At 39.1% G+C, this 72013-nt stretch overlaps 2 protein-coding genes and 1 non-coding gene across 3 annotated transcripts; 1 reads left to right on the top strand and 2 right to left on the bottom strand.

The window, feature by feature from the left end:
• Positions 1-18453: 18453 nt before the first annotated feature.
• Positions 18454-19868, bottom strand: LOC145581011 (uncharacterized). Its single transcript, XM_081638086.1, has 2 exons — positions 19729-19868; positions 18454-18958 (listed from the first exon to the last, which is right to left on the bottom strand). Exons 1-2 carry the CDS (start codon positions 19866-19868, stop codon positions 18454-18456), a joined length of 645 nt encoding a protein of 214 aa, XP_081494212.1.
• A 1772-nt stretch (positions 19869-21640) lies between these two features.
• LOC145581010 (uncharacterized) lies at positions 21641-22159 on the bottom strand. The gene has a single exon (XM_081638085.1). It carries the CDS (start codon positions 22157-22159, stop codon positions 21641-21643), a length of 519 nt encoding a protein of 172 aa, XP_081494211.1.
• A 1116-nt stretch (positions 22160-23275) lies between these two features.
• LOC145583542 (small nucleolar RNA R71) lies at positions 23276-23380 on the top strand. The gene has a single exon (XR_014100182.1). It is a non-coding gene; the product is annotated as a small nucleolar RNA R71 (small nucleolar RNA).
• Positions 23381-72013: the final 48633 nt, after the last annotated feature.

Raw genomic sequence — 72013 nt, 5'->3', positions numbered from 1 at the left:
TGCCAAGATTTGTTAAGATTAGACAAGTTCCATTATATCCAAGACATATGGAAAATCCTTTTCCTCCGAATTTTTCATAGATACTTTGAAGAAAATCTGGAAACCAAAAGCTGCTATGTCCTCATTTCATCTAGGAAAAGGTTTCTTTGTTACAAAGTTCTCATCATAAGAAGACTTTGACAGGGTTGTTACATCTGGCCGTGGTTCATTAATGGCTCTTTCATTTCCATCTCAAAGTGGATTCCTAGATTCAAACCTTCACAGGCTATGAAAAAAAAGTCAGTCATGTGGGTAGAATTGCCGGAAGTACCTACAGAGTTCCATTCTCCTTGAATGTTAGCAAAAATCGGGAATTCCATCGGGAAATTCATCAAATTAGACTCATCCAAGGGTCAAAATCATCTTCGTTTAGCGAGAATTCTAGTATTTGTAGATGACACTTAGAACAGGAAGGATTGCATAAGGTTGGGTAAATTGAAGCAGACGATCATCTACAAAGACCATAATCCCTCCTAGATCCCTCAACCCCATCTGAATAAAAAAACCACGATCTCCCCTTCTACCACCTCACTGAACCAGCCTTCTCCCTCCCTCCCAATTGTACCGGTGACGTCTCTCAAGGTAACTGCTAGTAGTTCTGAATGGCAGGTGGTATCAAGAAAAAACACAGACTCCCCTGATTCCAACGGGTTTTACACCAAGGATAACAACTTTTCCCTCCAATTCCAGCAAAAAAACAAAAATAGCTTCCAAGCTCGTTTACTTGTTGATGACGTGGATAGGGACCACGTTGTTAAGCTTCCTTTTACTATCCCTTCCAATTCCTTGAGAAAGAAAAAATCCTTCCAAAATCTTTCTTTTTGCATTTCCAATTTATCTTCTGACCTCTGCCGCCAATTTTGGTATAGTCTCATCAAATGTCCCTTCACCTTACCCCACTTTCCCTTCCTAATAACCGACAGTTTTCGAAGCGCCATCTCAAACCCCCTTTTAAATCTGGAAAACCCTCTTTCCCCAAATCTTACCCCTGCTTCAACTCCTCTTCTCCTCTCCCAAAAAGCCAACCATGGAAAGGAAAAACCAAAACTCTAAAAAGAAACCCCCCCCCCCCAACTAATGCATTTCCATCATTCACAATCCAAACCCGGTAACAGTTGTTCCAATCGCCTCAAGAAATATAATAACCTCAAACAAACCTCAGTTCGGCGTCCTAGAGACAATGTTCTACCTCCAGTCGTTCTATGTGAGGGGTCTCCTAGGAAGCTTGCACTCCCTAACTCCAGGGGTGATCCGGGATTTTCTCCTAGACACGAAAAAAGGTGCCTCCGATGTTTCAAAATCTCCAATTAGGGGATCCGGAAGACCCAAGAAGACTAATTCCGGCTCATGTTCCGTCCCTAGCAAACGTCCTTCTAATGAACGAACCTCTAGGCATCACGCTCAAGTGGTGGATAGCTCAGCTACAAAAGGAGTACTCACTCATGGTGATGCCATGGGAACTTCAATTTCCGTTGGACCCCCCACCCGTGCTTCCACGAGAAAGAAAAGATCTGTCAATTACAAGCGAATGTCTACTGGTGCAAAGCGTAGCGGGGACAAACAACGTGAAGTGGCTTCGACTCATCAGAGAGGCAACCCAACTCCAGCTAAATTGTGCGTGGGGAAAAAGTAAGAACTCCAACCAGGAGATGTCGAGGATCAAAGTCAAATCCAACACTCTCGAGAAGTACAACCAGTACTTGAATCGATGTCACCATCGACAACAACGCGGCTTACGAAACAAGGATAGAGATGTCAATGCTACCTGCTATGAAACCCCGAATGTCAATACTGCTCTAGAATGCTAGGGGGATCGCCTGGAAGGGGTTTAAGCATAATATATGCCAACTCCTAAAAGATTACAAAACCTGAAATCGTCATCTTGAGTGAAACCAAAGTGCACAAAGCGGGGGTGGAAGATATAATTGATAATCTTCCCTTTAACTCCTTCGAGGTGGTGGACCCGGTGGGACTAGCTGGAGGGATCCTAATCCTTTGGAATAGTGGGGTGAAAAACATCATCATGGTTCTAATTAACCCCATGCGATTCATGCTGTCATTTAGGTGAATAACACAGACTCTTTTTTCTTGTCAGCCATTTATGCTAGTACTTGTTTTAATTCTAGATTAGATATGTGGGATGATCTAATTGCTCTTGCCCCCTCGATTGAGTTACCTTGGTTAATGTGTGGCGATTTTAATGATATTTGTGAAGCTCATGAGAAATGGGGAGGGATTCCCCAACCCATTGCTCAAATGCAAGCTTATAAACAAACCATGGATCAATGTAATCTTATCGACTTGGGATTTACGGGTCATAAGTATACTTGGTTTAATAAAAGGAAAGTAAAACCAATTTTCGGAAGACTTGACAGATTTTGGGACAGCCTAGAATGGATACAAAAATATCCAGAAGCTATAATCCAAAATCTGCCAAGATTGAGTTCGGACCATCATCCGATTCTATTAAGTCTTGAAAAAAGGGTGAACTTCTCGGGTCGGACCCTGTTCAGGTTTGAGCCCATGTGGCCGTCGGACCCAGATTTTGACCCTTTTTTTAAGACTAAGTGGGCTGCAATCCAAACCCATCTCCCTAATAAGATCGATATTTTCACCAAATCAGTCCAAACTTGGGATGAAAATCATTTTGGATCTGTCCATAAAAAACTAAAAAGAATTTAGGCTAGAATCCAAGGAACCTAAAAGGAATTGGAAGCTAACCCTTCAAGCTCATTCTTGTTCGATCTGGAGTGTACCTTAAATAAGGAACTCGACATGCTACTCGAACAAGAAGAGATAGCAGAGATCGAAACACAAAATTCTTCCATCTCTCATCTACCATTTGAAAAAGTAAAAACAGGATTGTTTCCATAAAATCTATGGTTGGGAATTGGATCACGGATCCTACTCCGATTCATGATCATATTATTTCTTACTTCCTTTCCCTATTCTCGACTGAGAATATCAAACTCCCTGATCCCCCTGTCTCAATGGAAACAATCAATTGTTCTTTACCTTCCTCTTTGTCGGAGTTAAAGAATGCAGTTCTTTCAGTAGGTCCTCTAAAAGCTCCAGGAGAAGATGGATATCACGCTATGTTCTTCCAGCATTTTTGGGATACGCTGAAAGATAACTACTTCCATCTTATCTCTTCTATCTTCCTCTCAAAAACAATCCCTCCTTCTTCAAATAAGACTGTGATTTGCCTCATCCCAAAAATCTCTAACCCCACAAAAATCACCAGCTTTAGACCTAATAGCTTAGTCAACTCGTGTTACAAATTTGTTTCAAAATTTTTGGTTAACAAAATCCGCCCTGTCTTGAATTCGTTCATATCCCCGAATCAAAGCAACTTCCTCCCGGGAAGAGGGACAAATGTGAATTTCCTCATAGCTTCTGAGATCCTCCACTCCATGAAGAAGAAAAAAGGTAGGAAGGGGGTTTTTCTCTGAAAATTGATTTGGAGAAGGCTTACGACCGTCTCGAATGGTCGTTTATTCATCACTGCCTTCAATACTTCAATTTCTCTTCTGATTCTATAAGCTGATCATGAGTTGTGTTTTGTCTGTTTCTTCCTCTATTTTTATCAACAACAAATTATCTCAATCTTTCTCTCTTACTAGAGGAATAAGACAAGGGGATCCTTTATCCCCTTACTTTTTCAATATTTGTATGGAGTTTCTTTCTAGAATGATCCATCTCGAATGTGAAAAAAAACGGACTCCTTTCAGATTTAGGGGGGGAAAGACTGCCATCTCCCACCTTTTCTTCACAGATGATATCCTCCTTTTTGGCCAAACAGATCGGAAAAATTTACAGTCATTAGTTTCCACCTTGAACAAATTCTTCAAAATTTTCGGCCAAAAAATGAATGAACAAAAGAGCTCCATCTTCTTCTCCTCCAACACCCCCCGCGGTATGATTGATGAGTTTGAACAAGAGCTTAATGTTATTGCCACTTTGGACTTAGGGAAATATTTAGGATTTCCTCTATCCCAAAAAAAACCTTATAAGAGGAAATTTCAGTTCATTATTGACAAAGTGGTGGGGGGGGGGGGGAGAAGCTGGCTTCGTGGAAAGCAAAAGCTTTAAACAAGGCTGGACGGGCTATCCTTATTCAATCTACCCTCCAAGTAATCCTTAGGTACTATATGCAATCTCCTCTCTTCCCCTAATACATCTGTAAACAGTTGGATTCTATTTGTTCAAACTTTCTATGGGGTGGGGAAAGTGGATCCAAGAAAATCACATGGATCTCTTGGGACAAGGTCTGCTTACCAAAGGATTTTGGTGGTCTTGGGTTTACAAAACATGAACACCTAAATTCCATCTCTCTAGCTAGACTTTGTTGGGCAATCTTTAACAATAAGGGTTGGGCTTCCTCGATCCTTAGGGAAAAACACATTGATAAAAAAAACAACCCGACCCTTTTCACAAAGGCTCCTACATTTGGAAAGGGGTGAGGAAAGGGTGGAAATTGTTCCAACGAAGCCTTGCTTGGGAAGTAGGTGATGGTAAGCTTATTGACATTTGGGAAGACAGTTGGCTGTTGAACAGGTCCCTGCGTAGCTTCCTTGTTGGACCAATTCACAAACCTGCTATGCTTGAAGACCTCCTGTCACTAAGCTCTCAATCTAAAGAACAAATTAAAATGCTGCTAGCTTTTTCCATTGCAGATCATCTGTACAATCTTCTCTCTGCCACTTCTCTTACTTCAAATCCTGATTCCTCCTCCATGTGGACCCAAAGAAACAAATTTAATTCTTCTCAAGCAAAAAAAGAGCTGTTGCACTATTGCCACCCTAAGCTTGATCCTAACCTTGCCGGGAACAAGTGGAATATAGTGTGGAAAGCTCAAACTCATCCAAAGATAAGGTTCTTTCTCTGGAAGTTGTTATGGGATAGAATCCCAAATAACAAAAACCTCCAAAATCGAATTCACTCCATCCAATCTTCCTGCCCTCTAATAGAAGAATCGTGTGACCATATCTTCAGATTCTGTCCGAGAGCCATTGAATTTTGGGACCTTTTTCCTTGCCCGACCATCTTCTCAAACAATTTAAACTGGTCCCAATGGTTGATTTGCAACCTAAAATGCAATCTTATAACTCACAATGCTATCCCATGGCACGTTGGCTTTTGTTTTGCCTTATGGCACTTATGGAACAGAAGAAATTCTTGGATTTTTTCTAAGAACATACCTATCCTCTCTTCAATCAATCAGTGCACTTGGGCTGCTTCTGAATATTTCTACTTCAGGAACTATTCAGAAAGTCTGAAGCCCATCCCTGTTGCCTGGTCTCCTCCCCCTCCTCCTTGTGTAAAAATCAATTGTGATGCTTCATTCCTCCCCACAACATTTCAAATGGGATGTTCAGCAGTGTGCCGTAACAGTTAGGGAGAATGGATAGAGGGTTTCACTTGGAAAAGCTTCTCCCCTTCCAGCCATGATGCAGAGTTGAAGGCTATTGAACTTAGCCTTTCAATGAATTAAAGAGAGAGGCTGGAATAATGCTATATTACGCTCAGACGCTAAACGGGAAATTGATGAAATCACATCTAAGACATATATATTTAATACAAATACTTGCATTAACAATTGCAGGGTCCTGCTATGAGAGCTCCACCATCTAGATATGCACTTTGAGCAGCGAAGTGCGAATGGGGTGGCTGATGTTTTGGCGAAGGAAGCTAGGTGCAATCTGGGGGCGTTGAACGAAAAATGTATTTTGATTATTGATGTGTCTATTTTATATAGTGATTTAACCCCGTCCCTTGGTCATAATTAGTAGTGTTTTTGGCTCTTTAGAGCCACTTTTATTACTAATTTGTGTTTTCTAGTGTTTTCGTAGTTTTGGTTGAGTTTTGTAGGAAATTGCACACTTGAAGCATTTTCCCGGGATTATTTGGAGCAACCACGAGCATTGGAAGAGCACGACCATCAATCATAGCCCAAGGCTGGTTAGAGTTATTAAACTGGTGATTAAGGGCTCGATATAGGATAAGCCGAGGCATTGGACCGAGTTTTAAAAGCCCCAAAGAGGAAATCCGGATTGGGCTAAAGAGTTGAAGCCCAATCATTAGTCCAAGAGGCCCAAGGCATTCGCCCGTCCGGATAGGAGCTCGCCCTAAGGCGCGCCCGACCGGACAGGGTGGAAGAACAAGAACGCTGATTGGCGCCCTGTCTCGCGCCCAACCGGGCGCGAGAGATGCTTTGAGAATAAAAAAGGCGGGCCCGACTGGGCGAAGCTCCGCCCGATCGGGCGCGTGTGTTGAAGTCAATTTCGGCGATTTTTACCTTTCTAATTAGGATTTTTAGGAGTTTTGTATAAATACGTTTTAGTTGCTTTTGATATAATGACCTCTCTTTCATTAGTTTAATCTTCTCTTAAGCTTAAACTTCTTTCTTGTTTCTTTCTCTACAACTTTGTTCCTTAATTCAACTCATTATTTCCGTTAACTTTGGTAACAATTTCTTCTCTATTATTTTCAGTAATTTAATTTCTTTAATTCATCATATCTTGTTTATTTGCTTTGATAAGTTTAGATCTAATTATGTGTGAGTAGTTTCCTTTCTAGGGTTTGTGGGGATCCATATATAATATGAAGGGTAATTTATTATTGTTGTTTATCAATGCTTGATTAATTTACTATTGATTGTTTTAATGCTATGCAATTAGATTATGCCTGGTTTAATTGTATGAGTTTTGCAATATTGATTCGAGATTCGAGAGATGAGAATTGATGTTTAGGATTAGTTTTAATAGGCAGATTAATTTATAAATGGTTAAGTCGAGATTCGAGAGATGAGATTTAATACCGGTAGATTAACTCTGTGATTGTAATACGTAGCAAGCCCTTTATGATCTGGTTAATTGATGCATTGATGATTGATTATTGTGTTTTACCTTGGAATATTATTTATTAGAGAACTTATACCCTAGACTTTCATTAATTGATTTCTCCCTACTTTCATCTCCTTTAGCTTATTTCATCTCCTTTAGCTCATTTCATCATATCTATAATTTAGTTACTTAATAATTTAGATTATTTTAAGTAAGTAGGAATAGGAAGACTTGTTTCCCTGTGGTTCGACCCTTCTTCCCTATCTGCATAGTTAGAGCAACTTAGGAATTATTTTTGACTAGGTGATATGACTTTATCCTGTCAATTATCCCCCCTCTCTGTATCTAACTCTAATGTTTAATTAATGCACCTTTCTTTCAAAAAAAAAATAAAATTGAATGTTAAACGTTGTGTGATAGCTTAGATGTATTATTTCGATGCTGAGGTTAATGTAACTTCATTAGGTATTTGGTTGTCCTGGTTTGCTCGTTGAAATTCAAATTGTATGGGGCAGAGTTGTGGACTATTCAAACATCTGTGTCTACTTGCAAAGTTGCAGTAGTATTCTTGCTGGATTGTTGTGATTGTTACAGGAAATACTGTAATACCCCGAAAATTCTCTTATTTTAAAATACTCTTTTTACTAAAAAAAAAAACTCATTTAAGGAAATATTAAAAATATTACCGCCACCGTGATAACGAAAAAGACTATTTTTCAAAGTCACACAGCGGAAGTCTAAAATAAAAACCAACTTTCAAAATAAAATTTGAGATCACAACCTCAAAACAAAATAAAAATAATCAAATCACAAGTTGGAACCAATCAAAACATGGCCCTTTTAAAAATCCAACTTAAAATAATCAAGGTTAGTCCATAATTAATAACTCAAATCATAAAACTAGGAAAGCATAACAAATAACTCTCAGCAATCATTCCCATCATGCTCTTCATGCTTCATGTACCTGTCAGTTCCCCTTTATTTCAACCCTAATGAGTCATAGTAGGGCCAACCAAAGAAAAGCCAAACACAAATACAAAAGTACGAATCAACAAAAGCTGAGTACATATGCACCACACTAACATGAATATCCTATCAATAAGAATAATAATAAAACATGCTCGGCATAAAATCACAGTCAACTTACCTTTGACTCATAACTAGCAATAGTAGTTATTAAATATTAGCTTTGGATTACGCATCGAACGGGTTTCCTTCCTTAAAAATAGCATATTAAAAATGGAGCTTCCAATTAGGGAGCTATGCCAACTGGCACCTAGTATGTCACACCTTAGTCACGGAATTCCAGCACATAAATAATAATAAAAGAAAGTACAACGTCCTATGCCCTGTAGACGCTATGCTCAAATATAAAGTCACATAACTCCCCCCCCCCCATATGTTCAAACTCAAGATATATACGTTCCAAGAGTTTTGGTGCGTATCCTCTTACACTTTACGTGATTTATCAATTTAACATGTGATGACTCCAACCAATCAATAAAGAATAAACATAACAACATTCAACACATACTTCCAATTCATTCTTGAATTAATTAGTGAGCACATGCTATTTATTTTAATTAAGGTTCCTTGCCTAGTTTTGTGCACAAAATTGCATGATTACTACGTTGGTGCATAGAATGCACTAATGAACTTCCTTGACTCGATCTCGAATTACTTGAGTGAGTAAATAAATAAACTAACTTCCTTGATTGAACATCAATAATAAATGGGTGAGAATAAAATTCATGAATCATGTTCAATAATTCTAATTATAGCTCTTTTAAACATACATAAACCTTGCTTATTAATTTCATGCTTCCTTGATACTAAAAAATAAAACATACTTCCATGATTCACATATATTCAACTTGTATCATGCTTCAAATATCATATTCACATGCTTGCATAATAATTCATGTTCAACCAACATCAATTCCAAGCATATAAACTACCAAACATGCTACTAATTCATCACTTCATAATTCATAATTCACAATCCTAACATGATACTACGCATACACAAATATTCTTGTAAACATACGTACCTTGAATATCGCCTTAAATTGGCCATACTCGCTAGAAATCACTTAGCTCAAAACTTCCTACAATTAAAAATACATAACTATAATTAGTCAACTATTCTAAAAAATTTCCAGCAACTATAATACTATTTGAACCATAATACTCAACCCCTTTTAATGACAATAAAGCCATAAAACATTTTCTTTAAGTGGGTACTTTAAATTCTTTCAAAAAGACTTAGTTTTCATGACTTAAATAAAATTCCAGCATACTTATTTAGTATAAAACATCACTTTTAGACTAGGAAATCAAATATATATATATATATATATATATATATATATATATATATATATATATATATATATATCATTTAAAATTTTTTCCCTTTAATGGGTAATCAAACCCTAACTCAATAATTAAAAAGTAGTGTGTATAATTACCAGCATTAAATTGAAGGCTTTAAACTCATCAAAAATATGATTAGACCATGAGTTAATCAGTAACAACAACCTAGCTTCAATCCCTAACATTTTATACAAAATCCCCAAAATCTAGGGTTTATAATTTGGGGTTTTTGATTAAATAAAAATCTGAAATATACATTAATAAATTAGCAATATCAAAATCTCAAAATCAATACCAAAACATAATAAAAATCATGCCCTTAAAACAATAAATAAATAGAATTTATTTTAGGAATAAAAAGAATTTTTATTTTTATTTATTTATTTATTTATTTATTTTTATTTATTTGTTTTTTTTATACAAAAACCGCAAAAGAGGAGAGAGAAGGAGGAGAGAGGGACTATTCCAGCTGGGTTGCCTGCGCTGCTGCTGCTGTTGCAGATGGTGGTGGTGGCGCCGGTGGTGATGGACGGCGTGAAGGAGGAAGGAGGAGGAAGAAGAAGCGTGGGAAAAATGGGGGAAAAGAAGAAGAAAAAAAAATAAGGAGAAAAAGGAGAGAGAAAATAAAAGAGAAAACCTTTGAACTTTTTTGTGAAATCTGACAATTATGAAACTTATGTGGAAAATCTTGAGATTTTAAGGTATTTATACTCCCCTTTTAAAAACAAAACTCATATTTATAACTTTGCCAATACTAATTTCTACTCCCCCTTAAATTTTCATTTTTGCCAACTTATAAGGCCGCTAAATTTCCAATAAGTTGTTCCAGTCATTTAAATAGGATTGACCCAATGAAAAAAAATTTTGTTGCCTCAATTCATGATCCATTTAATTTATACACACTTACAATTTATTTAAATAAATAATTTCTTTTTAAAATGAATTAAATCATTTTAATAAATAAAATAAAGAAAATAATTAATATATATATATAAAAATATAATAAAAATACGGAGTATTACAAATGCAAATTGCTGCTAGAATGGGAATGCTTCATGTATGACCTATAATTTCAAAGTGTAGTATGTACATATAAAATTTATTGCTCCACATTGTGCTGTGTTTTTTAAAAAAATGGATATGGTGACTTGTCTATTGAATTGTTCGTAGATATGTCTTTAATTTTTCTTTGCACTAGACTTGCTTAGTATGATTGTAGGTCCAGAAGACCTAAATATTTAATAAAGATAAATAATTTGTTATTGTAAAGGGAGATTAATGATAATTGAGTAACTAGACAATGGAGTCGCATGCATTTTGTATTTCCTTTTATGTAAAAGAAGGGCTTCTCATGATTTGATTAATTTCATGTTGATTATTATGTTTACCAAAACATAGAAATGCTCGTCCTGAGGAGGATTGTTTTAAGATGTTTATATCCAGCATGAAATTCGAGTTTGTGATGATGTGGGGCTTTCGCTCTTAAGTCCCTTTTGATGGCGATAAATCCCTGTAGACTTTGTCCAATCTCACTCGGTCAAGGCTGTTTGTTATTTGGGTGATTGGTATTGATGCATATCCTAGTGAGCTTTTTAATGATTTACCGGGGTGTTAAAATGTAGCATTATTCTATTTATAGTCATCTATGTCCAACCTCTGTGTAATTTTGTTCAATTTAATTGTCTTAAAGCTACCACTTTCTCTCTTTTCACTACACACATTATGGTTAATATAATCTTCGTGGATAATCTCTGTACGCCAACTTTTTAAAATCAAAATTTTTCTTTGTAGTTCTAATTAATTTCTTGACTTTTGGTATTATTTTTCTAGGGTTTCAAAACACAAATGCTTTGGAAAAAAAACTCTATTACAGTAAGTAAAATTTTGAATCGAGTTTAATTTTATTTGGTTTTAAATAATTTAAATTTTGATTATTTTTGGGTCATTCGAAAATATATGTTGGAAAGGGCGGTTTCATGGTCTGGGTATTTGCAATGAACTCCATTTTCTCCATCTCATTCACACCAAACACTTAAATAGAGTCAGAAATTAAATTAGTTGGTGGGTTTCTTTTCACTTTAGCTCCCTGTTCAGTTTATTAATATCTGATGTAACACATAAAAGCACTAGAATATAATCAACAATTTAACAACACCTGTGTGTCTTGCTAAAACACCTGTCATTAAAACACAGAACAAAATAAACTGATGATCACCAAGTCTTTTTTTTTTCTTGTCATTATAACAAATGAACTACTCCGAGTACTATAATCAATTCATCTCATTGTTCACAGTCCAGTTTTAGACAGGATTAAGTAGGGAATGGATTTATTCAAGCTGTGCTTATTACCGGCATTGAAGTTGCACATAATAAGTTCATCTCATGCAGTTTGATCAGAGGTTAATAGGTTGCTGGTCTATAACCCTAATCAAATTAGAAAATTTATAATACCTAAACTCTTCACTAAACTAGTTAGCGGCAAGTATAGGGTCGAACCACGAGGAAGCACACAAGTTAAACATCAAATCCACTAATGCAAGAGTAAATGAGAGAATATTTTTGTTGGTTTTCTTGATTAAGTAAACTAAAACAATTAAGAAAGGAAGATAAAAAGGATTAACCAAAGATAAACAAATGCTAGGGGTATGGGAGTGTCAAACATGATCAAACATGGATGGACAATGATGAAAATCATGAATAGCATGCAATAGAATGCTAAGTCCTACTCAAACAACTCACTTTCATGCAATTGCTTAAGCAAATCAATGAACTAAGTCTTGTTCTAATCGAATCACTTTCATGCATCCAATTAGTTACTAATCACGGCAAGAGATTAAGAGTGCACAATACATAAAACTCTACTTAAACAATTCATTTTCATGCAATCATCAAAGTAAAGGTGATCTTAGCCTAATCCAAATCATTCTCATGCCTTTAGATTAGGGAATATCAAATAATGTGCTACTCATAATCTCAAGCTATCAAAAATCATATCTTTCATCAATTTATGGCATGTGTTTAATCAAGTCATCATCAATCATCAATATTAACACATGTTTTCCACCCCCTTCCCCTAGTTAAAAACTTAGCCTAGGAAAGAGAAACTAACCATCATAGTAAAACCAAATAAGGATTCAATAAACACAAAACTAATCATGATTGAAAACAAATAAAAACAATATCAACAAGTTCAATTAAAGAGATGTATGAAAATAAGCAATAACAAAGCAAATAAATCAAACTAAAAGAAGGGATTAGAGATTACTAAAGAGAAACTTGATTAAAGATGAAAACTTGGAACTTTGCCTTTGATTGAAATAAACTTGACCAAATGTTGAATACAATGAAGAAACTTGAACAAAAAGCTACTTTCTCTCTCTAAAATATTAGGTCTCAATGTTCATGGAGAATAGAATCCTTACAAAATTGAATAAGAAGGCTATTTATATGCATCTAAAAGTCGGAAATAAAACACCAAGGAAAGCCCTCTAGCGAGCTGCCGTGCCCTCTCTAGGCAGGGTACGACTTCGACCTGCCCAGAAAGCCGCGCCCGCGGCCTAAAGTGCTGCACCCACGGGTTGAAGGAGGAGAGGCCGCGGCTTGGGATCAGGGGAAGGTCAGTCCTGAAAGATCGCGCCCGCGGTCTGTAGTGCCGCGCCCGCGGGCTGAGGAGGAGAGACCTCTTCCAGGGCGCGGCTAGGCATCTACTGAAATAATCGTCCAAGTGCATGGCAGCATCCCGCGCCCGCGGTTCCTTGAGTTGCTCCACCTTCTCCTTGAGCATCTCTTTTCCCTCCATAGCTCATAATGCATCCATAGGCTTCTCCAAAAGGGCTAACAATCTACAAAACAACGAACAAAAATAAAGAAAAACATACAAAAAGGGAGAAACGGAGGGGAAACACAAGAAAGGAAGAAACAACACAAAAACGAAGATAAATCGCTTTAATAGGGATCAAACAAGTGCAAACGAGGGGGAAATTCTTAGAGAAAAAGGATAAAAGAGTGGCATAAATGCCACTCATCAAAATCCCCCACACTTTCCTTTTGCTTGTCCTTAAGCAAAGAAAACTAGAAGAGCTAAAACTAATAAAGAAAAGACGAATTTGTTTTTAGCATAAGCAACAAGCCATTTGAACCTTAAGGTCGCCAATGAGGACGAGTTATGATCTCGTGAGGGTTTCGAAAGAGTTTACCCCACAACTCTCACAAAAGTGCATTCAAGACAGACCAAAAAGGGAAAAACAAGATGATGAATCAATAAGCACATGCAAATCATAATCAAATCAAGCTTTTATAGACAACAAGCACAAGTGGATGGCAAACTTTCTAAGTGGTGAAAGTGAGCATGCAAGGGGATGCCAATGGTTGATTGAAGGATAGACCATGCTAAGCATAAAGAACTCTAACATGCGCCACTCCCCCTACATTCCATACATTCTTACCGCGTTCCCTCATCTAGATTCAAATCCACCCTTGGAGGTAGCATCTCATGACTCCTCGAAGGAGCTGAAACAAAAATCAAATCAATATAAAGTGAGGGAACCCGACATCTTACCAAGTCATGCCCTTCACTATACTTGAAATTTCCCTCCCGCCATCGACTAAAGACTCAACCAACCTAAGTCAAAAGAACATTGAAAGGGTTGTAGCGATGGCTACGGGGTAAGGGTGTGGAAAAATTTGGAAATTGGTGCTTAGCCTAATCGTGAAATGAAGGGTGATCAAGTCTCTTTTTCAAAATTACACCTCTACCAATCTTCAAACTATATTGCCACAACTTTGAATCACAATGCCAAACATTTTGAACTTTCATCTTCTCCATGCATCATCATTCAACAACTCTTTATTCTATTTTTCATTTTCCAAACTTTTCATTCTTTTTTTTATTTTTTATTTTTTATTTTAACTTTATTTCAAAGTCTTTGCCTTTTATAACTAAGGACGGCTTTTTCTAAGATTTGCACTTGCTTTATTGAACAAATATTCACAACCTCACAATCTTACTTTCCATTAAGAACCACTATCCTCCACATTTCCAATCAAAACATGTATAAGCTTTCGAGGCTTGAATTTCACGATCCTAAGGGTGAAAGTAAAATAAAAGGCCATGGGCTTATAATGTGCTAAAATCAAGGAGGAGAAAGGCTCAACATGGGAAGCAAAGGGGGTAAATGCAACTAAAAATGCAATAAGATGAAATCTAAACCTAGAAAACAAAATAGTCACCGAATGAAAGAATGTTCTTTATCATCCCTAAGTTCGGTCGCGATCTTGGGAGTTAGACGCCATTGTTTAGATTCAAACATGCTTTGGTAAGGATCCTATGCCGCTCATACAAAGAAATGTTGGAGGCTTGAACAATGAAACTCACATTGGGTTACAAAAACTACCTCTAGGGCTTCAAATCCCCTAATGAGAGCAACACTTTCTTACCACAAACAAGTGAAATTGGGTTCGATGGGCCTTACGAGTTCTAGACCGGCTACCTTAGCATGAACCTATCCTGAAGTCAACCGATGGCAATCCCGAAGCATGCAAACTTTTAACACTTAGTAAGAAAGACATTCAATCACACAAGTTACTTTTTATTATGCTCAAAATGAAAATGAAACAACTAAGGTTTTCATGGTTTGTCTTGAAACAATAAAATCATTTATTTTTATTTATTTATTTTTTTTACAAAAAGGAAAGAGCATAAAAGCATAGGAGGCAAGTATACATTTAATTCCCAATCGATAAACAAAGATCGTTCGGTATCATACCAACGATCACCAGATTCCATAGAATCAAATGCATACAACCTCGAACAATCAACTCAATCCTAATCTAACCTAAACTATGAACACAAGAGAAAATAAAAGAGAGAAAAGGAAAGGTCTCACCCAATTGTTTCTTGAAGAAGAAAAATAAAGCAACCAAACCATTTACCATAACTCGATATGTTGCTTCCAATGTTCTTCAAAGCTACAAAAAAAAAAAAAAAGAGATAAAAACAAAAACTATACAAAGAGAAAGGTTAGAGAGAAACAAATCTACAAACTTGAACCATGGGAGCCATCAAGTGCCCAAATCAGCATCCAATCATCATCATCATCATCATCATAAATCAACAATAAACAACCAAAAGCTAAAACCCAACACCTGACAACAATCCCAACATAATTCCTTCAAACGTTCCCACGAGTCCTTCCTTCCCCCACACTAATCCAAAACTACTCCGTTTTAACTTAAACACCCCCCCACACTAGATAAGAGCATCGTCCTCGATGCATTACATGCAAATACACACACAAGGGAGGGATCAAAAAGGGAGGGGGAAAACATGTATACCAAGGGGGGGGGGGACTAGTGGCCACTAGGGCCGGCACCATCATCATCCGTATCATAGGAAAAGCCTGATGGGGGGCCATAGGGATCCCAACCTCCGGTGTAACCGGGAGGCCACCCATAATGACCTTTGAAAAGGTCAAGTTGGGATTGGGTCAATTGGTCATATGGCTCGGGTTGCACCAATTGTGAAGGGTGAGAGGGATCAACATAGGGGTAGTTTGGGTCGCCCCTATAATCGCTCCCACCTGAAACCCGATAGTCATAATGACCAGACTCATCGGGGAACTCACTCCATGGCTCATCAGGGTTTAAGACACTCGGCCAATAGGGTACGTAGGTTGGTTATCACCACTCCATGATGGCACGGGCCCTTGTTAGACCGGCGTATATGGATAGTTGACCGGAGGGGTGATCTACCCCCTACGTACACTTACATCATACAAGGCGTTAGATTGAAAAACAATATGTTGGTTAGAGGTGAACATACCTTGCATGCAAAGTTGCATGCTCTCCATTTGTGCTCTCATTGCCGCCATCTCTTGTTGAAAGTCGGGTTGTAGTTGTTGTTTTTATTGTTGTTGTCTTCTTCTTCTTCTTCCTCCATCTTGTTGCTGTTGTTGTTGTTGAACTTCTACCACTTCATCCTCTTCACCCTCAACAGATATCTCCATGACCTCATCCATCTTATTCATCTCGCCTATATCCACCCCCAATATCATTAGGAAGGACCCTCGAGTCTTTCCTCACCCACCACGGGTGAACAACCCCTTCTCTTGTGCGGGAAGTGAACTCCGGCTTTGGGAGAAAACAATGATGTTTACGAGATACAAGTAGGCTTCAAATGCCGGCGACGTTGGTCCCCTTGATGAATTACATTGTTTTGAGTTGCTTTTCATCAAACCAAATGTCGCTCCCGTCGTTTTTCCCAACTACGATGCACGAGCGCAATTTTTTTTCGTGGCCCAATTTCTCCGCTTATCGGGTCACCATAGCCCCACAATGTATCTCCCCCGTCTTTGTTCCCGAAATATCTTTAATGAATTCGGAGAAGATGTATCCCAAATTAACCCTGTGACCGTATTCTGGCTGAGATGCAAGCCATAAAACCCGGATTTCTTCCAATGTAATCTTCCCCAAATCTTGCTTGTCGAAAACCATGTACCCAAGGATACGGTGGAGCAACCTTAGAGCCGGGTGCATGATCTCACTAGCCAATGACCACTTAGCATCAAATTTATCCTTCCGGGAGATGCTTTTCCACCAAAGAAGGGGGTTGTAGCCGGAACGTTTCTCATACTCGGGAAGTAAAATGTTGGTATTGGGGTTTAGGTCGAGGTATTCATTAAACTTTAATTTCGAAGGGACATGGTCTCTTTTTTGTTGAAAAGTTAAAAGGAGATTGAAATGTTGTTGTTCCCCGTGGCATGGGTTTCGAATGAGGCTAAGAACTCCAATGTGGGCTCACGGTATGTGGTATATGATTTTGTAACAAAGGAGTTTAGCCTAAGATTATTGAAGAAAAACCAACAATCGTCATCGATTCCCAATCTTGTGGTGGTGGGTTGATGGTAGTGTTTAGAGGGATGGATTTTTCTTGATTGGAGGTTATCAAAGTTAGCTTTGTGGTTCCGATTGGTGAATTTGGTTGGGGGTAAAGGTGGTGGAGGTTGTTGTTTATCGGTTTGAGGTGTTAGGGAAGATGAACCTTTGGGTTCCATTCCACTCTTCCTCTTCTTAGAACCCAATCCAAGCACCATTTTCTGTTATCAAACAATTAAAGCTCACAACTCCAAATTCAATGAAACAAATCCACCCACAAATCACACAACACAAGCCTTAACAATCCAAATATATCTCAACTCCAAACAACACAATTTAACCAAGAATTTTCCACAAGAATTTCCAAATAATCAACTAACAACAACAATCACCCAAGATTAAACCAATTATAACAACAAAATCACCAATTCAAGCATAAATTTCCACCAAGCAAAAATCACAAGAATTAACCATAAAAATCATCCAAAACTTGCTCAAAAATTCAATAAAACTAGAGAGGAGAAGATTATACCAACTATGAAGACCACAATCAACTCCTACTAGCCCAAAAGAACAAGTACTCCACTTGCTTCAACAATGGTGAACCCTTGAAATTTTTGAACCTTGATGATGGAAATTGCATATCAATGGTGAATTTGATGTTAATAAAGGAGGTTTTGTGAATTTTGAGATGAAAATTAGAGGAATTTGATGGTTTTAGGAGGTTAGGGATGAGTGTTTGGGGTCTTTTAGAGAGAGAGAGAGAGTGAAAGAAGGTGAAATGTGAGAATAAAAGGGGACGAAAATACACATTGGGGGTTGATTTAATCGGGGACGACCCCGACAACCGCGCCCGCGGTCTAATGGCCGCGCCAGTGGTTTTCATGCAGCCGCGCCCGCGGGCCTATAGGCCGCGCCTTCTCCTGGGGCGCGGCTGGGCATCTATAGGAAAATCAAACTTTGGGGTTTAAATGCCAGCCGCGCCCGCTCCTTCTCTTGCCGTGCCCGCGATCCCTTGGAGAGGGATCTCCTCGGGCGCGACTCTTTTTTTCACATGTGACAATCATTTTTCTTAATTCTTCTCCACTATTAACTCAATTTTGACTTTCCAAACCATGATCTTACGCCCTCAAATACCTAATTATACATGTAGCACCCAAAGGTCCAAGTACCTACAACAAAAACCAAAGAATCATAAGATATAGACCATCAACAAAAACGACCAAAAAAAGGAGAATAGAAATGAAAAGAGTAAAGAACTCGGGTTGCCTCCCGAGAAGCGCTTCTTTATGAGGTCACTAGCTACCATGAGAAAAATCCATCAAAGGGGAGGCTTGGGATCCAAAGGATTAAGCCTTAAGCTTTCAATGAGACCAACTTCTTCCTTGCAAAAGTAATGCTTCAAACGATGACCATTGACCATAAATTTGCTACCGCCCACATCCAACTCAAAAGAAACATAGGGAATAGTCTTTGAAATCACAAAAGGCCCCGACCATTTGGACTTGAGTTTTCCAGGAAACAAGCGAAGCCTTGAGTTGAAAAGCAACACCTTATCTCTAACATTAAAGCTCTTGTTCCTTATATGTTGGTCGTGCCATTTCTTGGTCTTCTCCTTATATAGCCTTGAGTTTTCATATGCATCATATCTAAGCTCTTCAAGTTCATTGAGCTTGAGCAATCTCTTTTGTTTGGCCAACGACATATCCATGTTTAGGTTCTTGATAGCCCACCAAGCTTTATGTTCTAATCCCACCGGCAAATGATAAGGCTTCCCATAGACTAATCGATAAGGGGTTGTACCTATTAGAGTCTTGTATGCCGTCCTAAGAGCCCATAGCGTGTCACAGTGCTTGAGCGACCAATCCTTCCTCGATTTGTTTACCATCCTTTCAAGGAGGTTCTTGATTTTTCGATTCGACACCTCCACTTGCCCTTGATTTTGAGGATGGTAGGGAAAACCAACTTTGTGATGAACTCCATGTCTCTTGAGAAGAGCTTCAAATTGCTTTTTTGCGAAATGGGAGCCTCCATCACTAATTAACATCCTTAGAACCCCAAATCGAGGAAAAATGATCTTCTTTAGAAGCTTGAGCACAACCTTGGTAAGAGAAGGTATGGCTTCGTCACGTAATCAACCGCTACCAAGATATATAAATTTCCACAAGAGAAGACAAAAGGCCCCATAAAGTCGACACCCCATACATCAAAAGGCTCGACTTCCAAAATGTTTTGTTGAGGCATTTCATCTCTCTTGGTTATGCCACCACTTCTTTGACACCTATCGCATCTCAACACAAACTTGCGAGCATCCGTATGCATCGTCGGCCACCATAAGAGGGATTGAGAAATCTTTGCCACCGTCTTGTCAACTCCGCCATGGCCTCCATATGGCAACGAGTGGCAATGCTCAAGAACTCCTTCAATCTCATGATCCGGCACACATTTAAGAAAAAGGCCATCTCCACATTGTTTGAAAAGGTATGGGTCATTCCAAAAGTACCTCTTCGCCTACTTGAAAAACCGTTTCTTTTGTTGAGAAGAGAGATCCGGGGGAATGACCCCACAAGCAAGAAAATTTTCCATATCGGCATACCATGGGCTAGATGCCGAAGCCAAAGCCATAAGAGTTTCAAATCCCATTTCCTCATTGATTGGCACATCCTCATTGTTCTCTAAAAGAAGCCTAGATAAATGATCTGCCATGTAGTTCTCCGCTCCCTTTTTGTCCCTCATTTCCATGTGAAAATCTTAGAGGGAGAGAACCCAATGGATAAGTCGTGGCTTTGCTTCCTTCTTAGTCATGAGATATCGAACCGCTATATGATCCGTGTACACAATCACCTCAGAGCAAATAAGATAGGATCGAAACTTGTCAAATGCAAACACCACCGCTAACATTTCCTTTTCCGTTATAATGTAGTTCCTTTGAGCTTCATCAAGAGTTCTACTTGCATAGTAGATGACATATGATCTTCCTTCTTTCTTTTTCCGTAGCACGACACCTACTACAAAGTCACTAGCATCGCGCATTAACTCAAAAGGAAAGCTTCAATCCGGAGTTTGCACAACGGGAGAGGAAATGAGAGCTTCCTTGAGCTTGTGAAATGCCTTAAGGAAAGCCTCATTGAAGCTAAAAACAACATCTTTTTTGAGTAATTTGGTCAAAGGTTTGGCTATTGATGAAAAATCTTTAATGAACTTCCGGTAGAAACCGGCATGCCCAAGAAAAGCTCTCACTCCCGTGATGGAGGTAGGAGGGGGCAACTTTGCAATCACCGAAACTTTGGCCGGATCAACCTCAATGCCATTCTTTGAAACTTTATGGCCAAGGACAATACCCTCTTCAACCATAAAGTGACATTTTTCCCAATTCAAAACCAAACTTGTCTCTTGACACCTTTTCAAAACTTTTTCAAGATTATAAAGACAATTGTCAAAAGACGAGCCACCAACACTAAAATCATCCATGAACACCTCAATTTCTTTTTCAAGCATCTCAGAGAAAATAGAAGTCATGCATCGTTGGAAAGTTGAGGGAGCATTGCATAACCCGAATGACATTCTTCGGTATGAAAATGTTCCATATGGACATTTGAAAGTAGTTTTCTCTTGATCGCTTGGATGGATAGGGATTTAGAAAAACCCAGAGTACCCATCCAAGAAGCAAAAGAAAGAATGGTGAGAAAGTCTTTCCAACATTTGGTCCACGAATGGGAGAGGAAAATGATTCTTCTTTGTATTTTTGTTCAATCTCCTATAATCAATACACATCCTCCACCCGGTCACCGTTCGGGTGGAGATTTCCTCTCCTCCTTCATTTTTGATGATGGTCATTCCACCCTTTTTTGGAACTACATGAACCGGGCTAACCCATTTGCTACCGGAGATAGCATAAATGCTTCACGTAGTTTCAAAATCTCTTTCTTGACAACCCCTTGGAGGTTGGGGTTCAACCTCCTTTGAGGCTCAATGGAGGTGGATTGATCATCTTCAAGATGAATACGATGCATGCATAAAGAAGGGCTAATACCCTTGATATCATCAATGCTATACCCTATCACATCTTTATATTTTCTCAAAACATTAAGCAATTTTTCCAAGTGAAGTCCATCAAGGCTAGCATTGACGATAATGGGATATTTTCCTTCATTATCAAGAAAAGCATATTTCAAAGAAGGGGGAAGGGGTTTGAGTTCTACTTTGGGAGGAGGCTTGGAACTCTCCTCCAATTTCTCCTCTTCTTGTTCAAGCACGATTTCCACTTCTTTTTCAACCTCATCCAACTTCGAGGTTTCCTTCATAGCCATGACGAACTCTCTTGCCTCTTGTGAATGAAACTCTTCCTTGCAAGTAAGAGCTTCAATCATTGGATCTTGCGGCCTCATCAATACGCTCCCCAAATGATCTAACTCTTCATTAACAACATCGACTCGGTAGCATTTCTCAACCATGGGGGTCTTGAGTAACTTGGAGAACTCAAAGACAATCTTCTCATCGGCCACCTCTCATGTAATGGTGTTGTTCTTGCAATTGATGACCGCCCCCAAGGTTTTAAGAGCTTCGCAACCAAAGATCAAAGGAGTATCAACATATTCCTCCATATCCATCACTACAAAATCACATGGCACATAGATATGCCTAACTTGAATAGGAACATCTTCAACTTCACCACAAGGAAGTTTGACCGAGCGGTTGGCTAGTTGAATTGTTTTTCTTGTGGGAATCATTTCAATATTGAGCTTTTGTGCAATGGAGAGGGGAATTAAGCTAACACTCGCTCCTAAATTCGCCAAGGCACCCCTAGGTTCCATGTTACCGATCTTAACCGGTAAAGTAAAGCTTCCCGGGTCCTTCTCTTTCTTTGGCATCATGTGTTGAATGAGTGCACTAACTTGATGAGGGAGGGTAATGAGCTCATCATTGAGTTTCCTCTTGTTGGTGAAGATTTCCTTGAGAAATTTGGAGTAGGAAGGCATTTGGGTAACAACCTCGATGAAAGGGAGACTTATGTGTAAGTTCTTCATTACACTAAGGACTTTTTGTGAATTTATCATTCAACTTTCTCTCCGCAAGCCTCTTGGGAAAAGGAACCGGCTCATCTAGATTCCTAGTCTCACTAGGAATTGAGGTTGTTTTCTCATTATTGTGCTTCTTTTTCTCTACATTCTCTTCTATTCCAATGCCTTTGTCTTCTTCAACTCTCTTCTCCACGCTCACACTTTCTTCCTCTTCCCCCTCTTTAGGCCCTTCATAGGATGTGCCCGATCTCAATGTAATTGCCTTGCAAGAATCAGGTTTCAAGTTGTGAGAGGGGTTAGGTTGTGGTTACCCGGGTAAGGTAGAAGGTGAGTTGAAAGGTACTCTCTCGGCCAATTGAGCTAATTGTGAATCAACCATCTTGTTATGAGCTTTGACTTCTTGCATTTGTTGATTCATGGCTTGGAGTTGTTGATTCATGGCTTGGAGTTGTTGGAGAATTTGGGTTTGTGTGGAATCGGATTGAGATGCTTGATCTTGAATCCTTTGAGACCCTTGATTTTGTTTGTTGTATTGGTTTTGGTTGTTGTATTGGTTGTTTCTTGGGTAGTTAAACTTTGGGTTTTGGTTTTGAGTTGGAGGTGGGTTTTGATATTGAGGGTTGGAATTGTATGATGGTTGAGCTTGTTGCCCCCATTGTTGAGGTGCAAATCCGGGTGGTGGTTGTCTCCATGCTACTCCTCCACCACTTCCCCTAAATCCATCTTGCCTTGTGTTGTAAGTCACAACATGTTCAGGGCTCAAGCCTCCACAATAAGATGTATCATGGTTTGTACCACCACAATTTTGACATGAAAAGGAATTGACTTGAGAGGAGCTTACCCCACTATTAACACTTGTGTTCAACTTTGCAAGCCCCTTGGACAAAAGCTCTATTTGATGTTACAATTGATCAACCTTCTCTAATTCATACATCCCACTTTGCTTCAGTGCACTCCTCCTTCTACCATCCCAAGAGTAGTTCTTTGCCACTTCTTCGATCGTTGCCTCAACTTGGTTTTGGGGGATCTTGATCAATTGTCCATCCGCCCTCGCATCCAAGTTAGCACTAGACATGGGTTCCAATCCATCATAGAAGAATCGCATGAGCAAGCTTTGATTGTATTCATGGTGAGGACATGCTTGTACCAACTCCCTGAATCTTTCCCAAGCTTCATAAAGACTCTCATCCGTTTCTTGTTCAAATGATGCAATCTTCCTTCTCATCTCGGCGGTCTTTTCCTTGGAAATGAACCTCTTTAAAAATGCCTAGACTATCTCTCTCCATGTTGTGAGAGAATTTGGCCTCACTTGCTTGAGCCACTTCTTAGCTTACCCGAAAGAGATTGGCGAAATAGATGCATTTGGATGTACTCTTGAGAAAATTGATTGGTTTGAATCATGGCACATAGCTCGAGAAATCTATCAAGGTGCTCAATGGGATCTTCACTTGGATAACCCGGAAATTGCTCCCCTTGTACCATCCTTGTGTATTGGGGATGAATGGTAAAGTTGGTTTCTGTGATGGGAAGCAAGATCCCTCCCGTGAGCTCATAGTCCTCCGGATTTCCAAACTCAAGAAACAAAACTTCATCCACTTCTCCCGCCATTATCTCACTTTGAGCACTTGAAGAACAAGAGTCACTCCCACTATCAACAATAGAACCAAGACCTCTTCCCTCTTCTCGATAAAGCCTACGGACTTATCTCAATGTTTGGTCGATCTCGTGGTCAATGTTATGTGTGGGCAGACCTTGAGATCTCCTAAGCGTCCACCAAAGCTAAGCGAACAATTAGCAATGACAAGTAGGATAAAGCAAACAAAACAAAAAAGAAAGGCAGATAAAATGACTCTAACAATAGAAAAAATACATGCAAAACAAGCCGCTTCCCCGGCAACGGCACCAAAATTTGATCGGAGGTTAATAGGTCGCTGGTGTATAACCCTAATCAAATAAGAAAATTTATAATACCTAAACTCTTCACTAAACTAGTTAGCGGCAAGTATAGGGTCGAACCACGAGGAAGCACACAAATTAAACATCAAATCCACTAATGCAAGAGTAAATGAGAGAATATTTTTGTTGGTTTTCTTGATTAAGTAAAGTAAAGCAAATAAGAAAGGAAGATAAAAAGGATTAACCAAAGATAAACAAATGCTAGGGGTATGTGAGTGTCAAACATGGATGGACAATGATGATAATCATGAATAGCATGCCATAGAATGCTAAGTCCTACTCAAACAACTCACTTTCATGCAATTGCTTAAGCAAATAAATGAACTAAGTCTTGTTCTAATCGAATCACTTTCATGCATCCAATTAGTCACTAATCATGGCAAGAGATTAAGAGTGCACAATACATAAAACTCTACTTAAACAATTCATTTTCATGCAATCATCAAAGTAAACGTGATCTTAGCCTAATCCAAATCATTCTCATGCATTTAGATTAGGGAACATCAAATAATGTGCTACTAATAATCTCAAGCTATCAAAAATCATATCTTTCATCAATTTCTGGCATGAGTTCAATCAAGTCATCATCAATATTAACACATGTTTTCCACCCCTTCCCTTAGCTAAAAACTTAGCCTAGGAAAGAGAAACTAACCATCATAGCAAAACCAAAGAAGGATTCAATAAACACAAAACTGATCATGATTGAAAATAAATAAAAACAATATCAACAAGTTCAACTAAAGAGATGTACGAAAATAAGCAATAACAAAGCAAATAAATCAAACTAAAAGAAGGGATTAGAGATTACTAAAGAGGAACTTGATTAAAGATGAAAACTTGGAACTTTGCCTTTGATTGAAATAAACTTGACCAAATGTTGAATACAATGAAGAAACTTGAACAATAAGCTACTTTCTCTCTCTAAAATATTAGGTCTTAATGTTCATGGAGAATAGAATCCTTACAAAATTGAATAAGAAGGCTATTTATGTGCATCTAAAAGTCAGAAATAAAACACCAAGGAGAGCCCTCTAGCGAGCTGTCGCGCCCTCTCCAGGCAGGTTACGGCTTCGACCTGCCCAGAAAGCCGCGCCCGCGGCCTAATTTACCGCGCCCGCGGATTGAAGGAAGAGAGGCCTCTCCTGTTGAGGAGAGGTCGCGGCTTGGGATCAGGGGAAGGTCAGCCCCGAAAGGCCGCATCCGCGGCCTGTAGTGCCGCGCCCTCGGGATGAGGAGGAGAGACCTCTTCCAGGGCGTGGCTAGGCATCTACTGAAATAATCGTCCAAGTGCACAGCAGCATCTCGCGCCCGCGGCTCCCTGAGTTGCTTCCACCTTCTCCTTAAGCATCTCTTTTCCCCCCCATAGCTCACAATGCATCCATAGGCTTCTCCAAAAGGGCTAACAATCTACAAAACAACGAACAAAAATAAAGAAAAACATACGAAAAGGGAGAAACAGAGGGGAAACACAAGAAAGGAAGAAACAACACAAAAACGAAGATAAATTGCTTTAATAGGGATTAAACAAGTGCAAATGAGTGGAAAATTCTTAGAGAAAAAGGATAAAAGAGTGGCATAAATGCCACTCATCACAGTCATGCTCTCATAGTATTATGAGCAAGCTAGGTAGAAAACTATCACTCAATATAAAAGTGAAACCGTTACCAACATATGAACAACCTCGGCCGATGTAACTCAACCATTAGCTAAAAGTTTGGTTGCAACATTAACTTTTTGAAGTACAATTTAAAATTTTTTGATGCTAGATAATTTTTCTAAGACTTGTGACTATAAGGGTCAGACATGACCATCTGAAGTTTTTGCATGAATTATTCCAAAATGAAGTCTTTGACTACTGTACTCAAATCTAAGTACGCAATACAACTACTTTAGGTAAAGAGTCCAAACACCGGACTAACATATAGCTGCTAGAGACAAGATAATTGTTCGTACAACTTGGAATACTTACCATGTATTCAAGAAGACAAAGTATGAATTCAGTATTATTAAGTTTCAGAACCTTACGAGGAGTAATACGATTTCTAATAGATGTAGAGTAATTAAAATTCTACATATCATATTATCATGTATAGATTTTGGGTCATCCTCTTTTGTCTTGATTAAAATCCAGACCTAAAATAAAGAATATTGTTAAACATGCTAAGTAAGTTGTCTTAAGAGGCGGCGACGGGGCTGGAGAACCGCCAAGGAAGAAAAATGGGTGGTTTGACCCTCTCCATAGTGTGCTCGCTTTCAACCCATCAACCTTTCCTTACTACCTTTTATTATCTTAATTGCACCCTTTTATGTTGTTTGATACTTTATAAGCCCCATAAATAAGTTCAATGACTGCTTGAGAGCCATTTTGTTTTGGGGTTTTTTAGGTCCCTCGGGAGAGTTACAACTCACAAACTGGATCCAAGCCGCCTGTACCTACAAAACAACGGAAGCTCCGGATGTTCGGAGTTCCGTCATCGACGGTCAAATTAGTACTGGATCGGAGTGAAAAAGATGTAGAAAGTATAGATCTTCTCGTATTCCGAGATCAGGTGTTTTCTCTGTTTTCGAGAGTGATGGGTTAGGTAATGATTGGAACGTGTCCCAATAAATGGGGAAATCTCCCTATTTAAAGGGTCCTAGAAATGTGTGCCCTGTCCTAGGGTTTGGTGACCTAGGATCTTGGGTGGTGCTGTTTTGCGGCTATCTTGGGAATTGGGCCTTGATGGCCGCCAATTCCTGAGGGTCTATATGCTTTACATGTGTCAGTCCCTGGATGGTCCACTTGGAGACCTTTTCAGGCAACACGTGTCGCTCTCTTATTGGGCCATATGTCGGGGTAGAAATACCCAAATCATTTGCCCCTCATGGGGGTGACGTGGTATGCCACGTGACGCTTGTGACAAGTGTCATTCAGGGATTGGTCTGGATTTTTACCGTTTAAGTGGGGTAAAAATGAGGGTTTTTACCCTAAAATTTTCACCCTTCTATAAATAGAAGTTGACCCCCTCTTCATTTTCACACGTTGGTGAAAAATCTTTGAGAGAATCTTTGAATTTTGAGAGTTTGTCCTTTTCTGTGAAAGCATCTGCCGTTCGTGACCTAGTCCACCTGTTTAACAGACGTCCAAGCCTTTTTCAAGTGGCTCTCGTGCCTTCACTCGTAAGGTAACCGCCTGTTTTCCTTTCCTTTTGTTTTAATTTTGTCTCTTTTTCTTTTGAAAATGGTTTCTCAAACGCACGCGGCACGACCTAAGTTAGCGATCAGCCGGTCACCCGAGACGGCTGAATATAAAACTAGGAGTGTCGACTGCTCCTTGTTGGAATTCCCTTCGAGAGCTTCCCCAAGTCCGACCGACTATGTGTCTGTGCAGGACAAAATGGCTAGGTCGAAGAGAACGACCATGCTTCAAAATTCTGACGGCTCCTTTAGGGCGCCTGTAAGTAAACTTTCGAAGCATCCGCCAAGTACTCCAAGTACCCCATAGCTCTTCGATTTTGGAGGAGTCTGAGGACGAGTTGGAACAAAACGTTTTCGGGACGATTGATCTGGCCTCAGATGAGGAATTTAGGGAGGATGCTGCTTGCTGAAGCAACCAGGCCCCTCATTCGGACTCTAAGTTCGGGAGCTCTGACAGTGATTCTAAGCCGTCTACTTCTGGGGCCTCCATCGATTCGGAAGAGGCGCGCTCCTGTTTGGTTTTGGAAAGTCCGACTTTCCGCGGAAACAAAACCGACCCCCAAGACCCACTCACAATTAATATAACTAATAAGCATAATTAACAAGATAAGGAGAAAGACAATATTACCCTTGATGCGTGCTTCGCTCGCTTTACGAGCTCCTACTTCGAAAGCTACGAGTCTCGCAAGTGTGTAGATCTCCAATGAAAATCCACTCGCAACACGACCCGTCCGGTCCTTACTCGGAGTTTAGCCGAGCTAGACCAAAAATAAACTACTCGAGTTTTAATGAACTTAAAGGTTTTCTCTCTTTGAAGATGCCTTATTGAGTTCAACTCAAGTGAATAATCTCAACTCCTAAGGTTGGTATTTATGGGCAAAGGCTTCCAAAAATTCCAATCATCTTTCCATGTGGGAGAAATTATAGTGTGAGAAAAATAAGCAATTAACTTAATTCTAAATTAAATTAAAAGTCATGAAATAATAATCAAATGACAAGTGTCATCTTATAAGGAGGGAGTAGGTTAGGACCACAAACCCCTCCTTGGAGGGCAAGTATAAACCTACCAACCCCATGTGCATGGCACACTTGGTCAACATAAAGAAGACCATCATCAACCATTGGGCTTGGAGAGGAAGGCAAGGACTGCCGATATGAAACTGGTCAGCACGGGCAGCTTCCCAGCCTTGGGAAACAAGGCTAGCTTCGCTGCCAGCCTTGCGCCACAAAGCTAGGCTGCTGGCCCCCTTTGCCGCAAGCCCATGCTTGCTGCTGCAGGCCCATGCGCCTACCACAAGTAGTATTAGCATAGGCCCAATAGCAGCCTCGCATGCTTGCTTGCCTTTGCCGGGCAAGCCTGGTTGGGGTTGCTGCGGTGCGTAGCCCACAAAGCTGCCCCAGCCAGTCCCGCACTCCACGGCAAGTCTAACTAGGCCTTGCAAAGGGTGCGGTGGCTCGGTGCCTTGTTGCTTGCGGCCCCTTAGCCACTTGCCTTCGATCCGAGGCGTGGCTAGGGGTCGTGCTATTCTTTTTAGCATGATTCCTCATTTGATTATTTTTCCATTTTCGTTGATTCCTAAAACTGACTCGACTTACGACGCTCGATTTCGACGCTCTAAGCTCAGAATCCGACGTCTTTGTTCATAATACTCGAGTGACTCATTAATTCCTTTTGGATTAATTCGTCGTGATGGATCGTATGTGTTGCTTGGGTGTGACTTGAAGGGTTCAGTTAAGATTAAGTTGTAATATTATATATTAATAATATATTAATAGTACTTATCGAAAGCAGCCTCCAACTAGGCATTCTGATCACTTGACCTTACTAAATAATTAGCTTTCTAATAATTCTAAACCCTATATCGGAATAATACACTAATTCGAAGGACATCATTCCTATCAATCTCCTACTTGTCCTTCCGGACAAGTGCGCTTTTCGTGTATAGCTTATTTCCTATGTCACTTATTACGCTTAGAAGTGTTTCTCAACTTTCGAGTTCAACTATCAATAAGCAGATGATTTCTAAAATCTATCTGAGCACGGCCATGCATTTTCACAGTCTCGCTTTTCGAGAGGCCTTGTAAACAACAACGACATGTTCTCTATTGTTAGTAGGGGGAGATTCCTAGTCTTATACTGTCAGCTTCTCTTATTAAGGAGACCTAGCCGCCCGAGTGTTGCCGTTAAAATCCCCATGTACGGCAGACGTTTGACGAACATCAAAACGGATTAGTACTCAAACAAGAGAACTCACAATACTCATGTTCCAGGAAAGAGGTTCCGATAGCCATAATGAGAGGTGTACTGATGTGGATTTAAACCCCATAAATTAATAAAGAATCTAAAATCACACAATAAGAATACAACTTCATTCTTGATAAGAAATTCGAACCAAAAACGATTGAAAGTAACCGGATATGACCTTGAAAACGACCACTCCTAGAACGAATTCAATGCCTAATCAAACTACTTAGACTACTCCTAGAACTAAATATTTTGATGAACAATTCTTAAAATACTCCTAGAACTAAAAATTGCACGTTCTAATTATCAAAACAACTCCTTGAATTGAAAACTTGCAAGAAAACGTTTAAATAAAGTTAAAAAAATTGTATTGAAATTAATCTGATTTTTTTATGACCCTAAGAGCCACAAAATTCCCCTATTTATAGACTAAAAATAAGCTAATTCCATCCCTAAAAGGATTAGGACAAACCCCTAACCTTGCCCCCCAAGTATCCTAACTAGAATAGGAAACTACTTCTAATTAGAATAGGAAAACTAAAACTAATCCTAAACAAACTTTACTTAATTACCTAAAAACTTTCCTAATATACTTAGGAAGTTTTATAGCAACTAAATAATCAGAAAATAAACCTTATCCTAAGTTCTTAAACCAAGAAAAACCCTTTCAAGTGAAAGGTAAAAACTTTCAGGTAAAACTCTAAAAAAAAAACTAAGTATAAATTTTCATCCATTTCTTATCGCCGCCGGAAAACCACCTCACGCGCTGCCCAATGTCTCACGCGCCGGCTATGGTTGAAGCTGGGTTCAAGGCGGTTCCGAGAAGGTGGCGCGTGGCCCTTGGAGTGGCGCGTGGCCTTCGCAATTGCCGTCGGAAGTAAACCGCACAATTTCCTCTTCCTTGATGATCAAGCTTCCTTCTTTCCCAATTGATCTATTGGACCTTTCCTTGTTTATTTCTTTCTTTGGGCAGCCTACAAAGAAGCTATTTGGACCTTCTAAAAGTGTCTTGGGCCCTTTAAAATAATTAGCCTCTTGATTCACATCATTCTCCCCTTCTTCAAAAGAATTTGCCCTCAAATTCACATCATCAAAACAAGTAAAGAGGTTTGCAATGTTATATGTAGAATCTTCGTTACCACTATCAACAGAAAAGTCTTCCTTGTACTCACTATCTTCACATGCTATGGGTCCTCTATCGATCTCTTCTTTGAATACTTCTTCCCTTAGAAACAAACTTGAACTTCGATTACTATTTGGGCACTTACTATCCTTTATGAGACAAAGGGTGTAGACTAAAACGTTTGTTCCCAACCTTCAAGGAATACACATTGGTCTTGCCATCATGTTTAACTTTTCGATCAAATTACCATGGTCTTCCCAAAAGTAAGTGACAAGCATTCATTGGAATCACATCACACCATAATTCATCTTTGTAATTTCCTATGGAGAAATTCACTAGTGCTTGCTTCTTAATTTGAAAACCCTTTGAGTTATCAAGCCAATTCACTTTATATGGTTTTGAATGATCACGAATATGAAGTTTTAATTTACTCACCATAGTAGTTGAAGCAACATTCGTGAAAGAGTCACTATCAACGATCACATTGCAAGTATTTTCACCAACTTTGCATCTAGTATGAAACAAACTCTCACGTTGAGTGTTATTGGAAGTGGACTTGGAATGAAAGATCTTCCTTATCACAAGACAATTATCATCACTCTCGGGAAAAACCTCCTCCTCTTCTTCCTCATCAGTGTGCATCTCCTTAGCTTCAGACTTTTCATCTTCACACTCAAAGGTTATGTTTTTCTCTTCCTCTTCCATTTGTCTATATTGCTTCAATGTAAGAGCTTTCTTTGTAGGACATTGATCGGATCAATGGCCCTTTCCTTGACACTTGAAACACCTAATTCGACTTTCAAATTCTTCTTTTGACACCTTGACAACCTTCTTTTCTCCACTCATCGAACTCTCTCCTTTGTTCTCACTAGAAAAAGTTGTGGAACTAGACTTGAAAGGCTTCGAAAAACTTTTACTTGTCTCCGTTTTTTCCTTATCCTCGAGCCAATGATTTTCGATCTTCAAAGCTAGCTTGCACACATCATTGAATGACTCATAGGCACTCAACTCAATTTTCCTAGAAATAGGTAGATTAAGACCCTTGTGGAATCTAGCAATCCGCAATTGTTCCTTCTCCTCCAAACCACAAAGAGAGGTTAGTTTTTCAAATTCAGCAATATAATCATTAACACTCTTAGTACCTTGTGACAACAAAGTGAGTCGAATGTATAGAGTTTGTTTGAAATCATGTGGAAGGTATTTAGAGCTCATCTTTTTCTTCAAAACCGTCCATGTCTTAATTTTCTCCTTCCCTGCTCTAGCACGTCGAGCCTTTAAATTATCGAACCAAATTCCTGCATTCTTAGTCAGTCGAATATAAGCAATTTTGAAACGTTTAGCATCATCAAAACCCTTATAATCTGAAATCTTCTCCAATTGTCTCGCCCACTCAAGAAAATCTTCGGGGCTTCCTAGACCCGTGAAATCATCAAGTTTTATTCCTCTATCACTGATCTTATGCTTATGATTAGTATCATCATCACTACTAGAAGCATCACTATCACTATCTTTATGTTTTTTCTTCTTTTTATGATCTTGAAGTAACTTAGCAAAAGCATCAAACCTTGCATCAGCACAGTCAGTCAACTTTTCTTCCAAAATCTCAAATTTCTCATCAAATTTTTCTATTAATTTTCTCAAAGCTTCTTCTCCCATGATTTATACACAAAATATGCGCACAAAACAAAGCAAGAAACCAACCAAAGTATAGCAGTAGCACGGAAGAAAATTATATGATCAAAACACCGTAAAAATAACCTAGAACACACGGGAAAATCCCAGAAAAAATCGCAGTACAATTCAAGCAAAAACGAACCAAAATAGAAGCATGTATCAATTCGGACCAAAATAGACCAGTACGCACAAAACAGACCATTTTAATAGAAAACGAACTCGGAAAATTCTAAAATTTTTCATAAAGAAAGAAGACAAAATTTCACTGAAATTAAAAAAAAGAATCACCTGAAAAGACCGCGTAACAAAGGAGAATAACCCTTCTGAAGTTGACCGAGCAAACAGATCCTCCGAGAACAAGTGCGACTTGAACGAGTTGTAGATCGATCAAACTCTTGAAGCTTTGATACCAATTTGATGTGGATTTAAACCCCATAAATTAATGAAGAATCTAAAATCACACAATAAGAATACAACTTCGTTCTTGATAAGAAATTCGAACCAAAAATGATTGAAAGTAACCGGATATGACCTTGAAAACGACCACTCCTAGAACGAATTCAATGCCTAATCAAACTACTTAGACTACTCCTAAAACTAAGTATTTTGATGAACAATTCTTAAAATACTCCTAGAACTAAAAATTGCACGTTCTAATTATCAAAACAACTCCTTGAATTGAAAACTTGCAAGAAAACGTTTAAATAAAGTTAAAAAAATTGTATTGAAATTAATCTGATTTTTTTATGACCCTAAGAGCCACAAAATTCCCCTATTTATAGACTAAAAATAAGCTAATTCCATCCCTAAAAGGATTAGGACAAACCCCTAACCTTGCCCCCCAAGTATCCTAACTAGAATAGGAAACTACTTCTAATTAGAATAGGAAAACTAAAACTAATCCTAAACAAACTTTACTTAATTACCTAAAAACTTTCCAAATATACTTAGGAAGTTTTATAGCAACTAAATAATCAGAAAATAAACCTTATCCTAAGTTCTTAAACCAAGAAAAACCCTTTCAAGTGAAAGGTCAAAACTTTCAGGTAAAACTCTAAAAAAAAAACTAAGTATAAATTTTCATCCATTTCTTATCGCCGCCGGAAAACCACCTCACGCGCTGCCCAATGTCTCACGCGCCGGCTATGGTTGAAGCTGGGTTCAAGGTGGTTCCGAGAAGGTGGCGCGTGGCCCTTGGAGTGGCGCGTGGCCTTCGCAATTGCCGTCGGAAGTAAACCGCACAATTTCCTCTTCCTTGATGATCAAGCTTCCTTCTTTCCCAATTGATCTATTGGACCTTTCCTTGTTTATTTCTTTCTTTGGGCAGCCTACAAAGAAGCTATTTGGACCTTCTAAAAGTGTCTTGGGCCCTTTAAAATAATTAGCCTCTTGATTCACATCATTCTCCCCTTCTTCAAAAGAATTTGCCCTCAAATTCACATCATCAAAACAAGTAAAGAGGTTTGCAATGTTATATGTAGAATCTTCGTTACCACTATCAACAGAAAAGTCTTCCTTGTACTCACTATCTTCACATGCTATGGGTCCTCTATCGATCTCTTCTTTGAATACTTCTTCCCTTAGAAACAAACTTGAACTTCGATTACTATTTGGGCACTTACTATCCTTTATGAGACAAAGGGTGTAGACTAAAACGTTTGTTCCCAACCTTCAAGGAATACCCATTGGTCTTGCCATCATGTTTAACTTTTCGATCAAATTACCATGGTCTTCCCAAAAGTAAGTGACAAGCATTCATTGGAATCACATCACACCATAATTCATCTTTGTAATTTCCTATGGAGAAATTCACTAGTGCTTGCTTCTTAATTTGAAAACCCTTTGAGTTATCAAGCCAATTCACTTTATATGGTTTTGAATGATCACGAATATGAAGTTTTAATTTACTCACCATAGTAGTTGAAGCAACATTCGTGAAAGAGTCACTATCAACGATCACATTGCAAGTATTTTCACCAACTTTGCATCTAGTATGAAACAAACTCTCACGTTGAGTGTTATTGGAAGTGGACTTGGAATGAAAGATCTTCCTTATCACAAGACAATTATCATCACTCTCGGGAAAAACCTCCTCCTCTTCTTCCTCATCAGTGTGCATCTCCTTAGCTTCAGACTTTTCATCTTCACACTCAAAGGTTATGTTTTGCTCTTCCTCTTCCATTTGTCTATATTGCTTCAATGTAAGAGCTTTCTTTGTAGGACATTGATCGGATCAATGGCCCTTTCCTTGACACTTGAAACACCTAATTCGACTTTCAAATTCTTCTTTTGACACCTTGACAACCTTCTTTTCTCCACTCATCGAACTCTCTCCTTTGTTCTCACTAGAAAAAGTTGTGGAACTAGACTTGAAAGGCTTCGAAAAACTTTTACTTGTCTCCGTTTTTTCCTTATCCTCGAGCCAATGATTTTCGATCTTCAAAGCTAGCTTGCACACATCATTGAATGACTCATAGGCACTCAACTCAATTTTCCTAGAAATAGGTAGATTAAGACCCTTGTGGAATCTAGCAATCCGCAATTGTTCCTTCTCCTCCAAACCACAAAGAGAGGTTAGTTTTTCAAATTCAGCAATATAATCATTAACACTCTTAGTACCTTGTGACAACAAAGTGAGTCGAATGTATAGAGTTTGTTTGAAATCATGTGGAAGGTATTTAGAGCTCATCTTTTTCTTCAAAACCGTCCATGTCTTAATTTTCTCCTTCCCTGCTCTAGCACGTCGAGCCTTTAAATTATCGAACCAAATTCCTGCATTCTTAGTCAGTCGAATATAAGCAATTTTGAAACGTTTAGCATCATCAAAACCCTTATAATCTGAAATCTTCTCCAATTGTCTCGCCCACTCAAGAAAATCTTCGGGGCTTCCTAGACCCGTGAAATCATCAAGTTTTATTCCTCTATCACTGATCTTATGCTTATGATTAGTATCATCATCACTACTAGAAGCATCACTATCACTATCTTTATGTTTTTTCTTCTTTTTATGATCTTGAAGTAACTTAGCAAAAGCATCAAACCTTGCATCAGCACAGTCAGTCAACTTTTCTTCCAAAATCTCAAATTTCTCATCAAATTTTTCTATTAATTTTCTCAAAGCTTCTTCTCCCATGATTTATACACAAAATATGCGCACAAAACAAAGCAAGAAACCAACCAAAGTATAGCAGTAGCACGGAAGAAAATTATATGATCAAAACACCTTAAAAATAACCTAGAACACACGGGAAAATCCCAGAAAAAATCGCAGTACAATTCAAGCAAAAACGAACCAAAATAGAAGCATGTATCAATTCGGACCAAAATAGACCAGTACGCACAAAACAGACCATTTTAATAGAAAACGAACTCGGAAAATTCTAAAATTTTTCATAAAGAAAGAAGACAAAATTTCACTGAAATTAAAAAAAAGAATCACCTGAAAAGACCGCGTAACAAAGGAGAATAACCCTTCTGAAGTTGACCGAGCAAACAGATCCTCCGAGAACAAGTGCGACTTGAACGAGTTGTAGATCGATCAAACTCTTGAAGCTTTGATACCAATTTGATGTGGATTTAAACCCCATAAATTAATGAAGAATCTAAAATCACACAATAAGAATACAACTTCGTTCTTGATAAGAAATTCGAACCAAAAACGATTGAAAGTAACCGGATATGACCTTGAAAACGACCACTCCTAGAACGAATTCAATGCCTAATCAAACTACTTAGACTACTCCTAAAACTAAGTATTTTGATGAACAATTCTTAAAATACTCCTAGAACTAAAAATTGCACGTTCTAATTATCAAAACAACTCCTTGAATTGAAAACTTGCAAGAAAACGTTTAAATAAAGTTAAAAAAATTGTATTGAAATTAATCTGATTTTTTTATGACCCTAAGAGCCACAAAATTCCCCTATTTATAGACTAAAAATAAGCTAATTCCATCCCTAAAAGGATTAGGACAAACCCCTAACCTTGCCCCCCAAGTATCCTAACTAGAATAGGAAACTACTTCTAATTAGAATAGGAAAACTAAAACTAATCCTAAACAAACTTTACTTAATTACCTAAAAACTTTCCAAATATACTTAGGAAGTTTTATAGCAACTAAATAATCAGAAAATAAACCTTATCCTAAGTTCTTAAACCAAGAAAAACCCTTTCAAGTGAAAGGTAAAAACTTTCAGGTAAAACTCTAAAAAAAAAACTAAGTATAAATTTTCATCCATTTCTTATCGCCGCCGGAAAACCACCTCACGCGCTGCCCAATGTCTCACGCGCCGGCTATGGTTGAAGCTGGGTTCAAGGCGGTTCCGAGAAGGTGGCGCGTGGCCCTTGGAGTGGCGCGTGGCCTTCGCAATTGCCGTCGGAAGTAAACCGCACAATTTCCTCTTCCTTGATGATCAAGCTTCCTTCTTTCCCAATTGATCTATTGGACCTTTCCTTGTTTATTTCTTTCTTTGGGCAGCCTACAAAGAAGCTATTTGGACCTTCTAAAAGTGTCTTGGGCCCTTTAAAATAATTAGCCTCTTGATTCACATCATTCTCCCCTTCTTCAAAAGAATTTGCCCTCAAATTCACATCATCAAAACAAGTAAAGAGGTTTGCAATGTTATATGTAGAATCTTCGTTACCACTATCAACAGAAAAGTCTTCCTTGTACTCACTATCTTCACATGCTATGGGTCCTCTATAGATCTCTTCTTTGAATACTTCTTCCCTTAGAAACAAACTTGAACTTCGATTACTATTTGGGCACTTACTATCCTTTATGAGACAAAGGGTGTAGACTAAAACGTTTGTTCCCAACCTTCAAGGAATACCCATTGGTCTTGCCATCATGTTTAAATTTTCGATCAAATTACCATGGTCTTCCCAAAAGTAAGTGACAAGCATTCATTGGAATCACATCACACCATAATTCATCTTTGTAATTTCCTATGGAGAAATTCACTAGTGCTTGCTTCTTAATTTGAAAACCCTTTGAGTTATCAAGCCAATTCACTTTATATGGTTTTGAATGATCACGAATATGAAGTTTTAATTTACTCACCATAGTAGTTGAAGCAACATTCGTGAAAGAGTCACTATCAACGATCACATTGCAAGTATTTTCACCAACTTTGCATCTAGTATGAAACAAACTCTCACGTTGAGTGTTATTGGAAGTGGACTTGGAATGAAAGATCTTCCTTATCACAAGACAATTATCATCACTCTCGGGAAAAACCTCCTCCTCTTCTTCCTCATCAGTGTGCATCTCCTTAGCTTCAGACTTTTCATCTTCACACTCAAAGGTTATGTTTTGCTCTTCCTCTTCCATTTGTCTATATTGCTTCAATGTAAGAGCTTTCTTTGTAGGACATTGATCGGATCAATGGCCCTTTCCTTGACACTTGAAACACCTAATTCGACTTTCAAATTCTTCTTTTGACACCTTGACAACCTTCTTTTCTCCACTCATCGAACTCTCTCCTTTGTTCTCACTAGAAAAAGTTGTGGAACTAGACTTGAAAGGCTTCGAAAAACTTTTACTTGTCTCCGTTTTTTCCTTATCCTCGAGCCAATGATTTTCGATCTTCAAAGCTAGCTTGCACACATCATTGAATGACTCATAGGCACTCAACTCAATTTTCCTAGAAATAGGTAGATTAAGACCCTTGTGGAATCTAGCAATCCGCAATTGTTCCTTCTCCTCCAAACCACAAAGAGAGGTTAGTTTTTCAAATTCAGCAATATAATCATTAACACTCTTAGTACCTTGTGACAACAAAGTGAGTCGAATGTATAGAGTTTGTTTGAAATCATGTGGAAGGTATTTAGAGCTCATCTTTTTCTTCAAAACCGTCCATGTCTTAATTTTCTCCTTCCCTGCTCTAGCACGTCGAGCCTTTAAATTATCGAACCAAATTCCTGCATTCTTAGTCAGTCGAATATAAGCAATTTTGAAACGTTTAGCATCATCAAAACCCTTATAATCTGAAATCTTCTCCAATTGTCTCGCCCACTCAAGAAAATCTTCGGGGCTTCCTAGACCCGTGAAATCATCAAGTTTTATTCCTCTATCACTGATCTTATGCTTATGATTAGTATCATCATCACTACTAGAAGCATCACTATCACTATCTTTATGTTTTTTCTTCTTTTTATGATCTTGAAGTAACTTAGCAAAAGCATCAAACCTTGCATCAGCACAGTCAGTCAACTTTTCTTCCAAAATCTCAAATTTCTCATCAAATTTTTCTATTAATTTTCTCAAAGCTTCTTCTCCCATGATTTATACACAAAATATGCGCACAAAACAAAGCAAGAAACCAACCAAAGTATAGCAGTAGCACGGAAGAAAATTATATGATCAAAACACCTTAAAAATAACCTAGAACACACGGGAAAATCCCAGAAAAAATCGCAGTACAATTCAAGCAAAAACGAACCAAAATAGAAGCATGTATCAATTCGGACCAAAATAGACCAGTACGCACAAAACAGACCATTTTAATAGAAAACGAACTCGGAAAATTCTAAAATTTTTCATAAAGAAAGAAGACAAAATTTCACTGAAATTAAAAAAAAGAATCACCTGAAAAGACCGCGTAACAAAGGAGAATAACCCTTCTGAAGTTGACCGAGCAAACAGATCCTCCGAGAACAAGTGCGACTTGAACGAGTTGTAGATCGATCAAACTCTTGAAGCTTTGATACCAATTTGATGTGGATTTAAACCCCATAAATTAATGAAGAATCTAAAATCACACAATAAGAATACAACTTCGTTCTTGATAAGAAATTCGAACCAAAAACGATTGAAAGTAACCGGATATGACCTTGAAAACGACCACTCCTAGAACGAATTCAATGCCTAATCAAACTACTTAGACTACTCCTAAAACTAAGTATTTTGATGAACAATTCTTAAAATACTCCTAGAACTAAAAATTGCACGTTCTAATTATCAAAACAACTCCTTGAATTGAAAACTTGCAAGAAAACGTTTAAATAAAGTTAAAAAAATTGTATTGAAATTAATCTGATTTTTTTATGACCCTAAGAGCCACAAAATTCCCCTATTTATAGACTAAAAATAAGCTAATTCCATCCCTAAAAGGATTAGGACAAACCCCTAACCTTGCCCCCCAAGTATCCTAACTAGAATAGGAAACTACTTCTAATTAGAATAGGAAAACTAAAACTAATCCTAAACAAACTTTACTTAATTACCTAAAAACTTTCCAAATATACTTAGGAAGTTTTATAGCAACTAAATAATCAGAAAATAAACCTTATCCTAAGTTCTTAAACCAAGAAAAACCCTTTCAAGTGAAAGGTAAAAACTTTCAGGTAAAACTCTAAAAAAAAAACTAAGTATAAATTTTCATCCATTTCTTATCGCCGCCGGAAGCCCACCTCACGCGCTGCCCAATGTCTCACGCGCCGGCTATGGTTGAAGCTGGGTTCAAGGCGGTTCCGAGAAGGTGGCGCGTGGCCCTTGGAGTGGCGCGTGGCCTTCGCAATTGCCGTCGGAAGTAAACCGCACAATTTCCTCTTCCTTGATGATCAAGCTTCCTTCTTTCCCAATTGATCTATTGGACCTTTCCTTGTTTATTTCTTTCTTTGGGCAGCCTAAAAAGAAGCTATTTGGACCTTCTAAAAGTGTCTTGGGCCCTTTAAAATAATTAGCCTCTTGATTCACATCATTCTCCCCTTCTTCAAAAGAATTTGCCCTCAAATTCACATCATCAAAACAAGTAAAGAGGTTTGCAATGTTATATGTAGAATCTTCGTTACCACTATCAACAGAAAAGTCTTCCTTGTACTCACTATCTTCACATGCTATGGGTCCTCTATAGATCTCTTCTTTGAATACTTCTTCCCTTAGAAACAAACTTGAACTTCGATTACTATTTGGGCACTTACTATCCTTTATGAGACAAAGGGTGTAGACTAAAACGTTTGTTCCCAACCTTCAAGGAATACCCATTGGTCTTGCCATCATGTTTAAATTTTCGATCAAATTACCATGGTCTTCCCAAAAGTAAGTGACAAGCATTCATTGGAATCACATCACACCATAATTCATCTTTGTAATTTCCTATGGAGAAATTCACTAGTGCTTGCTTCTTAATTTGAAAACCCTTTGAGTTATCAAGCCAATTCACTTTATATGGTTTTGAATGATCACGAATATGAAGTTTTAATTTACTCACCATAGTAGTTGAAGCAACATTCGTGAAAGAGTCACTATCAACGATCACATTGCAAGTATTTTCACCAACTTTGCATCTAGTATGAAACAAACTCTCACGTTGAGTGTTATTGGAAGTGGACTTGGAATGAAAGATCTTCCTTATCACAAGACAATTATCATCACTCTCGGGAAAAACCTCCTCCTCTTCTTCCTCATCAGTGTGCATCTCCTTAGCTTCAGACTTTTCATCTTCACACTCAAAGGTTATGTTTTGCTCTTCCTCTTCCATTTGTCTATATTGCTTCAATGTAAGAGCTTTCTTTGTAGGACATTGATCGGATCAATGGCCCTTTCCTTGACACTTGAAACACCTAATTCGACTTTCAAATTCTTCTTTTGACACCTTGACAACCTTCTTTTCTCCACTCATCGAACTCTCTCCTTTGTTCTCACTAGAAAAAGTTGTGGAACTAGACTTGAAAGGCTTCGAAAAACTTTTACTTGTCTCCGTTTTTTCCTTATCCTCGAGCCAATGATTTTCGATCTTCAAAGCTAGCTTGCACACATCATTGAATGACTCATAGGCACTCAACTCAATTTTCCTAGAAATAGGTAGATTAAGACCCTTGTGGAATCTAGCAATCCGCAATTGTTCCTTCTCCTCCAAACCACAAAGAGAGGTTAGTTTTTCAAATTCAGCAATATAATCATTAACACTCTTAGTACCTTGTGACAACAAAGTGAGTCGAATGTATAGAGTTTGTTTGAAATCATGTGGAAGGTATTTAGAGCTCATCTTTTTCTTCAAAACCGTCCATGTCTTAATTTTCTCCTTCCCTGCTCTAGCACGTCGAGCCTTTAAATTATCGAACCAAATTCCTGCATTCTTAGTCAGTCGAATATAAGCAATTTTGAAACGTTTAGCATCATCAAAACCCTTATAATCTGAAATCTTCTCCAATTGTCTCGCCCACTCAAGAAAATCTTCGGGGCTTCCTAGACCCGTGAAATCATCAAGTTTTATTCCTCTATCACTGATCTTATGCTTATGATTAGTATCATCATCACTACTAGAAGCATCACTATCACTATCTTTATGTTTTTTCTTCTTTTTATGATCTTGAAGTAACTTAGCAAAAGCATCAAACCTTGCATCAGCACAGTCAGTCAACTTTTCTTCCAAAATCTCAAATTTCTCATCAAATTTTTCTATTAATTTTCTCAAAGCTTCTTCTCCCATGATTTATACACAAAATATGCGCACAAAACAAAGCAAGAAACCAACCAAAGTATAGCAGTAGCACGGAAGAAAATTATATGATCAAAACACCTTAAAAATAACCTAGAACACACGGGAAAATCCCAGAAAAAATCGCAGTACAATTCAAGCAAAAACGAACCAAAATAGAAGCATGTATCAATTCGGACCAAAATAGACCAGTACGCACAAAACAGACCATTTTAATAGAAAACGAACTCGGAAAATTCTAAAATTTTTCATAAAGAAAGAAGACAAAATTTCACCGAAATTAAAAAAAAGAATCACCTGAAAAGACCGCGTAACAAAGGAGAATAACCCTTCTGAAGTTGACCGAGCAAACAGATCCTCCGAGAACAAGTGCGACTTGAACGAGTTGTAGATCGATCAAACTCTTGAAGCTTTGATACCAATTTGATGTGGATTTAAACCCCATAAATTAATAAAGAATCTAAAATCACACAATAAGAATACAACTTCGTTCTTGATAAGAAATTCGAACCAAAAACGATTGAAAGTAACCGGATATGACCTTGAAAACGACCACTCCTAGAACGAATTCAATGCCTAATCAAACTACTTAGACTACTCCTAAAACTAAGTATTTTGATGAACAATTCTTAAAATACTCCTAGAACTAAAAATTGCACGTTCTAATTATCAAAACAACTCCTTGAATTGAAAACTAGCAAGAAAACGTTTAAACAAAGTTAAACAAATTGTATTGAAATTAATCTGATTTTTTTATGACCCTAAGAGCCACGAAATTCCCCTATTTATAGACTAAAAATAAGCTAATTCCATCCCTACAAGGATTAGGACAATCCCCTAACCTTGCCCCCCAAGTATCCTAACTAGAATAGGAAACTACTTCTAATTAGAATAGGAAAACTAAAACTAATCCTAAACAAACTTTACTTAATTAACTAAAAACTTTCCTAATATACTTAGGAAGTTTTATAGCAACTAAATAATCAGAAAATAAACCTTATCCTAAGTGTTTAAACCATGAAAAGCCCTTTCAAGTGAAAGGTAAAAACTTGCAAGCAAAACTCTAAAAAAAAACCAAGTATAAATTTTCATTCATTTCTTATCGCCGCCGAAAAACCTCCTCACGCGCTGCCCAATGTCTCACGCGCCGGCTATGGTTGATGCTGGGTTCAAGGAGGTTCCGGGAAGGTGGCGCGTGGCCCTTGAAGTGGCATGCGGCCTTCGCAATTGCCGTCGAAAGTAAATCGCACAATTTCTTCTTCCTTGATGATCAAGCTTCCTTCTTTCCCAATTGATCTATTGGACCTTTTCTTGTTTATTTCTTTCTTTGGGCAGCCTATAATGAAGCTATTTGGATCTTCTAAAAGTGTCTTGGGGCCTTCAAAAGAATTAGCCTCTTGATTCACATCATGTACTTATGACGATTTTTAAATCTCTTAAAGTATTCTCATAGGTTGATCCGGTATGGTTCTAAACCAATACCCGTGCAAATGATTTATGACAATCATGTCCTTGTAGAACAAGAAACGGTGCTATAAATCAAACTACCTACTAATCTCAAGTGGTCATTAATCGTCCATCATTTAAATGACCTCGATTAGGGATAATTTTCGATTACAATATTCAATGTTCACTTAATAGGTGTTTCTTTATCCATGACTGGTCTTGATATCCTATTTGAATATTCTCAAAAATTGAATGGACTCATAATTTATTTCTAAACCACAATTAAATAGTTTTGTGGAATAATTAGTAATTTTTTTTTCTTTATTCCACTATGAAACTTTACAACGTTTCATCATATGATAAATGGTTTTCCCAAATGTTTTAAGAGTAATACTCTTCATAAAACATTTATAGAAATCACACCCATATTTAATATGCTTGATTTCTTTCATGCAATTGTGAATGTTGTCGTTCACTTATTGCATAGGTTTAGTTACGATTACTTTGCAAATCCTAGCATCTTCATTATTGATCACTTTCATAATAAGATGATAAAATTTGAGAGTGTCACTACCACAAAAAGTGGAATAAGTAACACACAATACAAAACTGTGAAGTTACATAGGCGATCTGTTGAATTATATAAAACACCTATGTAAGATAAGCGCTTTGTATGTTAAATTTTATAGATCGCCTATCTAAGTTAACAGCTCTGTTTGTTGTATCCCAATTTTACAAGGTATAATATAGATCACCTCCCTTAGTTAACCGTTATATAAATATTATAATTAATTTTTTTTCATTTTTTTATGAGGAAAATGCACTGAACTGTTGGTTTTCCAGCTTTTCCTATACCACTAACCCTAACTCCTTCCCTATCAAGAACTAGCCGTCAATTTTCTCACTTCATTCCCCATCTCCTCTCATTTCCTCTTTTACTCTATTCCCTCCTGTCTCTTCTTATTTCATCCCTTAATTATACCAACCCAGAAACCCTCGTGCACCACCATGGCAACCCCTTCAATCACCCAGCCCCTTCGTTCGCGTTGTCTCGATTTGTCCGCAGTGCGTTGATTTGCATCTTTCTACAAACTGGTTATGCTCCGCCGCAACGCCATCATCGATCGAGCCAGAGGAGCCTATTTAAATGTTTATATGTTCTATAAAACGGATTAAGTCTAAAGATGAAAAACGGTATGTGAAGATTAATCACATTTGTGTCGAATTTCAATATTCAAATTCGTTTTATGGGTTTTGTAAAGTGATTGATATGATACATTTTTTTTGTTTTTTACTTTTTTTCGATCTAAAGGTCACGGAACTTATTCTAATTCAAATTTCTGATTTTTCATTTTACTTCTCAATTCTTTTAGATTTGTGGGTGTTTGGTGCAGTTGCTCTAGTGCTTTGTGGGTGTTTGGATTCGATGATATAATGTCTGATTTTTTATATTTTATCAATTGGATTTCATGTTATAGTTTCTTATTTTATCAATTGATTTTTATTTTCTCTTTTTTCGATCTAGATTTTTGATTTTATTCTGATCCGAAATTTTGAATTTCATTTTAATTCTCACATATTAATTTTAAATCTCAAATTTCTGATTTTTCATTATTAGATTTGGTGTTAATTTTTTATTTTTAATTATGTTGAAGTACTAAACAATAACAATAAATATTATCGGTTTTTTTGGCAGTGTTGTTGGCTGTTGTTACGTTGATTTATGGGTGGTTGATCCGGGAGCATGGGTGAGTAGGGGTGTTTCTTTGTGTGGGTTGTGGCTGCTGTGATTGGAGTGGTCAAGTGGTGGTTATCTGAATTGTTCTTGCAAAAATTAGAACGCGGTTTAAGGTGGTGAAAAGAAGGTGGTAGCGCTGATTGTTGTGGTGTGGTGCTTGAGGTGTTGCTGTCGTTTAGTGTTGATGGTAGTGGTGGTTGTCTGAAGTAATCGGTTTTTTTTGATGAATTAGTTATTGTAATTAAATACAAGTGCAGTACTTGTTTTTAATTTTTGATAAATAAATTGTTATTATTAATTCATATAATGTAATAAGAATTATTATTATTATTATCAGTAATAATAATAATAATATTTTTTTTTTAAAAAAATAAGAAAAAGAGATTGTCTATCTATGATAGGCGTTGTATTTTTACATAAATATAAAGCGCTTATCTTAAGATGACCGCTCTCTTTTCCTAGTTTTTTTTTAATTATTTTAGACATTGAATAGAGAGCTGTTATCTTAGATAGGCGCTCTATAATCTATAAGATATAGATCGCCCCAAAGAGGCGTTCTATAGACGTTATAGGGCACCCCTTCAGAGAAGCGCCTTGGAGGCGCTCTATATACCCTATTTTAGGGGATTTGTATTCCTCTTTTTGCAATAGTGTGTTATGGATTATATGTGATTTAGGACTTATTGTCCAAGTGATGGCTCCCACTCATTTTCATGATCTGAGATCTTCAACTTGACAACCTACAATCATTAACGTTCAACAACGAACTTTCCATTGAAAAAATTTCTTATTATTGCCTTTAAGGCAACAACAATATTCTCAACATATATTTCAGTAGACTTCCTAATGGTACTTTACTTGGATTTTATTCCAAATGGGTCAGAGGGATTTGGGATACCCTAGTCACTTATGATCATGGAAATTTACCTTAAATTTCTGCACATTACACATGGATGCATGTCCATGTTACCATTCTTAAGCCACGACGCATTTTAGATCATGCTTATAAATGACTTCCTTGTTAAGGATCTTGATCCTTCCTAAGGATGTGCTTGCAACATCAATTCTCAAATTACATTGGTTTCCATGCGTTAAGAACCCATCCCTTTTACTTATCCAATTACTTTGGATCTTCTTGATCATAATCTAACGATTTATTTTGATTGGTACTTTATTCTTCTCATTTATTTTGATTGGTACTTTATTCTTCTCATGCTCTAAACATGTAAATTGTGTGAAGACTCCATAGCATACATGATAGTTTCAATTCCAGAATTATTCTCAATTTTATTCCATTTATGTGACCTTTTAGCTCATCAAGTTTTACCGAGTCTTGCTAAACTGTTTGCTATGTGATACGGTTGAAAGTCTCTACTAGAGTCTGATAAGTGGTCTTCATGACCACTTTCATGACCCATTTTCCCCTCTATTAAAGTCCTTTCTTGTTCCTTTTTCCCTAGTTTTTATATAATTCCTTTACTCATTTGAATGATAGTTTGAATGATAATTTTGATAAAATGTTTGAATGAGTAAATTCCTTTACTCATTCAAACATTTTATTAATCCTAGTTTTATACATATGGGTCGAAAGCCTTTCAAAATCCTTTAATTCACGTTTAACATGGTAAATTCCTTTACTCGTTCATACATTTTATTAAGCCTGTACAATAGATCTTAATTCCCAATATGTACTAAGTGTCGCCTTTAGCTTGGTCCATTGTCGAAAGTACTTTCAAATTTAAGCATTTAGCATTTGATAGTTAATTTATAACAGAGTTTGTAAACTTCTTGTTGGACCTTACAAGATTGACCCTTGCTCCCACTAAACTTCTTATCCATTAGAATTTCTATGTTTCTCCATAAGTCAATCCTTTTATTAACTTTATGAGAAAATACGTTCCAATTCCTTTATGCAATTCTTCCTTCAATCCCATAATGGTTTCTTAAGATTGGTTTCAAATCTAACACTATTTAGATTTTCAAAACCTCTAGACTATTTTCATAGTCACTTCCAAAATCCTATTTTAGGAAGGTGGTTTTGGTATCTATTTCGCCAGGTTTCATATGTGAAATTTTGCTAGAATGATCACGAAAAGACTTGAGCTTTCCGATTGGTGAATAGGTTTTTATTAAAATCAACGCCGTGAATTTAATTATATACTTTTCAACCAATCTAACTATGTATCCATATACGTTTCCACATTTGTTAGTTTTCTCCTTGAAAACTTATTTGCGATTTATGGGTCTTTCATCCTTCATGCAAATTAATCAAGTTTTAAACATGATTTTCAAACATGGAGTCTATTTCGGATTTTATGGCCTCTAACCATTATTCGGAAATTTGGGATTTTCGTAGCTAATTTACAAGACACTATTCCCTTATCATCTAATAGTAAATAGTATACTTGTAAGTCTTAGGTTTGTTTCTAACTTAATAGAAATTTATAGGATTCAATCCAAACCTTTGGTGAATTCTATACCTGTACGGGGTAATTGCATCAAACACTGAGTTTCAAGGCGCTTTCAAAGCCCTTTGATTATGTTGATCTTACTCCATCATTTCTGATGTTTTGTGAGTAATGAATTCTCTTTTAAGGCACTTGTAAAGTCCTTTTGAGTATTCTTGATCAATCATTTCATGAAGCCCTTTTGAGTCTTCCGAGATTCTCAGTTCTAGTTTGTTGCTAAGCTCGATGGTTATTGAGTTCATTCTCCTCCCACTTGTCGTTTTGGAAATGTGTTTTTTTCTAGAAAGACACCACTTAGAGCAACAAATACTATGTTCTCAATTAGGTTGTGGAGGTAATGGTCATAGTCTAACTTGAGTGCCTACAAAGAGACATGTATATTTTCTTTGGGTAAAAGTTCGTTGTGAACACAAACAGTTAGCTCTCATTTGAGCTATCTTAGCCTTTATTGAGCCATTATGCTCCTACTGAGCTACGTAGCCCCTATTGAGCCATTGAGCAAGTGAGCTCCCATTGAGGCTAAGAGCCTTAGAAATATACTTGAAAAGACCTTTAGAAGTTATTTCTATACATAATTGAATATGGTGTCCTTTCTTTAGCTTCGAAATTTTGTTTAGTGTATCATTAGTCATTTGTGCAAATTTTTAAGAGTTTTATAGGAAGGGATGTGATCCATCATTCGAGTCATTTTCAAATGGCATTGACGTCTCTGTGAAGAAATATTATGTTCTTTGTGGTGTTATTTTATGAAAATTTCAATTTCATAACTTTTAGATGATCACACTTGGCTCATGCAAATATCGCTCGATTTAATCTAAATTTTTTTGATGTCTTGCCAAGTCGATTCTATACTTCACTAAACTTTTGACCTACTCAAGGTCAACTTTGTTCACATTTGATTAATATAGCCATATTCTTTCAAATTCTGGTGAAACATTGAAGTAATTGAATCTTCTATAGCTTTTGGAGTCATTTGTCTATGCCAAGAACAATAGCTCTTTACTTTGTCGATTTTTAGCAAGTAAGACTTGCTTGTCTTAGGACGATTCCGAATCGATCAACTATCAAGAGCCTATCTAATAGAGCCTTGAGTACGTTCTTGTCAATGTGACATTGCTAAAGATATTCGGAACACAAATCATGCCTATGATTTGAACTGGAGTTTTCATGTTAGGGAAATGTTTGTTTATAATCAATTATTCTTGACTCATGGTTTAGGCAACCATTCCATTCAAATAAATTCACAATTATCGCTTTTACTTTGAATTTGAGTATTTCCGTGTGTAAACGAATTGTTTGCTGATTATGGAACATAATAATAGCCATTATTTGTTCCAGCCTTAGCTTAAAGGTCTTTAAACAAAGCATATGACCTTACAACTGATGTAGCTTTTCTTGCTTCATTCTAAGCTTGTAAGTCAATAACTTAGCTTTACTTCAATGGTTTGAGTTCACTTTTAAAGTGGAACACTCAAGCAGTATCCGATACTTGTGAAGATAATGAGTTGCTAAGTTAACTATAATAACATAAACTCTTTAGTAGAAATGGAATCTTATTCCTTTTCTTTGTTCCTTGTTTCCTATATTTCTTATCATACATCATCTCATAATCTTTAAGAGCCGTTTCTTTAAGTGTTTTGACTTTTATACTTTGTTAGGCATATTTAAGCATCTAGTGCGCCGTAAAACAAAGTTCCATCTTTTCCTTTAATTCGTACGGGAATTACTACATCAATGAATTGTACTCATTAGTGTATGAAGCAAAAAGATATGTTGGTTGTCAACTTCTGACAATTTGATTTTTGAAATCATTACTTCATGTTTATCAAAACTACCTAGTATTTGAATACATGATGTCCAACCGTCTTTACGGACTTATTTTATAAAAGTCATTTATGAGAATTGTATTTTAGAAATGCCTATCCTTTCTTTGAGAACTATTTTCAAAGAATTCCTTTACCAATCATTGAAAAAAATATAGTTTGATTTAGCAATCTACAAATATAAGTGGAAAGTATAACCATTTATCAAGATCATAACATAATAAGTTTGAAATTTAAAAGCATTCATGAAAACTTTTAATCTTATTAGGCGTCTTATCCACGCATTAAAAATGTCCCCATTTGGCGAGAATAAGGCAATTCCAAGATCCAAAAAATCAATGAGTGATTAAGCATGGTTTGGCTTGTATTAACACTTATTACTCTAAGGTAAGTAATTCTTTGCTAATGGCTCCAAGCCACTGTTGGTTTGATAAATCGTCGCATCTAATGCTCTCGTGACAATTTATCTTGTTTGCCACGACATGTTAGGACTCCATCACTCACATCGTTGAGTCTAACCAAAACCAACATGTATTATGATGTCTTGCTTTGGCAAACCCATCAACATACCTTACGTTCCTAGGAAAGTAGTGATGCCTCGCTTTGGCGTAGCCCATCACTATTCTCAATAGTTCGGTAAGTGTTGTTTTACTCAATATTTTAGGGACCTAGGGTTTCTATGTTGGTTGATTTAAGTGAACTTAATTAATCATCGCAACATTTGAAATCCTAAACAGGCATCTAACATATCAATCATATATATGAGCCTAAATATATATCGAAAATATAAGTGAATGATGCATTTGGCAACTAGCATGACCCCTTGAGTCTTCAAGTCTTCAAGGGTCTTGATTTGCAACTTCATAGCTTCGTCATCCAAGAAACTCCGTCTACAAGACATAACCAAAATTATGCAACTATTAGTATCTACAATTAGGACTAATATAAATATTAAGGTACAAAAATACGCAACAGTTCGCAGACCATATTTAGATTTACAAAAATACATGACAGAACACAGTCCGTATTTTCTATCCTAATCGGGCCCCACTAGTTGCCATTTCATAAAACCTACGAGAGAATATACATTCCATTCATCCATTCACTATATGTGAGTGGCCCATGCATTTTACTACATAGTAATCATGCTTAAAAGTGGTCTAAAATTGCAGAAGTTTAAAGGAAAGAACCAAACACATAATCACAATTAATATGCCATTAAGATTCAAGGTTTAAAGGATTGAAAATTTTTTGTCAAAATGAAAAGTCCCTCAAAACAGGTATTTCTGGGAAGAATTTGTCTTTTTCACAATCCTAAAAGGTTTAGAACGTTTCCAGACCATCGATTCCACCAAAAATTCACTAGTCCTGTGTGAAAATGTGGGTTTGAGACCCAAAATTCTAATTAAAACAAGGTTAAAATTAATAAAATTGCACTACTAATCTAATTAGCAACCACAACAAGAAATTAAAGCCATTTTAAACACCCTAAAAATATTAGTTACAAAAATAAATAAGCAAGGCTCCGATACCGCTGTTGGGTTTCGAAAAGTCCGACTTTCCGCAGAAACAAAACCCGACCCCAAGACCCGCTTACAATTAATATAATTAATAAGCATATTAACAAGATAAGGAGAAAAACAATATTACCCTTGATGCGTGCTTCGCTCGCTTTACGAGCTCTTATATCGAAAGCTACAAGTCTCGCAACTACGTAGACCTCCAACGGAAATCTACCTGCAACATGACCCGTCCGATCCTTACTTGGAGCTTAGCCGAGCTAGACCAAAAATAAAGTACTCGGGTTTTAATGAACTTAAAGGCTTTCTCTCTTTTGGAGATGCCTTATTGAGTTCAACTCAAGTGAATAATCCCAACTTCTAAGGTTGGTATTTATAGGCAAAGGCTCCCAAAAATTCCATTCATCTTTCCATGTGGAAGAAATGATAGTGTGATAAAAATAAGGAATTAATTTTATTCTAAATTAAATTAAAGTCATGAAACAATAATCAAATGACAAGTGTCATCACATAAGGAGGGAGTAGGTAAGGACCACAAACCCACCTTGGAAGGCAAGCATAAACCTACCAATTCCATGTGCATGGTATACTTGGTCAACTTAGAGAAGACCATTATCAGCCATTGGGCTTGGAGAGCAAGGCAAGGGCTACCCATATGAAACCGATCAGCACGGGCAGCTGCCCGGCCTTGGGCAGCAAGGCCAGCTTCGCTGCCAGCCTTGCGCCAAAAGGCTAGGCTGCTGGCCCCCTTGCCGCAAGCCCATGCTTGCTACATCAGGCCCATATGCCTACCGCAAGTAGCAACAGCAGCATAGGCCCAGCAACAGCCTCGCATGCTTGTTGTCTTTGCAGGGCAAGCCCAGTTGGGGCTGCTGTGGTGCGTAGCCCATAAAGCTGCCCCAGCCAGCCCTACACTCCACGGCAAGCCTAGCTGGGCCTTGCGAGGGGTGCGGTGGCTTGGTGCCTTCGCCCCCTTAGCCACTCACCTTTGATCCGAGGCGTGGCTAGGGGTCGTGCTATTCTTTTTAGCACAATTCGTCATTTGATTATTTTTTCGTCTTTGTCGATTTCTAAAATCGACTCTTACAATTAATATAATTACAAGACATAATTAACTTAATTAACAAGAATTAAGGAACAAGTAATTATCTTTGACGCATGCTTCGCTCATAACCCGAGCTCTTACTTGGAAAAGTTTTTAGTCTCGCTCGCGAGAAGACCTCCTACGGCAACTCGACCTCGACAAGGTCCAATGCTTAAAGGTTAGCTAAGCCCGACCTAATACTCGGGTAATTATATGTGTTTAAAGGTTTTCTTAATGGAGATGCCTTTTCTAACACCTTACTCAAGTGAACAATCCCAAGGTATGCCTTGGCTATTTATAAGGAGTGCTTCCTTGTGAATTCCACTCATCTTTCAATGTGGGAGTTTTTCACAAAAAGATCCCACACAGAAAGAATGTTGAATTCAATCCTTAGTTAAATAAACCAAGGAATAACAAAGTAACAAGTGTCACATGGTTAGGTGAGGACCACTTCCTCACTTGCTCCCCAAGGCAACTCACATGCATTGTGAGCTGACCATGTGCCACCCAACCTTGAGCCCCAAGTGGGGTTCTGTTGGGCCGCCACTTTTGGGCCCGTGTCCATGACCCGTCACCCGGGTCCACGCCCGTTGCCATATGGCGTTGTCAACGTGGCGCACTGCCACGTGGCACGCCGCCACCTTGTGGATGCCGCGTGCGATGCCGCGTGTGCTGCCACATGGCGTGCTGCCATGTGCGCTGCCACGTGGCTCGCTTCCCTAGCCTTCGCGTGGCTAGGATTTTTACTTGTTACTTGAAGCATTTTCCCGTCTCACCAATTCCTAAATTTTGGCTCGACTTTTAAGATTCGGTTCCGACGCTCTAAGCTCGGAATCCGACATCTTTGTTCACAATACTCGAGTGACTTATTAATTCCTTTCGGATTAATTTGTCGCGTCGGATCATTAGTTGCTTGGGTGTGACCCGAAGGGTTCAGTTAAGATTAAGCTGTAATATTAATTACTCATTAATATTACTGATTGGAAGTGGCCTCTACCTTGGCATTCCGATCACTTGACCTCACTGAATAATTAGCTTTCTAATAATTTCGAACCCTCTATCGGAACGATACACTTGTTCGAAGGACACCATTCCTATCAATCACTTCCTATGTCACTTAATGTCTCTTCATGAACTATAAGGTAAGATTTATTCGTCATCCTTATTATGTCCAGAAGTGTTTCTTGATATCCGAGTTCGACTATCAATAAACAGATGATTTATAAAATCCATCCGAGCACGGTCATGCATTTTCACAGTCTCGCTCTTCAAGAGGCCTTGTAAACAATAAAGACATCTTCCCTATTTTTAGTAGGGGACATTCCTAGTCTTGTAATATAGCTTCTCTTACTGTGAGGACCTAGCCGCCCGAGTGTTGCCGTTATAATCCCCTTTTATGGCAAACGTTTGACTAATATCAAAGCGGACTAGTACTCAAACAAGAGAACTCACAATACTCATGGTCGAGGAAATAGGTTCTGATAGCCATAATGAGAAGTATACTTATGATGATGTTTAAATCTCTTAAAGTATTCTCATAGGTCGATGCAGTATGGTTCTAAACCAATACCTGTGCAAATGATTTATGACGATGAATTACATAGATTCAGGTTGATTGGTACTATATAACTACTTCACATGCTCTAAGCAAGTAAGTCGTGTGACGATTCCATATCGTAGTGTACATGATGGATTTAATTGTAGAATGATTCTTAATCTTTTCCATCCACGTTACATTTTAGCTCATCCAGTATCACTGGGTCTTGCTAAATTGTTTGCCATGTGATACGTTTTAAAGTCTCTACTAGAGTCTTTCTTGTTTGACTTAGTATTTAGCTTTGCTCATAGTTCAAACAATTACTTAGTTTTATACATACGGGTCAAAAGCCTTTCAAAGTCCTTCAATTCATGTTTAACACGGTAAATTCCTTTACTCGTTTAAACATTTTATTAAGCCTATACAATAGATCTTAATTCCCAATATGTACAAAGTATCGTCATTAGCTTTGTTCATTGTCAAAAATACTTTCAAATCTAAGCATTTAGCATTTGATAGTTAATTTACAATAGAGTTCGTAAACTTCTTGTTGGACCTTATAAGATTGACTCTTACTCCCACTAAAATTCTTATTCATAAGAATTTGTATGTTTCTTCATAAGCCAATCCTTTTATTAACTTGGAGTCTATTTCGGATTTTATGGCCTCTAACCATTATTCGGAATTTGGATTTGTCGTAACTATCTTACAAGGAAATATTCCCTTATTATCTAATAGTAAATAGTATGCTTGTAAGTCTTAGGTTTATTTCTAACTTAATAGAAAATTTATAGGATTTAATCCAAAAATTTGGTGAATTCTATACCTATTCGGGGTTATTGCATCAAACATTGAGTTTCAAGGTGCTTCCAAAGCCCTTTCATTATGTTGATCTTACTCCAACTTATCAGTAGTTTTGTTTTGGGTAAAATTACCCAAGACATGTGGCCCTATCATAAGCTGACACGTGTCAGCCTATGGGAGGCCCAAATGGATCTCTCACCTAATGACACGTGTCACGCCAAACAAATGGGAGAAAAGGTTGCCTTTCTGGCCCAAATCCTGAGAAAGCCGTATTACGGCGCAACCCACCAAATTAGGTTAGGATGACCTAAGAAAGGGCACTTTTTCCAATGACCCTATAAATAGGGAGATTTCCCCCATTTATGGGGTAGATACATTTATTACAACAACCCTACATTCTATTACATCAGAGAAAACACCTGATCCCGGAATCCGAGAAGATCTAACTCTACTTTTCTACACCTTTTCGTATTCTCCAACACGTTCTAACTTGACCGTTGGAGGCGGAGCTCCAACCATCCGGAGTCTCCGTTATTTTGCAGGTATAGGCGTCACCAGACCAGTCTTCAAGTTGTAACTCTTTCGAGGGACAAAAACACCCAAAACATTTGGCGCCGTCTGTGGGGAGAGTACCTCAAAGATGGTTGAAGAGTCTGTACCGCCGCAAGACCCCAGCCGTGTTCTAATCGATGGGGAGGTCTTTACAGACCATGAAAACGACCACGATGTGGACGTTGAAACATATGTGGCCACAGATGGGTCACTCATTGCTAAACACATCCGTTCCATAGACAAGCTGGAACGAGTAAACAATGAAGCCGGTCCCAGCAAGTTTGCTGGACCACCGCCTGGTAATACCAAGGCGGCAGGAGGTCAGGCTCCAGTAACCCGAGACGAACTCATTAAATTATTACAATTTTCAAGGGTGAGATCAAAGACCTGATCGAAAAAAAAACGGCTGGCAAGGGTCAGTCGACCAAAAAATCTCCTCAAGCTGCAAGGAGGAAATCAGTTAGAAATAGGCAGCCTACTCCACATCCAAAAGAGAAGACTATGCATGCCTTTGACTAGACAAAGATCCTTCTTCCCCAAACGAGCACAAGGAAGGTCATCCAAGCTGTTCAGCCGGATGGCAGCAAGAAAACCTTCACCGATGCTCGACATGTCATCGAGCAAAATTGGAATCAGCAGTTGTCTAAGTCAGCTTCTACGTCGAGCTTTCCAGACAGCTTGAAGAATACTTCCGCAAGGAATACTCAGTCCTTGCATGAGAGCCATACAAGCGGCAAGTCCGTCCATTCTGGAACTCAGATGATTGGGAATGCCTCGTATATGCCTTAGATGGAATAAGGGCCATATACCCCTCATTTCATGCAGCCGGCCCTCTTTTAAGGACAGGCAGCATATAATGTCCAACCTTTGGACTGGCAGCTTCGTTTGCTCAAACTTGGTGAGCAAACTTCTGCGTTCACCAAGGAGATAACTAAGGCGGCACCTCCAACTTTTAAGAATGTGTTGGTTGGTGCTTATGATGGTACCTCTAACCTAGAGAACCACCTCATGGCTTACTCTAACCTTGTGCACATGCATGGGTTGGAGGATGCTATGTGGTGCAGATGTTTCCCGGCCACCTTAAAGGGCATAGCCCAACAATGGTTGACAACCTGCCAGCCGGATGTATAGATAGCTTCAGGAGGCTTGCCTTCCTGTTTGCCTCCAACTTCTCGATGAACATCCTTGCCAGGACAATAAGTCTCAACTTGAGGACTATTCGGCATGGGGAGAGAGAGGGACTTCGCTCTTATGTCAGACGGTTCAATCTGGTGAGAATCCAGATTCAAGGACTGTTTGACGAAGTTGCCTATAAAGACTTCTTTAAGGGTTTGAAGGACGGGTCAACTTTTAAGTTTGACCTTGTAAGAAAGAGGGTTTTCACCCTTCAAGAGGCGTTAATAGAGGCGGAAAGCTCCATACAAGCAACTGACCTCTGTACGTCCAGCAATCAGTTAGACTCCAAGAAGTTTGACAAACAAAAGTAGATCCGGTCTGCTCAGCCGGCTCCCAAGGCTGATTAGAGCAAAAAGAGAAAAGAAGTCTGGGCGGTTGAAGATTGTGATTAACCGTCCTAGAAGAAAATGAAGGAATTCAAACCGTACACCCTAAGGTACGATTTTAATAAAGATTTCTACTCCATCCTCATGGAGATACGAGACCGGGTGACTATTAAGAAGCCCGCAGACATGAAAGGTTCCGCCAAGAATCGGAACAAGAATAAATAATGTAAGTTCCATGAGGACATTAGCCATGTCACCAATGATTGCTTTAGCCTTCAGCGGTTGTTGGACCGTCTGGCTGATAAAGGGGAATTCAAGTTATACATCCTCAAGTCCAAGGCCACCTCGAAGGCGAACAAGGGGTAATCGTCCAAAAAGACCCCAAGCCTACTTGTAGTTCGGACACCGATAAGGATTCAGTTTACATAATAGCAGGCGGGTTCGCCAGTGGTGGCCCGACCATTCGGGGTACCAAGGATCATCTGAAGAAGATGATCTAGTTAACTAATGATGGACAGGCGTCCACAAGTGGTACATTCCCAGACGTCCTCATCACTGAGAAGGATCGGGGCAAAGTCCGTCGACCGCATGATGACCTGGACGTCATTAAATGTAAGGTCGCCAACCAGCTAGTTGGATGGTTCCTTACAGACACTGGTAGCTCCTCTGATCTCATCAGCTACAAGTGTTTGTCCAAGCTGAATTATAAGCTGGACAGCCTACATGACGTCTCTCATCCCCTTGTTGGCTTTGGGGGGGGGGGGTCATGCACCCAATCGGACAAATTGATCTACCCATCCAGCAAGGGCAGAAGGGGAAAGGGAGGCATATGATCGTCCGGGTTTAGGTGGTTGAAGAGCTGGCCGCTTATAACATCATTATGGGCCGACCCACTCTGAACGAGTGCAAGGCCGTCATCATCCCAGCTCTCATGGTGCTTAAGTATGAAAGGATGGTGGCTCTGTTGGCTCCCTAAATGGTGATCAGAAGACGGGAAGGGAGTTTTACCTCTCAGACGTCAAACTAACGGCTGCTGCAGCCGGTCAACCGAAGGAGACAATAGACCTTGATGATGACAAGGACTCTAACCCAGCCCCACCAGCAGCCGGAAAGAAAAGAAAAGCTGATCAGCTTGTGGAGGTGAAGAAGGAGAAGAAATAGCAATCATTGACCGGGGAACGGTCAGATGAGCTCCGTCCCTAGCCGGCTGATTTTGAAAGGTTGGGTGCAGACTTGCACCTCCTACTGAAAGAATTAAAAGAAATCCTTACCTTTGAAGTGGCCAGGCATCAGCCCGGATCTTGCTATCCTCAAACTTGCCGTGGATCCTAAAAAGAAGCCCATCTGGCAAAAGAAACGAAATCACGGCGCGGAAAGAAGTCAGGCGGCAGCTGCCGAGGTGAAAAAGCTGTTAGACGCTAGGTTCATTCGGCCATGTAATTTCCCTGATTGGGTGGCGAACATTGTGCTTGTAAAGAAGCCGAATGGTACCTGGCGCATGTGTGTAGATTACACTGACTTGAACAAGGCATGTCCAAAGGACAGTTACCCGCTTCCAAAGATCGACAGCCTGGTCAACTCTTTAGCCAGGCATGCCTTGATGAGTTTTATGGATGCCTACTTAGGCTTCCACCAGATACCCCTGTGGAAAAAAGATCTAGAGAAGACGGCCTTCGTCACTGATCAGGGGTTATTCTATTATATGGTGATGCCATTTGGCTTGAAGATTGCGCCGGCTACTTTACAGCGGATGATTAATACATTCTTCATTAATCAGATTGGGAGGAATGTAGATGCGTACATTAATCACATGATAGTCAAATCCAAGCTACAGACGGATCACCTTGCTGATCTCCGAGAAACTTTCACCATACCCAAGCGGCATAAGGTCATGTTAAATCCCAAAAAGTGTGTTTTTGGTGTTGAGTCTGGGAAGTTTTTCGGATTCCTGATTAATCAAAGGGGGATAGAGGCTAACCCCTAAAGGATACAGACGGTAATTGACATGAAGTCACCCCGCACTATCAAGGAAGTGCAGAAGCTCACCGGTTGTCTGGCTACGTTGGGGAGATTCCTCAGCCGTTCAGGTGACAAATGCCTTTACTTCTTCCAAGCAATCAGGAAGAAGACTAGATTTGAATGGGAAGATGATGCTGAGGTGGCCTTTTAAAAATTGAATGAACATTAACACTCCTTGGCAAGGCTTGTTAGTCCTCTGCCAAAGGAGACGCTTTACATGTACTTAGCCGTCTCAGATCATGCCCTTAGTGCCGCTCTCCTTGCCGAGAGAGACGACATCTAGCTCACGGTCTATTTCATTATCCATGTTCTCAGGAATGCAAAGCTTCGGTACCCGATGGTTGAAAAATTTGGCCTCGCCCTTTACATGGCTGTCAAGAAGTTGAAACCTTACTTCCTGGCACATCCGGTTGTGATCTACACAGACCAACCGCTCAAGCGGCCAATGACAACCTTGGAGTTATCCGGTAGGATGCTCAAATGGGCTATTGAAATGCAAATCCTTGAAATCACTTATGAACCAAGAAAGGCAGTGAAGGGTCAGACGTTTGCCGACTTCATTGTCGAAATGACAAGGCCGGTTGCTCCGAACAATCTTGATCAGGTTTAGAAAGTGTATGTAGATGGGAGCTCTATTATGAACAGTTGTGGTGCAGGCATAATATGTCAGTCTCCTGAGGGGGACAAATATGTGTATGCACTAAGGTTTAAGTTCTAGGCCTCAAACGGCCAAGTTGAAGCCTTCAACAAACTCATCTAAGACGGCATCGAAAAGAAAATTGAAAGAGCCGGTGGTTTATGGGCTGAAGAATTAATTCATGTCCAATGGGCCATCTAGACAATTGAAAAAGGGGCAACTGGTGAAACCCCATTTCTCATGGTATACGGTGCTGAAGTTATATTACCCATCGAGCATTATAAGCACGATAAAGAGGCAAACTGGGAGGCCATGCGGCTAGCATTGGACTCTCTCCCGAAACGCAGGGGCAATGCCGCCTTGCGTCATAAGATTTACCGTCTGAGAATGACCCGTGTCTACAACAAAAAAGTACACAAACGGTCCTTGAAAGTTAAGGATTTTATGTTACGAAAAAATGGAGGCAACTGGTAGGGCCAACGAGCATGGAAAGCTAACTCCTAATTGAGAAGGCCCCTACCGGATCATTGAAGAAATAAGGGACGGCACCTACCACCTGGAAACTCCAAACGACAGGCGACTGCTAAGAACTTGGAATGTAGACAACTTGAAAAAGTACTACTTCTAAGGGTTTGTATATTTTTGTAAATGAAAAAACTTATCAATGAAAAAGTTTTTTTCATTTTCACTATTATTGATTATTCTTTAGTATACTTGCGCAACTTTCTAAGTACTGCCTATACAAGGTACAGATGGACATTGCTAATAACCAAATGAAATAAGGCCAAGGCCGGATGATAAACCGAGTTAAAAACTCAGTGGCTAAACAAATATCTAACAGACATGAGGCCTATGGTCGGATGATACAAAATTTTATAATTCGTCTTCTCCAACATGAGTAAGGCGTCCGGCGACGCCCATCCGGGTGGAATCATCGCAGAGAGTAACTCCCATCTGGGTGACAAAGTGCTTTACAACCACATACAGACGACAAAGATTGAGCGATCAAATTGATCAACTCATAGTCATCTGACGAAAGTAACCTAAAGGGAACATAAGCGGACTTTGAGTGAGGCTGTGTCTAATAACACATCCGGAATTTGCATAATGTCCTCTTAAATTACGGCTTGAAATTATTAACATATAAAAGGTATTCCCAATGGGATGGACGGATGGGTGTATAATTGGATAACAACTACTCCGCTTGGAGTAGGCGGTCCGAATGTTTGAAAAACATTCGGGTGGTAATAATGCATCGAGTATAACTTAAGTAAGTTCATTGTTTCTAACATACACAGACGGCCTAGACTGAGTAGCCTAATTGATTCACTCATAGCCGTCTAGGTTAGTAACTTATGAGGGTTAAGTATGCCCTTCATACCTGTTTAAGTGGGGCAGACGGCCCCTATATGATCGCCTGCTATACCTCAAGCGCTGTAAAGCCGTCTGTTTTTGCAACGAAGCAAAGCAGGCGGGCGAAAGAAGATAAAACATTTTAGTTCGCTTGCTCCTTTTGAGCGTAATGGTGAGAATTTAATTGCTAAATCTCAAACATAATAGACATTCGCCCATATAGAAAAAGGTTCAAGGCCGTTTGTCTAAAAGAACCGGATGGTCAGTGGCCGGCTGTATGCTAGTTTGGGGCAATCACCATAATGATTGATTAACTTAAAAAATTAGTCATACTCTTTTAAGTATCAAAAATTTCCAAGTCAATCAACCTACTCTTGAACCCAAGCATACAGCCGTCGAAGGGCAATAACATCTGGTATGCCGCCTGTATCAAATAAGATGCAGACATTCATGCAAGCATATAAAAGAGCTTAACTTTTAAATAAAGGCCGACCAGATGGACGACTGATTCTTAAACAAAAGCTGACCCCTTGGCCAGCAATACCAAATATTGTTACCCGGAATACATCCGGGGGAAAACAGAGAAATTGTCGAATTCACCCGACTCCTCGATCGGTAAAGACAGAGATACTCGGCACGCAGGCCAAAAATGTATTTGAAATGGCCATCCGGCAGCAGAAAAAACTTAATCAGCTTTAGGAGAGGACTCAACTTCATTTTTATCAGCCACTTCTTCGTTGGTCGGATGCTGTTCGTTGTGCTCCTTGTCCTCATCCTCATCGTGGACATCCGCCCTGCCCTCCGCCTCTTGGTCCGCCTGTGCATCCAGCTTATCAGCAGCTTACTCATAGCGATACTCCCAGACTATCCATTTTTCATGCGGGTGACACAGTTGGCCTCGTATAAGCAGCTTCTTCTCTTCTTCAACCCGGGCGGTCCACTTGGATGTGAGCTGCTTCTCTTGGTTGGTAAGCTTATTTTGCAACTTCTCGTTTTGGCGCCTGAGACTATCAGTCTCCTTGCCAACATCTTGTAGCTTGTCCAACTCAGTTTTGGCCGTCTTCAGCTCCGCCTTCAGCTCAGTCACCTTCTGGACCGCCTCCAAATGTTTTTTGACTTGCAAATTCACAGCCGCTTGTGAGTACAGGATATCTAGAGTCAGCAACTCAGTATTATTTACATCATTCATGGCTTTATCAAGATTGGAAGCGGCCCTTAGGTTGACAGCCCTTAGCTCTTTTTGTTTGTCGTTGAATGGTTTTTAAGACCATTCACTCTCAGCATGACCTACATCCTGTCAACATAGGAGGCGGTTAATATGCAGTTGGCTAGGTCAAAATTCAAAATAATAGCCTTACTTAGAAAGAAAGCTACCTCTGCCAGATTTTCCAGGATGGCATCGAAGTTGAGGGAGCCGACTCCTTTAATGGAGTCACGCTATTCTGCAGAAACGGCCTTGAGCATGTCCTTGGCTATTTGCCGAGCATCCGGCGTCTGAGGAACATCTGCACATGCAACATTGGGTGAGAGGTGGCATAGGTCCGGCCAATAGACCGGCTGGCTTCAGAGCTTGATGGCGACTGGCTATAAGTCTTAAACCTGCAAGGGTAAGGCAAAGAGTCAAAGGCGGAGGTACCTAGAATCACGGCCAGATCCTAGGCGTTCTTATCCTTTCGCTTGTTGGAAAGACCGCCTAGAGAGCCGGCATCACCTGTCGGAGGCTTGTCCTTTGAAGACTTGGACTCCTTCGCCTGCTTAAGAGCAGCCATAGCAGCCGTCGACTTGCCGCCTGTTGAGGGGTAGGATTCGAATTGGCTCGCAGAAGGTTTGTGAGCAATCGTCTTCCGATGTTTTGTGGGTGTTGGCCCCTCCCCAGAAGCGGGCCGTTTGGGGTGATTTAGCTCCAGAGCTGGTAGCACAGGCGGCTTCACAGATCCTTCCTGAAAAAACACAACACTTATTAAAAGCTTAAAATCCAAAGTCCAAAAAGAAATTGGCGGATGCATGGGAGCTTACATGCTCCAGTTGATCTTTTTTGAAGATTTGTCTCTTCTGCCGAACCATCTGGCGATATGCGGAGGCGGAGTTGCCTGGCTTCTTGCTGGGATCCAGTTGAGACATCGCATCTTCTGCAAAATGGCCGATTGGGTGGTTAGTAAAACAACAAAGTAAAAGTTTAACAAAATGCTCTACAAAATACTCATCCGGCTCCCCACCTCTTCCTTTTTCTGTGCTTAAGCCACAGGCGGCCAGGAAAAAGGGATCCATAAGCCATTCAACCTAGGGATGTAGCTGTTTTGGATGATCTCCTTCTCAGATCCCCCTTTTACCGTCTTTATTTCAACTTTAAACAGCCCAGGCGTCAAAATCTGATCCCAACCTTCATCAGACACAAGCGGGAGAATTGCTTTTTGACCCAAATGATAAGGGTTCTGGTTTCAAGAGTTGAACTTCCTATTCCGGATGGTGTCTGGGGAAGAGATGATGTAAAAATTGTTCCTCCAATCTTCCCACTTATTCTCTTTCCCAGAGTCATCATGTAACCTTTGTTACAAGATAACGTGAACCATCCAAGCCTGGATGACTTGGGAGCTTTACTAAGGTAATGCATATGGAAGAATGCCTCAAAGCTAGGCTCAACTCCCTACATCCTACTGGTGAACACGAATCCTAAAATATTGACTCAAGAATTGGGTGCTAACTGCAATACCCCGGGGCGGTACCCGTCAAGGATCTTTTCAATGGCCGGATCCAATGGGAATCGAAGGGCCGCTTGTATTGTGGCCGCATAGCATCCAAAGCAAGAATCCCCATAGCTTTGGTTAAGCAGCCAGACGATTGTGTCGTCAAGGGCTGGGACGTTTAATCTATAGTCGACCCCCATCACATAGGTGTCTCGGATTTCTTTTAAGTTTTTCCGCATAAGCCTTTGTGTGGCAGCGGATATGTGAGTGAAGTACGGGGTGTATTTCTCTTGAAGAGAAGAAGAAGTCTCCTTCTGGCCTCGCTCAACAGAGGTGAATTCCTCTTCGGATTCCTCTTCAGCAATCTCAGGCGGCCTCTCTTCGCTTCTAAGGCCGCCTAAGGTAGCATTCGACTGGGACGACCCTTGTCTGGAGCCGGATGTCTCTTCGCTAGACTCACTTTCCGAATCCTCCAAAATAGAGTCATCTGGCGTAGTTGGGATGCCAGACAGATGATAAGAGACTTCATTCCTAGGCACCCTAATAGGACTCTCGTCCTCGTCATCACTAGGCGCCCGAGCTGTCCTTTTATTTCCAGCCATAGTATCCTGCATAGCCACAGACACGGTCGGATTCGGGGACGAGTGCAGGTTGGGGCAGGTGGCACCCCTAGTCCTAGATTCAGTCGTCAAGGTGACCGGCTGATAGCTTTCCTAGGCCGTGTCGTGTGTGTTTGTGATACCATTTATAAAAAGGGAAGAACAAATGGAATATAATGAGAGTAAAAGAGCAGGCGGTTACCTTGTGAAGGTACTGTTGAAAGATGTTTGAGCCGGCTGTGTCAGGCGGATGAAAGCAAGCGGTAGGCGAAAATGTTCTTTTAAGAAAAGTAAAAGATTCTCTCAGATTCTCTCAAGTGTTTTTTTCGTGAATAAGCGAAAAATGAGGGGCAATGATGATATTTATAGAGGGTGAATCCAGGGGCAACCCTGTAAATTACCCAGATGGGTGAACAGTAAAACTGACCACCCAATGCATGTGTGACAAATGTCACAGATGCCCCGTGGTAAGCCACGTCACATCTGTGAGGGGCAAATGTTTTGGTTAAAATTACCCAAGACACGTGGTCCTATCATAAGCTGACACGTCTCAGCCTCCGTGAGGCCCAAATGGATCTTTAACCTAATGACACGTGTCACGCCAAAGAAATGAGAGAAAAGGCTGCCTTTCTGGCCTAAATCCCGAGAAAGCCGTATTACGGCGAAGCCCACCAACTTAGGTCATGATGACCTAAGAAAGGGCACTTTTTTCAATGACCCTATTAATATGAAGATTTCCCCCATTTATGGGGCAGATACATTTATTACAACGACCCTACATTCTCTTACATCAGAGAAAACACCCGATCTTGGAATGTGAGCAAATCTCACTATACTTTTCCGCACCTTTTCGTATTCTCCAACACGTTCTAACTTGACCATCGGAGGCGGAGCTCCAACCACCCGGAGTCTCCGTTGTTTTGCAGGTACAGGCGTCACCTGACCAGTCTTCGAGTCGTAACTCTCCCGAGGGACAAAAACACCCAAAACAAGTTTTGTGAGTAATGAATTCTCTTTTAAGACACTTGTAAGTCCTTTTGAGTATTCTTGAGATTCTCAGTTCTAGTTTGTTGCTAAGCTCGATAGTCATCGAGTTCATTTTCCTCCCACTTGTCGTTTTAGAAATGTGTTACTTTCTAGAAAGAGACCACTTAGGGAAACAAACACTATGTTCTCACTTAGGTTGTGGAAGAAATGCCCGTAATCTCACTTGAATGCTTACAAAGAGACATGTATATTGTCTTTGGGTAAAAGTTCGTTGTGAAAAAAATAGTTAGCTCCTACTTGAGCTATCTTAGCCTTTAATTAGCCATTAAGCTTCCACTGAGCCACTTAGCTCCCTCTGAGCTAGTGAGCTCCCACTGAGGCTAAGAGTTTTAGACATATACTTGGAAAGACGTTTAGAAGTTAATTCTATCCATAACTGAATATGGTGTCCTTTCTTAACTCCGACATTTTGTTTAGTGTAACATTAGTCATTTGTGCAAATCATTAAGAACTTTATAGGAAGGGATGTGATCCATTATTGTTCGAGTCATTTTTAAATGGCATCGAGGTCTCCGTGAAGACACACTATGTTCTTTGTGGAGATATTTATGAAAATTTCAATTTCATAACTTTGTGATGGTCACGTTTGGCTCAAGCAAACATCGCTTGATCTACTCTAGACGTTTTGATATCTTCCCAAGTCGATTCTTTACTTCATTGAACTCTTGAGCTATTAAAGGTCAAGTTTGTTCACATTTGATGAATATAGCCATATTCTTTCAAATTCTTCGTGAAATGTTGAAGTAATTGAATCCTCTTTAGCTTTCGGAGTCAATTGTCTATATTGAGAACAATAGCTTTTTACTTTGTCGATTTTTCAAAGGTAAGACTTAATCAACGAAAGAAGCTCAAGAGAGAGGCAAGACACTATGTGTGGGATGATCCCATCTTTTACAAGCGAGGATTCGATGGTTTACTTAGGCGTTGTGTTCCAAATGAAGAGGTGCCTAGTGTTTTGAAAATGTGCCACTCGGATCCGAGTGGTGGGCATATGGGTGCTTCTAAAACCGTCACCAAGATTCTTCAAAGCGGTTTATGTTGGCCACATCACTTCAAGGATTCATGGGGTTTTGTTAAGACATGCGACCGCTGTCAACGAGATGGGAATATCTCCAAGCAAAATGAGATGCCTCAACAACCTATTCTTGAATTGGAGGTATTTGATGTTTGGGGAATAGATTTTATGGGATAATTTCCCTCATCTTTTGGAAATCAATATATTCTTGTGGCGGTGGATTACGTGTCTAAATAGGTTGAGGCCATTGCTTCTGACAACAAGCTGGTAATAAAGTTGTTCAAGAAGGTCATTTTTCCAAGGTTTGGTGTACCAAAGGCGGTGATAAGCGATAATGGTTCTTATTTTATTCACAATGCCTTTCAAAAGATGTTGCGAAAGCATGGAGTTCATCAACGATTTGGCCTTCCATATCATCCTCAAACAAGCAGCCAAGTTGAGGTTTCCAATCGTCAAATCAAGTTAATCATTGAAAAGACGGTTGCAAGAAATAGGAAGGATTGGTCGGACACGTTGGATGATGCTCTTTGGGCTTATAGAACGGATTTTAAGACACCTATAGGTACCACTCCATACCGCGTAGTCTATGGCAAATCATGCCATCTCCCGGTAGAACTCGAACACCGTGCTTTTTGGGCAATCAAGAAGATAAACTTTGATCTGGCAAGTGCAGGGGAGAAAAGGTGGTTAGATTTTCATGAGCTAGAGGAGCTTCGATTTGATGCTCATGATTGTGCTAGTATTTACAAAGCTCGTTCCAAGGAAACTCATGATAAGCTGTTCGAGAAGAAAGAGTTTTATGTTGGTGATAAAGTACTTCTCTACAATTCAAAAATGAAGTTGTTTCCCGGAAAGCTCATGTCAAGATGGAGCGCTCCTTACTTGGTTAAGAATGTCTTTCCTAGTGGTGTTGTAGAGGTTTTAATGATAGATTCTTCGTCTCCGTTTAAGGTCAATGGCCATCAACTCAAGAAGTATTTCGATGGTGCTTTTGTTGGCCTTATTCACATATTGCTTCTCCGACAACCACCTTAATAGGTGGAGAACGTCGAGCTATGACGTTAAACAAGCGCTTCCCGGGAGGCAACTCGGTTTTCTAACCCTTTTCTTTTAATTTTTCAATTCTCTATATTTCTTTTATTTTTGAGAACTTTTCTTATTCTTCTTTGTTTTCTTGATTTTAGGTGCCATGAGATTGGATCGATGAAAATTTCCAACAATTTTGGTGTTAATTCAAGGTTTCATGAGGTTGGTCTCGTGTTTAAGTTTTCATGACTTTTTATTTATGATCGAGTGATTTTCGAACTATTTTTTGTGTGTGATTTTTAAGCACTTGATCATGACGCTTGTTAGCGCCGATGAGAGCGCAAGAACGAGTGTATGTTCATGAGCGGAATTTTCTTGTTTGGTGCGCATGCATCATAGGTTGTGCGAGCGCACCAAAGGGGTCAGAAATTGAAGCTCATTTTGATTAAATGTGACGGATTTTGAACCCCCCCATACCCCCTAGTGCGTACACACCATCTTCCCTTGCGCGCATGAAGAGGGTCAGAATTTTTGGCTTCATTTTGGTGCGTGTCAAGCAAACTCAGCCCCCCTAGACGCTACCTGGTGCGCACGCACCACCTGGCTGCGCACATGCACCAGGTAGGACAGCGTTTGTGCCCTTTGTTGCGTAATTCCGAGCAAGCAAGCCCAGCCCCTGCCGTAGCTGGTGCGCACGCACCAACCCAGCTGTGCGCACGCACCAGTTGCAGAAGCTATTCCCCCCTTTTCGTGCTTCTTTCATTCCCAAACCCCCCTTATTCACTCCTTTCTCTCTCCCCGACTTCCCCTTCATTCCTCTACTCTCTTATTTCTCATCAAACCCTTTCAATTCCTTTGCAAATTCAAGCACATTCATCCTTTTATTTTCAATTCATCAAAAAATTACATTAACCTCAATCAAATCTTTCACAAAAAAAAAAAAAAATGAAAAAAAATCTAAAATTTCGAAGAATTTGGGCTAAATTTCAAATTTTGGGATTTTGTTTTGGTGTTTGAACTTGACTTTAAGTGTTCTAATTGTTCTATATTCTTCAATTGTGCAATTTTCAAGTGATTTAAAGCTTCATTGAGGTATAATTTCTCACTTTCTAGTCATCTTCTTCCTCATTTTTGAAGCTTGAAACCCTTGTTTTTGCTTTCATGGTAGAACTCCATTGTTGGTTCTTTTAGCTTGTAATTTGTGTTGAATGATGTTATTGGATGTTATATTGAATCTTTTTCATGATGAATTTGTATACCTTGCTTAAATCCTTGATTCACCATTGTTGGTCATTTTCTCTCTCATAGGTATTCTATATGATAGTTTCATTTCTTTGATAATTCAATGTTTTGGGATTGATTTGCTCATAATGATTCATGATTTGGTGTTTTTGTGTCCAATTTTGCCTTTACTTCATGACTAGTTGCTTCAAGCTTATGTCTCAATATTCATAGCATAGTTCATGTGTAACCATTTCTTGTTTCATTTTAGAATAAATAATGTTTGTGCTTGACTTTAGAGCTCTTTTGAATATTCTTGAACAATGATAATTGTAAATGAGTTGCTCATGAATAGCTTTGCTTCTTGTAGATGGCCCCTATCCGTCATAAGAAGCGTGCTTGATCAAGTTCAAGCAATTCTAGGCACGTTGTTCCACCTCCTCCCAAGGTGGTAGAAACATACGGCATTGAATTCTCTAAGGAATTACATTAGGATTGGTTCAAGCAACTATCCAAGCGGAAGCTCAAGTCAACAAGATTCTACGATCAAATAACAACCAAGCTACTTGGACTTGATGATGACGTTCGCTACCTAGCCAAGAACCTCGGTCTCTAAGAGTTCTTGGATTTGAGCGCCCCTACCTATGCTAGGGTGACGTATGAGTTTCTATCATCCCTTGAAGTTGTCCGGGAGTCAAGTGGTGACTCTTCAAGAACTTTGACCTTTCAACTTTTCAACAATGATCATCGGTTGTCGGAGTCACAACGTTGTTCCTACTTCTGGTTTCCTTGGGCCGTCGATGAAGACCATCTTGTCTATCCGGCCAATGGTAAAATGACTAGCGATCATGGATATGATGAACTTTAGTGGTGGCGGCGTATCTCCGATGAAAAGAAATATGAGCCTCAAACTTCCAAGTCCGCATCGATCGTTCATCCAGCTATGAGATACTTTAATCGTATTCTCACCTATGCCCTATGCTCTAAAGACTCTTTGGGAGCTATTTCCCGTGAGGAACTTTGTTGGCTATGGATTGCCGACCAAGAGTCGCATGAGATCGAGCTTGTAAATTTCACTCAATATTTGATCAACCGATTTCTAGACATCCGAGATGGTGTTTTGCTTTCGAGGAGCATCCAAATTGGAGGCATGATCTCTATCCTCGCACTTTTCCTCAATGACTCATATAAAGATTTGTTATGCGAGCTTCCTCCGATAGTCGACCCTCGGGAGAGGACACATTCTCATTTCCGCAAAATTTATGCCCTTGTAAATTAAAAGTTCCTTGATCGTACCAAGAAGCATAATATTTTCATATGGAAGGTATCCCTAGTGAAGGATTGGTTCTTGATTCCGAGTAAGGAGGCTACAAACCGTAAGACAAAGACGGATTCTTTGAGTTGGAGACCTCAAAGATGCAACATCGACCCCTCTCTTCCGAAGAAGACTAATCATACAAGAACCGCCTCCAATGATGCTCTCTCGACGGATTTCCAAGCTTTACCCCCGGTTGAATGGGGAGGTACTCCTATCCCTCTTTCTACTTCTTCTTTTACATTTGATTTATCTACAATTCATTCCAAGTTAGATTCCATCACTAATGTCTTGTTTTCCATGGCTTTGGGGCGTGATTCTTCTCTTGGCTATAATTTTCATGCTAATCAATTGTATGACTACCATGTGAGGATTGGGGAGATTGAACCTTACTTGAACTACCCATACCTCCCGGTCTAACAAGGACCTATCCCTCAATGGGAACCCTTTGACCCTACCTTCGGTCCAAAACCTTGTTACCCCTATTGGGAGGGTCCTCATATCCGTCCTAGTGCTATCATGGGCACTACCTCGGCCACTTACGACTATAAGCGGTCCCATGGATGCGATTATACATATGATCCCGTGAACCCTATGCCTTTCCCGAACCCCGAGACTTTTGGTAGGTGGGGATTATCGAGAGAGCCGGTTTTAGATGATTGGTCTCATTTCTTTGAGATAGACCGTGCTAGGAGGGAAGGGAGGTTATAAGGGAAAGCTCCTATATAGGTGAGTGAGAGAGCTAGCTCGGTTCATGTCTTAGAGACTGGTGAGGGGAGTTCTTATTCTACCCCTTACCATAGTGTAGAGTGAGACTATTGTGGCTACCCCCCTTTTCTTTTGTGCTTTATATGATGTTCTCTTTTACCTATATGTTATTAGGTTTAGATTTTGAGGGGGTAGTTCATTCTGAGCTTGGAGGTGATTTATGTTGTTTGTGTGCTTCACTATTTCCCTCCTCGCTATTGTAGTTCACCCTTGGTCTCTTTTGCTACTGGTATTGATCTCTGTGTATCTCTTGCTTCTCTGGTGATGATGATAATGTACTTCTGCTGATTTCTCTGTCCAGTTCTTGGTATTGCTGTTTGTTTAGCTGATCGCTCTTTGCTGTGTATCTCTGCTTTTTTATGATTATGCTTCCTGATGATGATTGTTTGATATCTTATTTCCTGACTCTACTTCGATCTGATGATTCTGGTTCCTGATTTTGTTACTTGACCCTACTCCTGATGCTATCATATATTGCTTTTTCATTCTTTGCATACAATTTCCCTTTTATATTTTTCTTTTCTTTTGTATTGAAATTACTAACAATTTTCCTTGTATATAGTCTATTTTCATTCTCAACTTGCTTCGTCGCTTATGATTTGGATATTGATGCTTCATTAAGGTGCTCTTTCACTTTGTTTGACATAGCATAGCTTTGACGCCGGGTGAGATCATTCTAATCTTCTTCTTTTTATTTTCTTTTCTTGGCTGCTTAGTTTAGGTTTAGATTAGCAGAAGTTGAACGGTTCGAGGATGTTTGCTTTCTAACACCTTAGTGTGTTTGGGAACATTGGCATTGTAGCCGAATGTTCACTTGTTTGTTGATTGGGATATATGTGTTAGCTTACTTCCTTGATGCTTTCTACTTCTCTTTTGCTTTTCAATCTTTCTTCTTTATTTCTTTTCTTTTTCTTCTTCTAGTAGATATTTCCTTTTTGTTTTCCTTTTTCTTTTTGCTTCTTTATCCCTTTTCTCTTACATTTCTTTTTGAATTTTGCTTTCTTATGTTTTACTTTTACATTTTACCTTTGAAAAAAAGGGGTTTTGTAAATAAAAATAAAATGTTTTTTTGGACTTAGTACACTTAGACATGCACATTGGCTATCATTCTTTCTAAAGACAATGGTTTGCACGGTTTGAGAGTATCTTTGGTTGATTCTAGGATATAGTATTCTAAGGTAGTCGTTTAGAACTATTGGGACTTTGAAGCTGGATTCTTTTGTTTTTGAAAACTCGCAATTGTTCCCCTTTGGTGAATTTGAAGCTTTTAGTGAGTTTTTGCTACAACCATGTGAGGTTTCATTATTTTTCAAGCCTTTTACAATCACTTGCATAAGCGGCATGGATCCTTGACTATTGCAGACCTAATCTTGAATCTTGGCTCATAATTCTCAAACACGAGACCGAACCATCTAGGGAGGACAAAGGCATCTTTTCGGGGTGGTATTTTTTCTTTTCTGGGTTAATCTTCTTTATTTTTAGTTCTTGGGTTTCCATTTTCCTACTTGCTAACCATTTGAGCCTTTTCCCTTCTTTTCAAGCCACATCTTTAGAACTTTGAGCCTTTTGTTTCTTTTTGTTCCATTTTTGGTTTTTGTGAAGCAAATGATCAAGTTCTTGGAGATCGTGGTATATGAGATTGGATATTGGTTCTTATTCGTAAGCAAGCTTATGTTTTGTATTTCTTGTGAATAATGGCAAGTGAATTAATGAAAAAGCCATCGATAGTTAAAAGAGACGAGGACAATGAAAAATTGAAAAAAAAATTGAGAAAAAGCAAAGAAAATTCAAAAAGCTTTGGCAAAAAAATTGAAAAAAAAAGTAAGCGTTAAAGCATTGAGGACAATGCTTTGTTCAAGCTTGGGGTGAAGAGTTTTACTCTTTTTGTATATATGATTGTGGTCATAGCTTTGAATAAGCTTGGGGATGTTATTTTGTTTTTGTTTGGTGACTACTTAGTTTTGGTGTTGAGATTTGGCCAATCTTTACTTCACAATTTAGGTGTACACCAAATTCTAAATTTTAAGCCTACCCTCAACCTTTTGCCCTTACGTTAAAACCTTTGGGAAAGCCCTTTTGA

The sequence above is a fragment of the Chenopodium album genome, chromosome 15 (genome assembly GCF_948465745.1).
Source record: "Chenopodium album chromosome 15, dcCheAlbu1.1, whole genome shotgun sequence".
NCBI classification, from domain to species: Eukaryota; Viridiplantae; Streptophyta; class Magnoliopsida; order Caryophyllales; family Amaranthaceae; genus Chenopodium; species Chenopodium album.
This window is presented reverse-complemented; position numbering and strand designations above follow the sequence as displayed.

Excerpts from the sequence above, each read along its gene's own strand:
- LOC145581011 (XM_081638086.1), bottom strand. The coding sequence starts at position 19,868 with ATGAGGGACAAAAAGGGAGCGGAGAACTACATGGCAGATCATTTATCT. Across the intron at positions 18,959-19,728 it reads GCTTCGGCATCTAGCCCATG|GACGGCATACAAGACTCTAA; the intron begins GTATGCCGATAT and ends ATGGGCTCTTAG.
- LOC145581010 (XM_081638085.1), bottom strand. The coding sequence starts at position 22,159 with ATGAAGAACTTACACATAAGTCTCCCTTTCATCGAGGTTGTTACCCAA.